General features: G+C 35.8%; 1 protein-coding gene across 1 annotated transcript; it reads right to left on the bottom strand.

Moving 5' to 3' along the window:
• Window positions 1-43537: 43537 nt before the first annotated feature.
• LOC121677317 lies at window positions 43538-45681 on the bottom strand. The gene is given in 3 exon segments (XM_042055802.1): window positions 43538-44182; window positions 44350-44435; window positions 44438-45681. Coding segments are annotated over 3 exon segments (1929 nt in total). The 5' UTR covers window positions 45636-45681.
• Between the last annotated feature and the right edge of the window lie 26408 nt (window positions 45682-72089).

Genomic DNA, 72089 nt, shown 5'->3' with positions numbered 1-72089 from the left:
AAGGAACTAACTGGGGGCGTCTCCCTGGAAACCTGGGAACCCCTCTAGGGTCAAGTCTATTGACAACCCTCAGGTGGCTCCCTAAATTAAGATATATGCTTCCCTGCTCCCATATCCACCCTTCCTGTATCCCAAGCATCCCATTCCTCCGAGCTCCCCCCATTCTCCCCTTCACACTTTTCTCTCCCCATCTTCCCTTGGCCGCGTCTCGCCCAACCCTCAAGTTCCCAATTTTTGCCTGGCGATCGTGTCTACTTCCAATATCCAGGAGGATTACTATATCTTTTTTTGGGAGTTCCCCTTCTTATTATCTTCTCAAGGATCCCAAATTATAGGCTCAATGTCCTTTAATTATGGCTAGAAACCGATTATGAGTGAGTATATCCCATGTTCATCTTTTTGGGTCTGGGTTACCTCACTCAGAATAGTGTTTTCTATTTCCATCCATTTGCATGCAAAATTCAAGATGTCATTGTTTTTTACCGCTGAGTAGTATTCTAGCATGTATATATTCCACAGTTTCTTCATCCATTCTTCCACTGAAGGGCATCTAGGTTGTTTCCAGGATCTGGCTATTACAAATAATGCTGCTATGAACATAGTTGAGCAGATGCTTTTGTAGTATGATTAAGCATCTCTTGGGTTTCCAGGTTTTGACTATGACAAACGATGTTGTTTTGAATATAGTTGAGCACATGTCCTTGTGGTACAATTGAGCATCCTTTGGATATATATTCAAAAGTAGTATTGCTGGGTCTTGAGGAAGACTGTTTCCTAATTTTTTTGAGAAATCACCATACAGATATCCAAAGGGGCTGTACCACCTTGCATTCCCACTAGCAATGTAGGATTCTTCCCTTTTTTTTTTTAATGTTTTACACATTTTATTCTGACATCGTTTAAAAACAAAGGACGCACACATCTGCATGTATCAATGCCCTTCTCTTTAAATACGGTTCCACTTCCATCCTCCAGACTCTGTTCTCCGTGCTGTCCGTTTGCCGGGAGAGCGAGAGGGGCCGTCTTCTCCTGGTACTCTGGCTGGGCTGCCTCTCCAGTTAGCCGTGTGACTTCTTCTAGGACATTTGTAACAGGCACACATGTATAGGACAACTTCGCTTTGTTTTTATCCTTGGCTGTTTTTTTTATCCTTTTTATCCTTTTTTTTTAAATAAGTATGTTTCCAGGTTCTCATATTTTCTTTTCTTTGAATATATTGCACGTGCATTCTGTCCCCTTTGAGGATTGTTCCCTTTAACCCACAACCTCTCCAGCATAAGTTGTCATGAGTGTTTTTGATCTTGGCATTTCTTACAGTTTAAGATGGAATCTCAGAGTTGCTTTGATCTGCATTTCTCTGATGACTAAAGATGTTGATCATTTCCGTAAGTGTTTTTCAGTCAGTTTATATTCCTCTGTTCAGAGTTCTCTTTTTATGACTGTACTCCATCTTTTTATGATATGGGAGTCTCCTCTGTGTGCTGTAATTACCATTAAGGAATAAAGAAACTACCTTGGCCTTTTGATAGGGCAGAGCTTAGGTAGGTGGGGAAGACAGAAGTTAATGCTGGGAGAAGAAAGGTAGAGTCAAGGGAAGCTCCTGTCACTACATGAAGCTTCCAGTGCAGGGATTTGTTTAAATTTAATTGAGTTTTTGACTCTAGGACCCTCATGTAAATTCCATAACAACAAACAACCACGGCTGTTGCCAAGAATATAGGTGCTTTCCACAAACTGACAGCAAGCTCCCATTGCTGTAAATAAAATTTACACAATTCACTGAAAAGATTCAAATTCTTGCATGCATAGTATCTTCATTTTTATGTACTAGTGTTCTTGATATAGGAAGTTAATCTGCATGCTACCAAAGGAGAAATGTAAAAAGTAACCTTGGCACAAAAAATTAGATATACAGTGTTGTCTTCTTTGCAAGATATACTAGTACAATGGTGGCACAAAAATGTGGGAGTAACAAACCAATATTTAATTTAATTTAAGGTCCACTCTGTGAAAAGAAACCCATGCCCAACACTGCTTAAGTGATCAAGAATATGAGACTTATTAGCTTAGGGATCTAAACACTACTCTTTTATTTAAAAAATGTAGCAAAAATGGTTGCTAATGAGATTCCAGTGTTTATATTTTATACTTTGATTAGCCATCAACAGAGAATCATTCTCCTGTAGCAAATAGGAACAAATTCAGGAACCTGCATTTAAACAGTATGCATCCCCTTGGCACACTCAACTTTAAACGGGATTTTGCATTGAAATCCCTTCCCTTATATGTCAGGGAACTCTTCAAAAAAGGAGGCAAAAAAAGTTTAAAAGCCAGAAGGTATGTAGAACACCTAAGGGAATGGGCCCTTTGAGTTATATGACTGACAACAAAAGAACAAGAGCGTGAGGCAGAATGCACAGTAGATGCACAAGTCTTCACCTGATAGGGTCCTAGAGCTGAAAGTAGAAAGGGGCACATGCTCCGTCCCTAACCCAGAAGCAATCTCCAATTGATAACACTTGCAAAGAAAATTTTAGTTTTCTCCAAAGCAATCTCACTTGGGGAACAAGCTATTCTTCATCTTCAACTCCTTTTAAGGACAGGTTGCATGCCTAGCAGTAGACAGCTAAGAGCAAACTCACAACAGCTTTGCAGGTTCCTTTTCTCATAAGGCCACACTGACAATCATCTTCTAATTTTATCTTTTATTATTTTTTCCTTCTCTCTGTTTATACTACTGGTAGGTTACTTTTATATTAGCTATGACTTTGTGGTTAGTGTTTTTAAGGAAATCCTCAGAGTGTGAAAAAGTGGGTGTCTGTTTCTTGTGCCTTCTCCCAGACACTTTTCCTGATGTTCATTTCGATTGATGTGTTAGTTTTTGTTTTGTTTTATTATGTTTTATTTATTTCTATTCCTTAAAAGCCTAATTTTTTTTCTAGTGAGAGGCAGAAAAGAGGTAGGTCCATATAGCAGAGGAGGAGCTGAATAGGAAAAAAAATGTGCCTCTGATATGTTTACCTGAAATATAGTTAGAATTCATATCATACTGACTTACTCAGTCAATATACATATCTTTTTTTTTTTTACTGCTTCAATTTTCTTCTGAGATATGTCCATTGCCAAGCTCTCCAGATTCTGAATTATTATATAGGTCTTTCTTTTTATTTCAATGTAAGATTGATTTAACTATTTTCTACTGTATATGTATTCTTTTGGGGGGCTGGACACCTGTGAACTACTCTATCTGCATTAAGTCTAGTTGTTTTCTGTGATTTTTCAGCTTCTTTCATAAGGGGTGGTAGTTACACTCATGTGTGTATGAGGATAGATTTTATGATATAATAAGGATTATGCTGTTATAGCAATATGACAGTAGTAGATTCTTTTCTAAGGTCCATGTCTTCATTCTCCCCATGGGTATGTCTATATTTCTAGTAACAAGTATGATTTCCACCTATAAGAAAAGGGGTCAGCAATATTCTAAGACATATTTAACAAGAAGTGTGTGGTGATGTAGTATCTCCTCAAACTGGCTTAATAAACAATACTCAGGTAATAGCTTACCAATTGGCCTCCTTGCAACATTGATGTGCTTACATGCAAGGGAGAAATTGTTGCAAAGCTTCTCTCTGACATGAAGAATTAAAGGTAATTATTGAATTCTGAGAGATGAAAAATTAGTAACTTTTATAGCACTACATCAGCCAGCAAGTCTATTTGGCCCTGGAGCATAAGGATGATTGGTACCTGTTGGTGTTTCAGTCACACCAACCATGCACTGGAGATTCTATATGAACTTAGATAAATACTCTTGTTAAATAGCTAGAAGAGCAGTCAGTTCTTCTGCTCCTGTGGTGATGTTAACAGTTATACTCAAGAGTGCTAGAGAGGGTATGACTTTAACCGCTGGTTTGTTATGCCATGACACTATAAAAATAGTGATGGGAATTGGCAAGTGTTCTCACCAGATACCACCACTAGTTTTGGAAAAAGTAATACTAGAGTACAAGTTCCAGACCACCCAGCAGGTAGACAACAATAACATTGAGTGGCACCAAGCAATTAGATTGTGCATATGGTTGCAGAGCTATTGCGGTCTACAGAATCCCATGTGCCCAAAAAGTATGTTTCTGAGGAGATAAAGCAGTTTGTGAAATCAAAGAGGAAGATGCAGGAGACCTAAGGGATGGTTGTGATATTTGACTTAGAACAATTAATGAAAGAGGTTAATAAGGTAATGGGTGAGACCACAATGTTAGTTGTGAGCTTAACCCTAGAAGCACAAACAACCAGCATTCTCCAAAGGTATCAGGCAAAGTGTTATTCAATAGCTGATATGCAGATATTAAGGTCTGAAATAAGAGATGGTATCTGGGAGTTGAAATCAATATTGTCTAAAAGGGGTAATGCTAGGGATGTAAGGACCTTTGAAGAGCTATGGGATACTTCTATTGTGCCTGTACATGGAGGATGAGAGAGTAGGATGTGTATTCTCTGTAATTTGTTTGATCCCGGTAGGTAGCTGTATGAATGCTAGAGTAAAGTTTATAAATGAAACGGTCTTCTTTCCAAGTTGCTATGGGTCATTTGGAGCCTGTCCTTGAACTCATCTGTAGACCAGCATGGCCTCGAACACACAGAGATCCACCTGTCTCTGCTTCCAGAGTGATGGGAGACAGATGTTGTTCAAGCTCAAAGATCACAGAAGCAAAGCAGCCAAGTCACTAGAGAGCTCTTACTTCTATGAAATATTCAGAATGAAAAGAGAATAAATTCCTGCCTAATTCCACCTTATATTCCTCTCTATTGCTGCGATTAAGGGCTTGTGCCACCACTGCCAAGCAGGTGCCATTTATATTACAGAGTTCAGCTAACAGTATGAGATATATTCCTGTATAAGTACAAAGAGGTGCAGCTTTAATACCTTACTAAACAAGCATTGTTTTGCTTTGTTTTTAATCTTATAATTTTTTTTAAAGTTTTGTTTTCAGAACAGGAACTGTCACAGAACTAAATAATCACAGAGAAACCATATTCATTAAAACACTGCTTGTCCCGTTAGCTTTAGTTTCTTATTGGGTAATTCTTACATCTTAATTTAACCCATTTCTATTAATCTGTATATCGCCATATGGCAGTGGTCTACCAGTGGAAATTCCCAGAGTCTATCTCTGGTGGATCCATGGCATCTCTCCGATTCTGGCTTGTTTCTCCCAGAATTCCATTTAGTTTTACCCACCTACCTAAGTTCTGCCCTATCAACAGGCCAAGGCAATTTTTTTATTCATTAACAAATGAAAGCAACACGCAGACAGAAGAACTTCCTACACCAAGTCTAGACATGCCCAACATGTCAGAGATGCTGCACCCAATCAGATTTGGCTACTGTTTTCTCAACCAAGGAGATTTGTTCGAGTTGATGTAACTGTTTCTTGCATTCCCCTGGTTATGTATATGCCTCTGGGGTCTCTGCCATTTTTTTTTTTTTATGTGGCTTACCCAACATATTGGAACTTGTTCTCAAGGAATGAATGCTCTTACTTTTGCAGATTTAGTGCTGGTCTTTTGTAGGAGTAATTGGTGTACCCTGACAGTCTGTAGTCATGGACATTCCTAGAATTCATAGAGGACTGATAGAGGACCAATCATTAAGTGGGTTGTTTCCACACTCAACAGAGTTCAGGAGCTTAGCCTTGCTAATCTCTAGGAAGAACTCAGACTCAGTGCCTGGTACCAGGGCTTTCATAGAGGTCAGAAGGCAAGGACAAAAGCCAAGCTCTAAGAAATGAGTATCACTCACAGTCAATAGTTGGGAAATGGAGCCACAGAAGCTGAGAGCCCAGAGGAACTGTAGGATTACAGGCCACTCAGAAGGGAAGACTGGGAGAAGAGAGAAGAAAACTCAGTTGGTTGTAAAGAAATTGCAGGATTGCAGTTCCAAGCTTGGGATGGGGGGCAGTGTCAGGTGAAGAGAATTAGCCTAAAGATTTATGGGTGTGGGTGCCTGTGCCTCTAAGAATATCAGAGGGAGGCCATTTGCTCAATGGTGACTTCCTTAGACCCAAGAAAGTTTTTTATAACAACCAAATGTGATACTTAACTATTTACTGTTGGTGGGTGGATGGGATGATGAGCTATCGGTGAGCTGGAAGGCCAGTCTGTTGTAGGAGGACTAGAGATAAGAGATAGGGTTCTAATGCAGCTTAGGCTCTCAAGAGAAAACACAGGAACTAGGATAACCTCTCTCATGTTTTGGCACCAAATATCATTATTACAGCTTGGATGAAAAAGTATACTCTAATGACAGTCAGGAGGCAAGGAATAACACAAAGTCACACAGCACAACAAACCTCACATGAGGTTTATTGGTAGGGAAAGAAAAACAAAAAGGTGACTGCCTCTGTTCAGTAGAAAAACAGCAGGGAACAGAAGACAGGGTTTATAAGCCTTTCCTGGGGAGGAGGGTGGAACTTTTCAGAATGAAGCTTCCCTGTATGCAGACAGATGGGGTTTCAAGTACAAAGCTTGGGCTTTTCACTCTGTAGGGCAGGGGCTAGGTTCAGCCCTTAGGACTGCTAGAGAGTTCTGTGAGTGTAAACTGGTAACTGGAGGTTCTCAGGGGAGAATTTGACTTGTTTTACTCGGGGGACTAACAGATGAAATCTCTTATTAGTTACCTAATGCAGAGTGGATACACATAAACGACTTTGAAGCCAAATACACATAAACAACAAATACAGACAGGAGGTTCTTTTCATATATATTTCTGCATATGCCCATACTTATATAAACATAAAAGAGGTTTTTTTTTTTATCATGTGGGGAATTAGTGAGAGGGGTTTGAATCATGATAACTAGGAAAAACTAGAGGAAGGAATAAGAAAATGGAGATGGGCAATAAACTAATTTTAATTAACTTTTACATAGAAGACTTCTAAAGCCTCCATGATAGGTTTTAACAATCGTTCCTCAGTTTCTGCGCTCAGAAGTAAGTCCTTTTCAAGTAGAGATCATTCTAATCAGAGGTTTCCACTTTTTATTCTTGTCTAAATTCCCTGGATTACTGAAAGAAAATGAAGAAAGTGGAGAAGAAAAAAATCTTCAGAGTTTCTGGCTTAGTGGACTTGATATGCTTCAGTGTGATTTATCCTGAAAAATACTTTTCCTAATTTGAAGTTAAAGGAAATGCTTTAGGAAACAATATTTTAGTTTGTCGGCTATATATTCTCAGAGCATTTGAGTTTTTGCTACGAGGTGTGATGTTATTGAGACATTCAGTTTCACAGTAAATTGACTATTCTGTTCTTTATTTTACCAAATAGTTTCTATACTTTCAGCCCAACTAAACTTTTTTGATGTATATATACATATTCATGATATTAAGTGATTTGCTTTAAATGAAAGTGTATGTTTGATTAACTGAATTTGCATATTTTGATGATGTGCCACAATTTTTTTAAAGTTTTATATTTTTCTGCTTAATTTCATGTGCTGGGTCTTCTATGTTTCCAATTTACATATTCATTCCTTACTCCACTACATTCATCAGTTCATCTGTATCATTTCTTGCTTGTATCCCATAGTTTACAAGAAAAATATTACTCATGCTTGTTTACTCCTTTCTTCTTAGTGTTATGTGAATTCACAATCCTTTAAATTTGTCTTTAAAATGTTAATTTGAATTTAGAATAAAATTTGATGTGATATAAAGTTGAAATTTCTTTGATTTTTACCATATTTATGAAAATAACAGTACTACTTTACTGTGAATGGTAATCATACTTTTTGTTTACAAAAAGAATAAAATGGAAAAATAGATTCTGCTTTTTGAGATTGAAAATAATCATACACCTACAAATGATGACACTAACCTGTCCATAAGAAAATATCCATTTATGTGGGTTTTCAGATAACACACAGAAGGAGAGAAGACAAATATTTGGGTAGTGAAGCAGAAGATGACGTAGAGAAAGAGTTCAAGCTGAAAGAAAAATGAATTGATAAATATGAAAACATACAAACATATACAAATACTTGACTATGCAAAGATGAAATCACCTTCTCCACACATCAAATAAAAAGGAAAAACTTGGAAGACGAAAAGGAAAAGTTTGGAATATCACTGAAGATGAACTAGAAGTGAAGGAGGAAACTCATTTAGTAAAGTAAATATTGCTAACTTCTGCTGTATGAACATTTGTAGTGTTTGCTTATTCAAGAAGACAAAACACTCTTCAAGAGCCTAAAATTCCAAAACGTCATGTTTATTAGAAGGAATTACTGATAAAGGGGACATAATGTACCTAGTTAAGTTTCCCTAGCCCCGATCACTTATAAAAGCAGACATCAAAAGTTATGATATGAGATTTGGCTCATATATAGGTGTAGAGGTTATGTGTGTGTGAATAAATATAGCTATTTGAGTGAGACACACAATTTTGCATGAGTGTGTGAGAGGGGGAGAGTTTTGAGAATGTGACTGTGTGTTTGTCTGTATGTGTGTAAGTGTGCATGCATATTTATGATATTAATAATTTTTAAAGAAGAGAGAATCAATTTGTAGCAGTTGCAGACACATGAGAAGGTAGAGAGGAAAAAGTAGAAAGAATGTAAGTATACTGTTGATATATTACATTTTCAAATAATTAAAATATTTAATTTCATTATTGAGGATTTTTCTACCCCCAGTATCTTTCATAGAACTCATCTTTCAAAAGCATAGCCTATAATAATCATCCCCCCTAGCAAAATATACCTACTGATCTAATAGTGGTGTGGCACTTATGAGATTAACTCACTGCAGACTGATTAGATTTGTTTTTTAGTTCTCTGGGGGAAAGATGTGCCCATTACTGTAAAGCGCCTCAAGAGACCATGGCTAAGGGGGTCGTAGGCCTTGGGGGAGAAAGAAAACCATTTTTCTTTTTACAGAAAATAGCTTTAAATTTCCTACTAAATAATTATGGCCATACCCATAGAGTAGTATTCTCCTGACCATGATCAGAGAAACTTTATTTGGCAATGGAATTTGGCTAACGACGAAGCTTGCAACCAGTCAACCTGTTGACAATATACGACTGAAGAGCGCTTGGCTCTCAGCGCTATGTTATCACTCCTCCTCCACAATCAGGGAATATTAGAGAAAGAAGGCAAAAAGAATGTAAGAGCTATGGGTAGGAGAAGAGTGGTGTGAAACAGAAATTTTGGGGACTTGACATTGACACAACACCCAAGAACTCACGGCATCAATTCCTCATCTTAGATACTGTTATTTTAAGGGGAAAATTGGCAGGGTTTCTCAAGTCGAAAGAAGAGACGTAAGTCAATTTAGTCATGAACAATTCTAAGTAGGCCTAAAAACAAAGTAGTTATCAGGTAACAAAATTATAACTGCTTTTTTTTTGTCTAAACATACTATTACTTAAATTCCTCTGGGAAAATATTTTGATGGCCTAATGCACTTAAATGTTTAAGAAATATATTCTCTTCTACATAATTATAGTAGTTTCTAAAGCACTATCCTGGATAAATAAATTATAATAAACAAGCATTAATCCAAGCTGGGCATGATGCCCAGACCCATAAAAGTGAAAATGGGCAATGAGTTCCAAAAATAAAAAAAAGTGGGATAAAGCAAGGTAATCTAATATGAAATAGCTACTGGTATACAAACAAAAACTTTCCATTTTAGTAATAATTGGGAAACATTTCTGAGTATGGTGAACCTGAGAAGCTACTTGTTTAAAACTGACTTTTCTCTTTTATTCAGTTTATAGACAATTTAAAAGATTGAAAGCTGAAGTTTTAAAATAATATATAACTGTGAAATATAAGTATCATTTATAAATATGCTTTATACTGATGTTTTAAAATACAGAAACCTAAGCCTTTTTCAGCAAGCTACAATCAGTAACAAAGAATATATGGAAGAAATTTAATTTCCCTCCAGAATCTGAAGGTATCAAGACAATCTTTAGGTTGCTTTTATTTCCTCATGCAGTTTGCGTGATAGTAGCTTTCATATCAGCGAAAGATCTTCTAGAAACCACTTGAGAACAAAGGTTAATCTGAAATGTAATATAAAGGGGGAAATTACAAGAAAGAAGCACAGAGCTACTATTATTCATTCTACAGAGTGCAATAGGTTCATATCAAAAATAACAATGATTTTAACCTTAGTTACATTCCTAAAACAGTGAAAAATCTGATATAACCTACCAATGACGTATTTTTATGAAACAGTATGATTCAACATGCTGTTTGTTTCACAGAACACAAAAGAGACAGAAAAAGAAAATGTGACAGGAAGGCGGTACAAGGAGTGAGAATTTTTGATTCCAAAGCAAAAGTAAACAAAAAAAAAATGGAAGGGAGTTGCTTAAAAGGGAAAAGAAGCAAAGCAATGTAAAAGTATCAGAGTAGAAGAGGAAAACTCAGAGGGAAAGAAGGCAGAAAGAACAGAGAGAGCTCAGTTACCATTAGTAACACCACTGACAGAAAGTAAAAAAAAAAAATGTGATTTTTGATTCTATCATTTTTAGGGAAAAATTGTTTTAAAAGGTGTGATATAAAAATTTATTCAAAGATATTTGACAAAGTGGCAAGATTTTCCCAGATGAGGGACATTACCACATTTCATTGCAATGCAGTGTGACATTAGGTCTGGGAATAATGGAAATGAGTTAATGTGAGAAGGCTTGCAGCCTATGTCTATGCTATGAATGACTTTCTAATTACAATATTGCATTATTCTCATTAATATGCAATATCTTGTATTCTATTACCTTCTCTTTTATTATGTTCCCTCTTACACAAATCAGGCAGCATAATTCTTTAAGCTTCAGCAATAAGCAAATATAAAATCCTAAGATCAAGAATAAGAGCTAGTAAATCAAATTGTGAATTGCTCAGACATAACGCAGCTTTAACACAAAATCAACATCTCTTATTGGTGGAAGAGAAATATACCAGATTTCAATGAATTTTCCAGGCTTCATTAACTTCACAACTGCATGGGTTTTCTCCTCTTTTTGCCCATAACAACAATTTCGTAGCATGCAAAATTGAAAATAACCTTTCCAAAATGCCTGCAATCATTAGGAAAATGTATATTATGATCACAAACTAAGATAAAATGAGCACTCTATGAGATGGTGAGTGAGAGAAATAGACTGATGAGTTCATTCACATGATGAAGATATTAAACAAAGTTTATTTTGCTATAATTTAATAAAACTAATGATAGTTCATAAAGCAAGTGTGTGAACTGTTTAAAAATTTTAAGTAGATAACTTTGAATTTATATTTTTCAAAAGATACCAGATTAAACATGTGGTGTTTGAATGAGAAATGCCCTGCATGGGCCCTCTTATTTGAATATTTTCTGAGTGGTTGCACTGATTTTGAAAGCTAGAACCTGCAATCTGGCTTTAGAAAATTTATCATTTTGAGTGTGGTTTAAGATTAAAATACTCATGCTATTTCCAGTGACTTCTCTCCTCTCAATGTTTGTGACTTGAAGGTTTGAATTGTACCTTCTATTCCTGCCATTTTATGTTCTTCTGGGTAACATGCTTAATGAACTCATGCCCCTGAAACCATGAGTTCACAAAAAACCTTTCTTCTGTAAGAATCCTTGGGCATGGTGTTTTATCACAACAGGAGAAGAGTAAGCATGTTAAACCATTCATATTTACAATATTGCAAAGTAATGAATACATATTTAATGAAATAGTGGTTAATTGACCATAAATATAGTTTGGGTATTATGTTTTTATTTGAGTAGAAAAATATTGTTTAACTCTAAAACATTTTTCTTACAGTATTTGTTCTTCTTTGCAAAATGTTAAAATAAAGGCATGGTTATTTTATTATTTGATATGATCACTATTTGAATACAAAATATAATCAAAATGTTTTCCAGAAAACAAATGAATCAAGCATTTTTCCCAAAAGGAGAGAAAATATAATAGACTAGCTATAAACATTATTACTAAATCTTACATCTTGGATTCAAATAACAGCATAGCAATTTATTAGCAATGAAAATGTAAATAAGCTATATAATCACATTATCAGGACTAAATTGATTGTTAATTTGCTAGAACTTAGATAACCTAAGAAGTAAGGATCTGAGCAGGACTAGGGGGTATTATTGGGTTAATTGAGGTGGGAACATTCTCCTCAACTTTTGTTGGAACCGTTCTATAAGTTAAGGCCTTGAACTGAACAAATACAAAAGGTCAGCAGGGACTTATCAGTCAATGTGCTTTATTCCTGACTACACCTTCCAAAAAACAATTTACAACAGCATCCTTGCCATGCTCCTGTATTCCTTTGAGGTGAAAGCTGAATTAAAACAATAATACTTTAAGTCACTTGTTAAGAATTTTCTTATAAACATGGTAAAATAGTAGTACATGTGCAAACGCTCTTTTTATTTTCATTAAAAGCCCTTTATTTTTTTATCTTTTTTTCAATCTGAAAAACAGTAATAGTATTATCATGTGCCTTACAAATTGTGCTCTATAGTTGTTAGTATAGTGATAACTACGCACATGTTCTCAACTGATATTAACCACTTTCTTAAATTCTATTAACTAATAGTTTAGATTCTCTTCTATGAGGAATGATTTTTGAAACAATTATGAAAATGTAAACTTTTAAGTCTGGAAAACAGTTTTGGCAAATCATTTGTCTTAGATATCTCTGACTTAGGTATATTTGAGTTAATTATTTGCCAGTAATTCCAACTGTGGCCATATCATCAAGAGTCAAGTATTCATGATTTTTTTTATTTTCCAATGTTATATTGAACTGATTCCATGACTTTCTTTGTACTTCTGTCTTGTGAATTTAGAGATATTTTTCAATGATCTACACTGTTTAAAAAATACGAATAAATAAGAATAGTTTACCCATTCGCAGAAACAATATTCCCAAATTACAAATAGAACAATGTTCTCTTAAGAAAAAAATCACTAATTACAACAACAAAAAATATCCATGTTGTGATGTTTGACTCAAATTAGAGTTATTTTGGTAGAGAATATTCCAACTGAAAAAAAAAATGTCACCATTAGATTGAATTATAGGCAAGTATGTGGGGGCATTTCTTAATATTTATTGAAATTTGAGTTCCTAGACCACTGTGTGGAGTTCCACCCTGGGTAGATAATACTGAATTCTACAAAAAAGTAAACAGCATGCCCAAAGGATAAGTCAGTGAGCAACATTCCTCCACGGCTTCTGTTTCAGTTACTGTTTCTTATTTTCCAATATTGACCTCCTGATATGACTTCCCTCAGTGATGGTGTCTCACTAGAGAGCTGTTAGCTGAAATGAACCTTTTTCTCTCCACATTACTTTTGAGCATGGTATATTATTAGAATAATAGAAACCCTAAGTAATAAACATGTGTAGTTTCACCAGTGTTCTAAAGTCAGCTTTTATACAGAAGAAAGGAAATTCTAAGTATAAATAGTTTATGTCCCTGTCAGGTCAATTATATTAAAACCAGCTGCAAATATGAGGGAAAACCAAGCACCTACATTAAACTTGAACGAATATAAAAATATGTGATTCTGCTACCTTTTATGGGCTTACACAGTGAAGATTTCTATCACTGATGTGGCAAATTGCCACAGATTTAGTGCCTTCATTATATCTGTTTATTATAATACAGAGATTAAAATCAGACATATAGGTGGATGAGCCAAACCAAGACATAATCATAATTCCATTCATTCCACAGACTCTAGGGAAAGTCTCTTTCACTCTTCTTAGGGAAGGTTCCTCTATATTAGGGATTGTGTATTGGCACAATACCTTCTTCCATACTGCAGTGACCTGTTTCCCTGATAAAACTCCTTTTCTAAGCAACTCTCTGTAGTAACTCTTTCATTTTTAGAATATTTGTGTGGCCTTCAAATCAATAAACCATTATCAAATAGAAAAATCTCCTCTTATATTAATAATATCAATAGTCATCCATCCTATTAAAGTTATACATTTTTTAGTTTCTGTATTAGGAAAATTTTTTGGCCAATTAAGTAATTTAATTTGGTCATATTTAAATTATACTTTTGCAATAAACAATAATTTCTAATTATTTATTTTTAGTGTAAGGGTAATTGCTAAAATGAATTTATATTATTCATTCCAAAATAAGCATTCTCCTTTAGTATTTCAATTACTATATTTTCCTCATGTATATACTTACTTTCTCCCCTTAAAACAAATAGTGTCTTACATTTTTAAAAATATTTGTATTTTTTTATAAATTTATTTTTAATTTATTTTCTCGGTTTTCTCCTTTTAAATATTTTTATCCACAGACAGAAAGTCATCTGAAAGACCCCTTTAAGTTAGACTAACCAAACACCATCTTCTCGATTGTTCAGACATAGAACTAATTTGAAATTATAATATTATCTCAAGTAATAAGACCAAACTTATTTGAAAGAGATTCTCACAATTTTAGTTCTCAAAACAATTGGGTGTCATTCTCAAAGTTTCTGGTACTCGGTTGGTGCATCTCAAAATACTATTCCATAATTGACAGTTGGATTGAGAGCCTCATATTTTTATCTTATGTTTTTTTTTTCTTTATCATGAGTGTGTATTTCGAAGCAGCACAGCTGAGCTGGAATGAATGTGTCAGCTGCTGGGTGTCAATCTGTGTCCTGACAGGTACTGGCTCATCACAGAGGTGTGAGCTTATGTCTGCTCCCTGGGTAGCCACTGAGAGGTCAGGCCAATGGAGCAGCAGTAAGGCTTGGAAAGCTCTTCTCACAAAGGTGGCATAGGCATAGGAGCAGAAGCATGCAAGGTCTTTCAAGGCTAATACTCCCATGGCGTATAGTTTGACAAGACTATGTCAAAGAGCTATACTCTCACGGCAGAAGTTGGATAAATACATCTGTTCTTCACTATGGAGACCTGTAACATAACAGATTCACATATATGAAACTTTTCATATTACTAAACTGTATACTGCATAGTTTAGTAGTATTTCTTAATTAAAAATCTGAATTTCCAGGTAACAAAATACTTATTTTGTTTTACATTATGTGTACTTACTAACTTGGCATTAGTGTTGTAATACTGATATACTATGATGTCTAAATGTCTAATTTATTTTATGCCTCAGTATATTTTACATGAATAATGCATGTATGAATGCATTTATCAAGCTTTTTTCTTTCCTCATATATTATATTTGAACCACAGATTGCCTTCCCTACACTCCTGCCAGTCCCACATTCAAACCAGCTCCACTCCACCCCTATTTTCCTTCAGAAAAATGCATGCCTGCCAGGGGCTATAAACTGACCATGGCATTACAAGCTGCAATAAGACTAGACACAAACCAACATATCAAGGCCTACTGGATGAGGCAACCCAGTAGAAGGAAAATAGTCCCAAGAGGAGACAAACAGTCAGAGACAATCCCACTGCGACTGTTAGGAGTCCCAAAAACCAAAAAAGACATATATACATACATACACACAGACACATATATATGTATGTACATATATACATAAAACCTTGCTCCTCAGATTCTTATAGGCACCCTGTTTATCAATTTGTTCTCTATGACCCTCTATAAAACCTTCGTCGATGATCTACTCATTTGTTCATATGTGTTTTTATGTTCAAACTTTTTGTTTGTTTTATAACAATTTCAATTTTTCAGTATTATATAAAGGACTTGAAAAGAAGGTGTTGGAGGGCGCAGGCTGCTTGTTTGTCCTGGCCACCCGGCTAGCTTACACCCAACATAATCACACAGAATCTGTATTCATTAAATCACTGCTTGGCCTGTTAGCTCTAACTTCTTATTGGCTAACACATATTAATTTCACCTATTTCTATTAATCTGTGTATCGCTACATAGCAGTGGCTTATTGGGTAAAATTCCTAGCGTCTGTCTTAGGCAGATCCATCGCGTCTTTCTGCCTCTGCCTACTTTGTCCCAGCATGCCATTTAGTTTTCATCGCCTGCCTAAGTTCTGCCTTATCAAAAGGCCCAAAGCTGTTTCTTTATCAACCGATGAAAGCAACACAAAGACAGAAGGACCTCCTACACCAAGAAGGAAACATTTTAAATATATTCACATGAAACTAAGTCCACGGGCGTCTGGGACAACATCAACTCTACATTTATCTTAGCTCTTGACATTTGCTCAGTCAACTTTTCTCAGTTTCTATAGATAGAAAAGGAATAGTAGTCTTGTGAGAGTATTTTTGAATATAAGCTATTTGGGGTAATAATATTGGGGTAATAAATGTGGTCTTCTGAGGGTAGAAGTCTGTATATGAATTTGAAAAACATGTCAAAATGTATATTACAAAGATTAAGTGTCGTTATTTGAAAAAATTCAAATAAATAAGTTTACCAAGTTTTTAGATTACCTATGATTTGTGAAACTAAGTATATTAAAATCACATGGTAACAAGATCAGAGAAACTGTGTAAATAACTGCAAAACTGTATTTTGAACAGATTGAGGAAAATTGAGAACAAAGAGAATAATTAAAATATTTATTACTATAAACAGAGAACTTTAACTCCTTTTAATTTATAATCTTAGAGCCTGAATTTAATGTATGTTCTAGTGTTGAATAAGCAAGTGAGTTTTTATTAGGTATTAGTGGTGGTCAAGTTTTTCACTGTCAGGAAAGAAATTTATAAGTAAAGAAAAGAAGAGAATGAGAGAAGCCAGGTGGAAATTGCAAATACAACCAAACACATAAATAAATTAGATGTGAAAATAGGTATATTAGTCTGTACATGTAAAAGAGTTAGAATTTATTCATTTTCAACACTTCATGTAAGGACAATTCTAGAGACAGTGAAAAATTTATCATGGGATACAGCTAACACCCAAATGTTAACGGTTAACACCATTCATGAATACGAAGAAGCCTGGTTCCTCTGTGTAAGAGCTATGACTATGTGGCTGAATTTAGATTTTTAAAATACTTATAATCAATCTTGCAATATTAACAATTAAGGATGAGTAAAGAAAGAGTGCAAGGTTGAAGAAACACAAGGAAAAGCCAATATATTAAAAGAAAATATCTTATTCTGACTCAACTACAGTCATATTTAGGGTAATTTAGAGAAAATATTAATAGTTTATAAATACAGTCCACTGAACAAAACTAATATCCATGAGCTTTTTTTGAGAGTGTGCATTATCATTCTTTAAACTGTATAAAGAGGTCTGACTGCTTTAAACATGTTTTCTTTACAGCTGTACTTTGGAATAAATATACAGCACTAAAGATACCAATGCTATTCAAAACAGCGCAGTTCATCTTACCCTAAATTAATAAATTTGTAAAACCAAGCATAAGATTTATACATAATCATTGGATTTGGATAATCTCCATAACTTTCAGAAGTTTTATTGACTTGAATACACCTCTATAATAATATGTTTGAGACTCCAAACCAGCTTATGAAGTAAGACTTTATGAAACCTCCTCTAACTTTCCCTTTTCTTCCTTCACTATTATTAAGCATATATCCCACTTCTGCAACCATGATAGTTATGAATTTCATAGGGATTTGGAAAAGAGTGTAATGGTAGAAAAAGACACAAGACTCTAGATCCACATAAAAAAATAACTTTTTTAAAAATAGTCCTACTTATTTTTATAAATTGTATCACTAGATACTAAAGATAACATTGCCATTTGAGCTTCAGCACTCTCTCAGACCACTTTGAGTGAGATTTTTGTCTGCACTTACCTGCCCCTATGGCCTCCTATTGTCCGGAAGGCATTCCTAGTAGGCTTTATCTCACGCCTGAAGTTTTACCTGGACATAGGACCACATCCCAGGGTTTTCCCTTGAGAAATGACCTCAGACAATCTGTTTTACTACAATTGCACAATGATTGCTACATACATCTGCTTGTATTACCATCATAAGAATCATGAATTTTCTCTCTATGTTGATTTAAAATCAAAGGAAAACCTATTGTAAATGGATTACTTCAAATTTCAGAAGAGTTGAATTTCAATGAGATTCATAACAAGATATTTAAAAAAATTTGTCTGATATCCAGCTTTCAGGATATAAGAATCAATGCAACTAACATACTTTCTGAGTCATGTCTTAAATGTGCAAAAGAAAAATTACAATATTTTCAATTTTATTATGTTTTTCAGAGGAGAGATATATTCTAACAGAAAAATCAGAAATGTGGGTTGTGTTTTACTTTATTAAAGAAAACAGAAGACTAAATAGAAGAGGTCATATGACAAAACTCCTTGAGTGTGAATGTATTTGCTAGAAAGCAAATACAAATTGACTCAGATGAAAACATCTTACTTGTAAGAATACATTCTACAAAATATATTCGGTCTTTTCTTGACATAGGTGCAGTAACTGCCTTTCAAAATTATCTTCAACCCAATGAATTCCTATGTATGTGCATGGTGATAGGAACATTGCAGTTATGCTTATGAGATGAAAAGGGGTAAACAGATTGGGTTCTGTTTAATAACATGACATCATTAAAGGGAAGAACCTTTCCTGACGAAAAATGGTTAAAAGTGTCAACGAACTAATGTTGAGTCTGGAGGGACGGCACATGGAAACAGAAAGCCTGCTCATCAGTTGCGAGAACTGTCCAGAGGACCAGATGATTCAGATTTAGCTCCCTCAACCCACATAAAAGATAACATCTGCCTCTAACTCTATGTACAAGGTATCTGAAACTCTATCTTGACCTTCATGGCACTTGAAGGCCATAGAATACACACAAATGCCCCAATACATACATATGATTATAAAATATAAAATAGTATAATATAAATTAACAACATAAGTAGGAACTTAAAAAGGATGGAATATAGGGGGTGGGTAGAAAGTAATATCATAGGGCCATACTGTGAAAGAGGAAACAGGGAAAATTGAGTGGAACTATTTTAACTGGGAAGACAGAGGTAAAGAAAAGATTAAGAGGAAGAGAGGGAAGTTTAGATAAATAGCAATAATGATGTTTGAAAAGGTCATAGAGAAGTATATCATTATTTCTTAGGTCCTGTAGGCTTTCAGCAAGACTGGTTATCCAATGATTTCAGGGTCTTAGAGAAAGCACTCACCTTATTAATTAGGAATGCTAGGACAAAATAATGCTGTGTCCCAAGATTGAAACAATAAGTATAATGATTATTTATGAATGATCTTAAGTAAGGATCAGAGGATTTGAAAGTACTAGGTTTATAATTGGAAGATGATCTTCCTATAAAAAGCAGAGAGGCACACAATATTATCAGAGAAATATTTTCTTAAATGAAGATGAGTTCTTATTCACATGTAATTTTCTGAAGTATGACTCCCACTACACATAAATTGATACTTTAGAAAAATAAAATAAACATTAATTCATAAAATGGATAATGCCTCAGATTTTTCATGATTTGGTGAGGCAAGTGCATTTAGTCAAATTTCCTCTTTTAACCTCATAATAATTTCTTAAAAATAATGTAGTAGCGCATACTCCTACTGAGGAAATTATCAAATTCAGAGCACAAATCACAAACAGTAATCATTTTTCTTAATAACATTTTCTTAAATTCATTTGAGAGTCTGTGTAATAAATAACTAGCAATTATGTTAAGAATACTTCACAAAAATTTATAAAATTGATTTTAGAACATAGCATTTTCAGTAAAACAGTATGATATAGAGCACACACTTATATACTGAGTATTGGTGGTATCTTTTTTAATTTATTTTCAAATGGCTAAATATGTTTCATAAAATCTTTAAATGATGTTTAAAATATTATATATTCTTTTAAATTTATTCTTTTATGTGAACATAACACTTTTCAACAATAGAATATTCTCTTCTTTTCTTTTTCTTTCTCACCTTTTCAGTTATTGAGGCAGCCTTTGAATTGGACACGCTACCATCATAAAATAAAAGATACTGGGTGACTTGCCCAGCAGAGGCCCATTATCAGATCCACATGTTATCAGATCGAATTCTGTCCTTTACCTGATACTTTCTTTCTCTGTCATCCCATGTCCTATTCTTTTTAAATTCATATAAAGAGGTTTAATGTTCTCTTTCCTTGTGATGACTCCAGTACTATTATATGACAGCCCCTTCAAAATGTTATTATTTAATCGTAAATACATTCTTAAAGCCACTGCATTATTTTAAAGTATATTTCATGTAGAAATATACCTAAGGTTGTTACTTTTTTAAAAACAAGCTTTTACACAAATCAAATTTCACGGTTTCAAGAACATGCTGCCAACAACTCTGCTTTGATGAAAACTTTAATATGGACATCAGCAGAATGGCTGGAGCATATGCCAAATAGGCCATATGGTGATATGCATACCAAGAGAACATAGAGAGTCCAGACATTTTATTTATTTAGCATTTCATTCTTAAAGGAACTATATCACTTCTGGAAGACTCAACTAACTGTCCAAGATTATTATCAATAGTATATGAGATCACAAGTACTTATGCTAAAAGTTTCCACAGCTTTATGATTACCAGAGTGAATGCCAAACTTCTACATCATGAAATTTTGATACACTACAATAATATCTAGAAAATAGAATCAGTATTCCCTCTAATCAAATGTATTCACATTTGGTTAATCAAACTGCTTCAACACATGAACCTTGAGAAAATACACAATTCAGTTTCTAGCAAAGAAAATTTTATTTTATTCTATTTTAAATTATTAATTCTAAGTCAGTCAGTGGTAATGAAAGCTTTTATCTCAGCACTCTGGAGCCAAAGGCAGACAAATCTCTGTGAGTTCAAACCCAGCCTGGTCTAGAGTCAGGTCCAGATAGGCTCCAAACCTACACAGAGAATCCTGTCACAAAGAACAAAACAAAACAAAAATTATAAGTTTTAATGTATGAAATAAATTTGGCTTATAACACAAGCATTCATGGTATGGAACCTAACTTCAAATTGCTTCTTTTTAATTACATGATATTTGTATTGATTATTTTGGAGGTTTACATTGTGCAGCCTGATCACACTCATTGCCCAGTCCTCCTATGTCTGCCCACAACCCTTGTGACATCTGTCCATATTTTTCTCTTAATTTTTAGATCAAAGTTAAAATTATGATGCTTTTGACTATTAAGTGGTAATAAATGTCAAAAACTTTCCATTTTAATTAGTAGTATTTCTTGAATTCAGTCTTGATATTATATGCAAATTAATGTTACCAATATTTATTTCAAAATGAATTAATTGTCTCATAATTTATCAGGATACTATATGAGTACTGTTTCTGGATGGAGTCTTGGCTTATATTTTAAAGGAGATCTCTTGAAAATTTTGTGACAGGTTATATAATTCTCTGTTTTCTATTTTTTATTGTTTTTATTGAGTTATACATTTTTCTCCACTCCCCTCAATCCCTCCCCTTCTCTCTTCTACCCATTCTTGTGACCCCCATACTCTCAATTTACTCAGGAGTGCTATCCTATTTATTGTTTATTCTGTGAAATTATCAATTATATGCAATTTATATAAATATACAGAGAACAATTTTTTTCATGAAATTTGTATGATTTATTATTAGTTTATACTTAACTTGCATTTCACTCAACCATTTTCAGTTGCTATAATTAATATACATTGAAATACAGAAGACTTGGATTAAATGATTACTCTGGTATATGCCATTTATGTGAGTCTGGGCAATTTTCTTATCATTTTAAGATTGCTTTCGATGCTTAAAAAACTGTAACTGTGAAGAAATGCCATGTTATGGGGCAAAAGGGTGGAACAATTGATGTGTAGTTATTTCCTACAGAAATACATAGTAACATTTAAAATTAAAGACTGTATGACATTCTACCTTAATGCTCAGTTTAAACAATTTGTTCTTTATTATTAAAGGTGATATTATATCTTTACACATTCCATGACATGTATGGATATCCAAAGTTCTCTTTCTCTGTCTTCCATTACCACAATGCATGTGGTGGAAAACAAAGCAAAACAACAACAACAAAAAAAAATCATTGAGGTTCCCCAATCTACAAGTATTCTCTATTCTCAAGGAACTGAGAAGGAACTCAAGCTGAACTAAGGAAGTTCAGCTGTAGCAAGGGATTGTCTAGCCTTTGGCATCTAGCCAGTATTCAACACTTGCTTTTATGTATTTATACACGAACTTTCTCTTTTCAAAGCCAAAATAAAAGGAAATACATGTATGAAACTGTACCTCTAGATATTTCAAACTTTTTCCCACTCTAATCCCACCTTTACACAGACAATTTTTTACATTTGCAAACAATAATTCTAACTAAAATGTAGTGTGAATATATTTCTAACTTCCAGATGCTTATTTTATATTTTTTGAGACTACAAAAGAATGTAGGATAGAAGCAAATATTAATGGCAAAAAAAGTCAATGAAATTATTCTTAATGATATTCTGCTACAACGCTAGATTCTTTCCTAGCTCAATTGTCTCAGACAGGCTTTCTCCAGCAACTGATTTAAACAGATGCCGATCCACAGCAAACACTAGGCTGAGACTGGAGAATCCGGCAGATGAGAGGGAGGTAGGACTGTAGGAGCCAGTGAGGTTAAGGGCACCACAGAAACCAATAAAACTGGGCCAAAAAAGACTTGCAGAGACTCATACAGTGACTAGGGAAACTTTTTGTGACTGATCTAGCTCTCTGTATATTTCTTAGAGCAGTATAATTACCAATTTAAAGAAACAACATGAATATAACAGCATTTTAAATTATATATTTATTCATTTACAAACAAATTTAGTTAGGGTTTATCTATTAATAGAGTCATTTTATTTATGTCACTTTAGTTACCTAATTACATCTTATTAATTAAAATTGTATTTGTAATTCATAGAAATATTTATTTTTCAATGTTACTAAATAGTTATTGTGTTATATAAAGATACTAAAGTAATCAAATAATTCTACTATTCAACAAAAAAGTTTTACCAGTACCCAAGCTATCCAATTTAAGAATGCAGATTAAGTTATACTTCAAACAGAAATTCTGAATACTATAGGCCATCTCTCTTATGAAGACATTTGTATAGCTATGTAGTCAAAATTCAAGTAATGAGAGCCTTGACCTGCATTTGGCAATTATTCAAAGCTGTGAGTCAGACTATGAATATATTATGTGTCTTTATTATTATTAAATTAATCTGCAATAGTTGCACATGTACAAAAGCTCTGACTGGCTACACTATATGGGTAGAACATCTGGTTGCCTGGGGCATCTATGCATTAGAGGAGTGAAGTGTTCTGAGACTGTTTATTATGTGAATGATTACCTGCTATAAGGAGGAGATATTTTCATATAGCCCTAGGCAATGAATACCCTTAAGATGGCATTCATCCTGTTGTTTAAGCAAGACACACAAGGAACAGAATGTATAAATTAACATCTCAACTTGACAGTGGTGAGTAGCCTGTATATTAACCATTGATATTCCTAAGAATAATAAATAGCCCTGAGTACTATATTTTATATATAGTCAAGCATTGCAAGATTAATCAATGGTACTATGGGAGTTGCATTTCAAAATAAAGGATTTCTAATATACCTTTATACAGAGTGATAATCCTTAATAAATTGAATCATAGTGAAATTTCATTAAACTTTTATTCCAGTAGGCTACAAAAATACTCACATCATTATGAACTTAAAATATATTTATAATGGCTACTACATAGGTAATATATTTCAAATTCATCTTTAATATAGAGTCAAGAACTAGAACACCCAGCATTCACAATAGAAATGTGTGGAATTACTTTTTGCATTAATAATTTGCTGCAATGGTGAGTAAGAAATGATTAATGTCAAACAATGCTTCAAATGGAACAAAACATCTGCAGGCAAATGTACTGATTACTTCTTGGAAACTTTAAGTCCTCTCTTGCACAAGAACAAAGTGATGGACAGGAATTAATCCTGGAGAATAGCTTTCCATGAGAAGGGCCCCAGGTCCACATGTGAAGTGCTATAAACATGACATGTTCAAGGCATTATTGGCTCTATACGTACTTTGAGTTGAAAAAATAAAATGTAATTTAAACAAAATTCTCTTAAGTTATGTAATCACAAAAAGGTTGACAAGTTCAATTAGAAGAATGCAATATCGTCCTTAAAATTTGAATTTACTTTTCAATTTTATATCAGTGTAAATTACGTTAAATGTACATTGAGTGTACATTAAATGCCAATATGATTAAAACCACACACAAATAAAAGAGGTTATTATTGAAAATAAGATTTTTGCCACCTCTGAGACGAAAGAAGATAGATGTATCTAGAAGATACAAAAACTATTGATAGCCATAAACCCAGTTATTTTACTTTGTATGAATACACATTTTATTGAAATAAGGTAAAATTCATCTATCATTTATAAGTAATGAACATCAGGTGACAATAACCCAGAAAATATTTCATAAAAATAGAATTAAGTAGAAAAATACCCAAGAAAGTATCTTTTAAATTCTTACAATGACACATGCTGCCCTGAGTCTACTTCCTTTCTGATGAGTACCATGATGGTGTTGACAGACGATCAATTCTGTCAGTCATTATAGTGGTGATCACTGGTGGATTTTATTGTCTTAGACTCAGTAACATCATGTTAAAAAATACTTTGGTCCAGATTGAATTCTTGACATGCAATCAAAGTTACAAGAACACAGAAGAGTAAAGAATGAATTGTCACTAAGAACAATTGCTACAGAGAGTGATCCATAGGATCAGGTCAAGGATTTGTGAAATGTTTACACAGGATGAAATGTCAGAGCTCTAAAAGAAGTTAGGTGGAATGGAGAAACTTTTCTCCTAGTCAAAGTGTCATTTAAGTGTGTGTGAAGAAAAAAAATCCAAATTCTGAAATTGTGTTTGCAGTGTCAGGTAAACAGCACTCTTGCAATCTAGGCAAAAGTGTGAAATAATATGGCATAATAATTATAAATAATTTGGAACACATTCTTTGTATGTGAGACCAAACAGGTAAGAGCTAGTTAATTAAATGCCTAAAATCAACCTATAAAGAAGTGGCATGTAATAAAACTGTACATCATAAAAATAAATACTCAAAACTTTGACACAATGTTAGGTAGTTTTACTGAAATCTGAAAGTTCATAAATATAATCATAGTCCTGAAGTTTTGGCCTGAGATTTCTGTTATAGATATTCAATAGTTTTTACTAGAATACTCTAAGTATTTGATAAGTAGAACTCTTATTTTCAAACCCCAGAGGTAAGTCCCAGATAACATGAAGATTTATGGTTAATATTTGAAATATTTTGTTATATTATTTTATATTTATTTATTATTATATTGATTCATTATTATGGGGCTTAGAGTCAACCTTTAAAAGTGTGATCCAATTGGTTCTATAGTGATTTTATCAAATTCAAGATTAAGGACATAGTATTATGAGATTCCTGTCAGTTCAGACACTTCACACAAATGATTTGACCACTGGCTACAAATATGAGTTTCCCTGTGTGGTTACTTAGATTCAGTAATTCATAAGAAGTAAAGAATAACATATTATGGATGATGGAAGATTTTCAATGTGAAGCATTCATTGTCCTAATAAAGATATCAGCTTTTCACAACACTATTGTGTGGCAAATATTGTTAAACAAGGAAGTCCATATTAACTTGACTATCCATATTTTTACAGTGCTAAAACTGTATAAAATAATCGATCAAATTAATTATTCACATCATAGAAGCCACAGATAATCAGGGTTGTAACCAGTACAACTTTGAAATCCTCTTTTATTATGAATGTTTTTAGGTTTTTTTGCTACTGTCCTAAATCATATGTTAGGAGAGAGCCCTAAATTTCATGTATTTAGCATTAACTATTATGTCCCAAATTTAGGGTCCCATAAGGAACAATAAAGATATTCTTATCTCTTTTATAATTCCACATGTTTCAAAAGACCTTCCATATCCTACCCTCAAATGTCACCTGGGTTATTCATTATGTGGTTTGCATGCCAGTTTTATTAAATAGAACAACACTGTGAGGATGGTATTATAAAGTTAGATATGGGAGACACCCCCAGCTAGTTCCTTGGGCAGCTGAGGAGAGGGAGCCTGAAAAAGCCAGTTCCTATAGCCATACTGATGAATTTCTTGCATATCACCATAGAACCTCCACCTGGCGATAGATGAAGAAAATGACTGAGCCCCACACTGGAGCACCGGACTGAGCTCCCAAGGTCCTGATGAGGAGCAGAAGGAGGGAGAACATGAGAAAGAAAGTTAGGACCGTGAGGGGTGCGTTCACCCAAGGAGATGGTGGGACAGAACTAAAGGGAGATCACCAACTCCAGTTGGAATGGAACTGATGGAACATGAGACCAAACCAGACTCTCTGAATGTGGCAGACGGTGGAGGCTGACTGAGAAGCCAAGGACAATGGCGCTGGGCTTTGATTCTTCTGCATGGACGGGCTCTGTGGGAGCCTTTTCAGCTTGGTTGATCACCTTCCTGGACCTGTGGGGAGTTGGGAGGACCTTGGTCTTAACAAAGAGTAGGGAACCCGGATGGCTCCTTGGCCTGGAAAGGGAGGGAGGGGGGTATGGATGGAGGGGAGGGAGGGAAGGGGGAGGAGGAGGGGAGGAGATGGAAATTTTTAAATATAAAAAAATAAACCATAAAAAAATAAAGTTAGATAGGGACCCTCCGAGAACCAATTTCACATTAGTAGTATTGGTAGATTTTAATTTACAAGGTGATTTACTGACTTTGGAGAAAATTCAGTGAATTAAAAGCAGCTTGGGTTTGCACAAATGTTACTGAGAATAGAGAACAGAAAAAATTAAAGAATAATGAAAATTGAAAGACTAGAACAACTATGAATAAGAATATACAGGAAGTTTCCCCATTGTATACCTCCTTCAAAGGCCCAATAAGGTCATCTAATACAAATATATTTGCATAAAGCTGCCTATGTTGATTCCTTGAAAGTGTTTTTGGCATAGAGCATTAATAAAGTAAACACATTTAAATACTTCATAAATTGAAGGTCTTTGAATTGTTCCAAATTTAGTATTTCCTTCATAACTCACCTCAGATAAACCACTAGAGTAGAAATAGATTAAAAGTCTTTTATAAGATGGTGCAACATGAGCAGATATGATAGAAAAGGACAAACTTGGGGATGAATGAGTTCTCAGTCACTATATCTACATTGAATGTGTAATGACTCTTTGTTGTCTCATATGCTTTCACATAGTTGCAGAAGTAGTTTTTTTTCAATCTCAAATATAAGAAAAATTTCCATCAGGGAGCATCAGTGAATTTAAAAATACAATAAGTGAAGGAAGAGCTGGTATAAAACAAGACATCCTGAGAATGTCAAGTATTTCTTCATAGGTTATTACTAATTATTACTAAATATTTTGCTAATTATTAATTATTACTATTCTCAAAGACAAAAATGCTACTAAGTCATTGAGATTAACAGCTTCCTTTTAATCAAATGATCATTCTTTTAAAAAAACACAATTAGTTATGAGCATTTTTTCTCATTTTTTATTAAAAATTTCCATCTCCTCCTCTCCTCCTCCCCCTTCCCTCCCCTCCCTTCCACCCATACCCCCACTCCCAAAATAAAAGTTGAAGCAAAACTCTAAACTATATGTCCAAAAACTGAATTAAAGAGTGATATAAACTCAAGAAAACTTATAAATTATAATGTTCTTTGCAGAAATTACTCAAGATTGTTAAAGGTCAGAGTTTGAAAATATAAAACAGGAAAATATTTGAGATATAAAATTTTGAAGACAATAAAATTTATAAATATACAAAATTTATTATAAAATTATAACTCTTGTCTAGATTATTATTAAGTGGAAAAGTGAAACTGGAGTGAATGGTTGTGGAATAATAACTTTATTATTAATATTAATTTATTATTAATGTTGCATAAGTATTGGAATTGCTTTCAGGTATAAAAACACAGTGTTTATATCGAGAATAATGATAGTTTTCATACAGGGTAGATGTGAATAAATGAGTGAAACAATAGTATATTTTGACACAGTTCAGAAAACCCAAGAGAGAAATAATTTAGTAAAACCTTAGGTTTGTAAATGTATATATTAATATTTATTTTGATAGTTCATTACACATGCTTTGATCTTTGTACAAAAATTACAGTCCTCATGCAAATATTCTGAGCCACTTAGCCTTCTCCTGGATCTTTAACAACCATTATATTATTTTATTTATATTGATTTTAAATTCATCACATTGTTCTAATGTGACTGAGGTAGATGCAAAGATACTGTCTCTGTTTATTCAAGTGTTCCAACATATGAATTGTGGGAGCCATTCATATTCCAATCATAGCAGACTCTTTAAGTTATAGCATGTATCAGGTTTGTGCTAAGATTGCTGAGCAGATTAAATAGGGATTAACCTCTGAAGAGATGACCTCTCTCAATAGTTATGCAATCAGTCACTATGTACCTATTAATTTTCAATTGTGATACCCTCCTCACTCATGCAGTCCTTAAATATATCCAACCGTCCCAGTACAGACAGAGCTGAGCTCTTTTAAATTTTCAACAGTGGTTATTTAAGTTTCCCACCATGACCACCACACTCCTTTTGTCTTTTTATGCAATGTGCATAGACAGACAGAGCTGGACTTGTGCACTGACTCATTTCTCCTTGATCTCCTGACTACTGAAATTACAAATATATCTTTAGTCAACCAAGATTTTGTAATTGCTGTTTGCAGTTATTGATATATAGAAAAGAAGGTATCTTTTTACATACTTGACTCCAACACAATAAATTCATATAAAATATTTAGTAAACATTTTAATTTTTATGAAAATTTCAGGTCACTGAGTACTATATAGATCACCTCTTAAGAATAAATATCTGTAAAATTGCTCTAAAATCAATTCATTTTCTTTTTTTCTTTTTTTTTTTTTTTTTTTTTTTTTTTTTTTTTTTCGAGACAGGGTTTCTCTGCAGCTTTTTTAGAGCCTGCCCTGAAACTAGCTCTTTTAGACCAGGCTGGCCTCGAACTCACAGAGATCCGCCTGCCTCTGCCTCCCGAGTGCTGGGATTAAAGGCGTGCGCCACCACCACCTGGCTCATTTTCTTTTTTTAATTCTGTATTTTAGTTTATCTTTTCATTCAGATATTTACATTTTCTTTCAGTTTAGCTTCTTTGTACTTATAATTTTTCATCTGAAAACACCGGTCTTTCTGCTTCTCTTTGTTAGACAAAACTTCAAACCATGAAAGAAACTGCTGAAATGCCAATGGATAAAATGCTCCATGCAGGTGTTTTTATTTATCCCTCTAAATGAATTGAGTACCTAAGGAAGGGTGACATGTCGCATTGTCTCCTGGATATGGGTATGTTATATAATGTGTGACACTACTTGTAATTTGAAAGAAACTGCCCAGATATTATGAAGCAAATCCTTTTGAAATTATGATAATTATTAAGTCTAGGAGCTTTCACTCACAACCATTTCATTGTTTGGGACATATTTACTACAGTCTACTTAAATAATACTTGTCACATATTTATCTTTTTGGCCATTCTTGTCATCATAAGATAATAGTTACTCTTGACAATGTTTGCATCAGAGTTGCTGTCTAATTTCTCTATAATTTAATGTATTTCTTTGGTGCATTGTGCTTAAAAAAGTTACATACAATGAATATGAAAGGATATATTTAACATATTAGGTTTTTTCCATTGAAGTTATGAGCTAAAATTTTCCAAACAATAATAAGAAGACACACAAATCAAGATCAATCTATACTGCTATCTTGTCAAAATTAAAGGTAAGGCTTCCATATCATAAATTTTATCGTATATAATTCTCTCTTTTCTCTCATATCCATCTGAATGCATTTAAGAGATGTTTTGCTTTTGTCATTGCAAAGAGTTGACTTTCTGACATCATAAACTCTCAAGACTTTGATGTGGCTCAGGTTTAAATTGGGTATCCTACTCATTGTCTGCATCCTGTTTCAAAAGTTTCACAATCACTGCTTCATAAAGCGCTGAAACTGACATGTGGAATCTATCATATAATTAATTTTCCTTCTCCATCTATTTTCACATTTCAGATAGGAGTCTTGAGATATTATTATAAACAAAATAGATAGCAATAATTAATTCTTGATTAAGTGATTTAATGAATAGAGCCATATTTTTTTAGGTAACGATTTACTGATGAAGTCATTTTGTTATATGATGAATTTTGTTTGTCTGTGTGCCACAGTGTGCATATGTGCATAGGTACATGTGTATGAAATGCAGAAGACTTCATTTGATACCAGTCTGTATCATCCTTTAGTTTTTTTTCTGTGAAACAGAGTCATGAGCCCAAGCCTAAGTGTGTTCTACAATCCAGAGACCTTCCTATCTTCACTCTCCTCAAGATTGTGGTTATAAGCATTTGAAGGAATACCTGGATAGTAATGTTGGGACTGGTATCTGAATTCCTTAATCCTTATAGAGAAAATGCCTCTTGCAACTTAATTATCCTTTTACCCCAAATTAATAACATTTCTCAAGAACAATATTTTACTACGTCTGTTAAAAAAGAAGTAAGTATGCTAATATTTAAACAGTAGGTCTATGGCACTTGAAAAAGGAGTGTTGGTTTTATTTTTTTTCACCACAAGAAGAATACTCTTATGCAAATTGCCTTTTGAGAAAATAATACAAATATACCTACACACACATGTGCACACACACATACACACACATATATAAACATACATAAATATTCTTCCTATTTGTTGTTTGAGTATTTGAATGTGATGTTTACACCATAAAAATCTACAGAATGGGGTGCATTAGAAAACACAAATAAGAATATCTTTCCTATTAAAACACAGTGAGAAGCACGCAGAATTTAATATCAGAATAATCAATCTTTGAATGTGTCTTCATATTATTATTTCTGTCTTTATGATTAAATTATTATGTAGTTGACTGTTTTCTGATTTGAAAACTGGAGGAATAACTTATCAGAGTTTAGTTGAAATGTTCTTTATAATTGTGAAAATCTTCATACTCATAAATATTAAAACATATATAAAAAATCAGAGGTCATATTATATGTATATCCAAAACATACTAACAAGAAACAAATGAAGCACAGAAAGTCTGACAGCTAGCCTTTAGAGTAAAAGAAATGCATTTTAAGCTTTTTTAGCTTTACAAATTTAAGAACTTTAAGAAATTATAAATATATGTGATATAATGAAGAAAGCAGTTTATCTAAAATATGAGGTGAAATCAATGTATTACAAATTGTTTTAAAACTCTTCTCCACATAGGGAAGTGGAATTTTTCTCAATCCTGAGACTATAGATATATGAGTGAGGGGCAAACTGTATATTACTCAGTTTGCTTCTTATCTAAAAAAAAAATTCAATCAGGTTGACTGAAAAAATGCAATTTTCAATTCATGCAAATTTCTCAGATAATCAGTATGTACTATACAGTGTTAATGCACATTGGTTATTCACTATTAAGCTTTGTAATATTCAAAGAGAGTTCAGTGAAAACAAAGAAATATGAAAAATGCCTTGATGCTGTGAATGGACTGATTTTATTTAATATTATTTTATGTGTCTTTTCCTCTCTGTTTCTTTCTTATCCTCGTGACCATTTTCCATACAAAGTGTTTTAGAATTCGTACTGCATTTGAGAAACAGTAAGTGTGTGCCAGGAAGGTTATTCACTAGAATAGAATATGAGATTTTTTTTCTTTTAAGCAAAACAATTCACAGTGGGCAGTACTAGGCATGTAACCAATTACTTACCCACTTGTCTATATACCTTTTGTTACATGAATATTTTCACAGTATGATTATCTTCAAGGCTCACAAAGATGCTTCCAGCATATAATCAAACAGTTGTTGTATTTTTTTATGAGTACTTTTAATACGGGTATAGCAATCTTGATCACAGGGCAGGAATCACTGTGCACTATAAAACAATAAGCACATATCTGCACCAAATATTTCTGTTTTATGTATAATACACTTTAGGATAATTGAGAGTGTACATATTTAGAGTATTCTGTGTTTTGTTTTTAGTCAGTATGCTTTAAACTGAGAAAGAAGAAAAGGTTCTACAGTACAAGGCAGTCATCAACATATTTATTTAGACTACTCAATTAATAATCATGCATGAAAATGGATGCCAAAATAACAGTGACTCAATATCTGCTTCTTAAATTGGGTGAAAGTTGCATCTTCATTTAGCTTCTACTTGCATCTCTTTCTGGTTTCTTTAAAACCAACGCAGATAATCAATTTTAAGATTTGAGTAACTACTTTAAAGTACCTTTTTGTTATCTTCTTCACAATTTTCTGTCCCTCCCTTGTTTCTTTCCATCCTATCTTCTTTCTCTCCTTTCTTCTAAACACACCCAACACACACACACACACACACACACACACACACACACACACACACACAGAGAGAGAGAGAGAGAGAGAGAGAGAGAGAGACTAAAATCCTGAAATCTTGCTTAGTTATAATGACTAAGCAATAAAGGTAGGGCTTTATACTATTTAATCCCAACAACTCATCAAATGCCTTTGATTAGATTGGATTATTTGTTTCTTATTTATTATATCCTTTTTCTGTCTGATAATTTGTCACATTAGACTGAACCCTTCCTTAACAAATAATAGTGATGGGGCAAAAGAGACGGCACAATAGTTAAGAATATTTGATGCTTTTGTAGAAGACCTAAGTTTCCAGCATCCATGTCCCTTAGTTCCTTACAATCTACATGTCCAATTCTAGGTGATGTAACAACTCTGACCATAGTACAACAAATATAGTAAAATGTTTCAGGTAACTGGAATATTATTCCAATGTCTTACATAATCTCTTTCAATCCATTCCATTTAACAAATAATTTAGATATAATTCACTTTTCCTGCGTTTTATCTCCCTAAAATATACAAGTAATCATTGCTCTAAAAAAGACTGAGTAAATTGTCCTAAAGATCTTTGTGTTTTCTTTAAAGCTAATAGAGTTATTTGAATCTAATTCAATAATTTTGTTACAATGAAATTCTTCACTTTTTCAATTTATCAATAAAACTGACTCATCTTTTTACACGGTTCAGTATTTTTGTCAAATAGACTGATATTAATAACTTCTGTTAGGAAATTAGTCTTAGCCCTGGTTCCTTATATATTCTCAAAGATTGAATAAATTATCAATTTGAAGATGTTCAAAATCTTCATTGTTTCTGATTCTTTTTTAAATCATCATTAAATATTCATGATGTCTATTTTACTAAGGAGTTATCTCTCTATCTATATATCTGTATATAGCTATAGTTATGTGCAAAAAAAGATGTTTCCATGGTATTTTTCACTTCAATCCATCTACAAAACATCTCCATATTATTAAGCAGAGAATCAGTTTACCATAAAAAGAAAACCTGCTTTGCCCAACCCTCTAACAATCACCATTTGACCTTATTCTCTCACAATCTGTTACACTTTGTACCTGGTATATTTAAAGTAAGACAATTTTCATGCCATTCCCCACTATATTATATTATTTTGTATAATATTTTCAGTACTGATGTGTTATACTGTGTGTTAAAATTCTTTCTTTATAAGACTGAATTAGTGTAAAAAATAATTTTATTTTTCCATGATAGTCTTTGAATCTTATAACTTAAAAACATGAATGCAAAACCTTGCAAATTATGTTACACATCTTTCCTGCCCCCTTATTTATTCAGAAATTTATAATTCTGAAACATTTATACTTGTAAACTCTTTGTAAGAGTAGTATAGGTATATATTTAGAGATTGGTTCCCATGCTTTGTGATAGATAATTAATAATCTAATATATAATCAGCAAAACTACTATGGATACAAATGTTTATAAAATAAATGCTTGCTTCTAATTTTATTATACTCATGAATTTAGCATCTCAAACCTCTTCAGGATGATTTAGTATGCACCTTCATTTGTTAGCACATTCAGAAATGGATACATTGGAATGGGTCATGTCATTTGTATAAATCTTGAACCAAACTATGACACAGAGGAGAAAAACTGGGTTTAAACTGATTTGTAAAGTTAGACTTAATAACTTGCTCATGAAGTTCAATTAAGGAAAATTTTAGGTTTTCAGCTCAGTTTTTGACTTTTATATTTTATTCGCCCTTCATCATGCTTCTCAGATGTTGGCAGAGTGTAGACATACAAAGCAGTTCTGCTGCTGTCTGGTTGGAAAGAATTAACATGTATCTCTTACATTTTCCTTCTGATATCGTCAGTACAAGATTTGCCTAGTTGCCTAGGATGGTTTTGAAATCCAACGTCAATCACTGTTCACAATGTTACTAGTTTATCATAACTTAGTCAACAATGGAAGCGACAACTTGCATAATGGTACCACATGGGTACTATTACAGGAACTGCTTAATTAGTCACCTTGATATCATGCAGACTGTTCCACAGCTTCCTTCAGGAATGAGTAGCAGTCCTTTGACCAACTTATATTCCTTTATTCTAATCATACAAGGCTACTGACCCTTTTCTGGTATAAATTTATTGAGAGATCAAACAGAAGAATATGTATTCACCATTTCCAATGTATATTTTCTTTCATCCCACGGAAAAGATATAGGCTAGTATTTTCTATTTATCCAGTTTCCTACTTATTGTTTCTTCTCACAATCTCCTGGTTTGAAGGTGGGATAACCATTTCAGAAATTTATGCACTATTATTAAAGTTATCCTTAGTGAAATTTTACATAGGCACAATCATTATTAACATAATATTCAAATAAACAGAAAACTAAGCATGCAACACCTAAATAAATTTTTTTCTCAGTGAAAACAAAGATTTTTATTATTGCAAACTGTTCTTTGAAGCCTGTTCTGAAAGTTGCAGTCTAGACCAGGCTGTCCTTGAACTCTCAGAGATCTGCCTATCTCTGCTTCCCCAGTGCTGACATTAAAGACTGCAACCACCGCCCGGATTATTACAAACTTTTAAAAAGTTTATCCATTTAACATTTATTTTAGATACACACTGATGTGATGGAAATAATCATGCTTTTCCTTTTTTTGAAATATTATTTATTTATTTGTTTGATTGTTTATTTATTTATTATATTGTTGAGACAGGTTTTTCTCTGTTTAACAGTTCTAGCTGTTCTGAAACTAGCAATGGCAGATGAGGCTGGCCTCAAACTCATAGAGCTCCATTTGCTTTTGCCTCTTGAGTTCTGGGATTATAGGTATGCACCACGACCATCTGGCTATTATTTTGAAATATATAAAATAAGCAAAAGGTGCAATTTTCAATTTCTGTTGTGGAACACTTTAACTGGGCGTCAGTATAGTGACTAAATGTATTTTATTTGTCATTAAAATACTTAATAATATTGGTATCTATAAATTAATTAATTATTGACAAGCATGATGCAGAGCTCACAAATCAAACTTCCCATCAAATAGAGCATTCAATCCCGTAATCATTCTCTAATGGTAAAGATTTATACATACTGAGAGGAAAAGTCAAGCTTTGTAAATCTGAACTTCATAAATTTAAAGAAAATAAACATCTTGAAACTGGTAATTTCTTTATTTTAAAAATGATCAATGAAGTATATTTTATATTGCCAAACAATGTCTGCATTCAATTTATGAAAGATCTCTCACTAAAGTTTGTAAATAAGAGTTGTATTTTTAAAAACATTGATTTTTAAATAGTATGACTCTCAGGTGACATATTCATAAAACAAGGAAGTATATTGCAAGTATAGATTCTTCAGAAATTGAGCTCTTCCTGTTTGTTCTCAGGTCATCTCTATTAAGCTGCACAGTCCGTGATTTTTCTAGCCAGAAGCCAACATTAGCAAAGTGAATCAACTTAAAAATGCAGCAGTCATGCAAACAATTCTAAATGACAGGTCCATTGTGATGAGAAGATCAAGACAGAGTCTTGTTTCAGCCTCTGGGAAGAAGAGAAAAGCAAATTCTGGAGCCCAGAAGAGAGATAAAGTAAGACATTTGTCCTGGATTCTTTCAGTTTCCTTAGGAAAGAATGACTACTCCAAGCCACCCCTTTTCTGATATGATTTTATGGGCAGAAGTATAAATAGAGTCTATCTAGAAAAGGCCTGTGTAAAGTGACAGAAACTGGACTTCTGCTACACTTAGGGCACTCTCATTGCTCACTTAGGTCACTCCAAGTGAAAAACTGACAGTTGAGGACACGTCTTTGTTAGGATAGAAAAGCCAATGAAAGGAAAAAAAAAAAAAAGTAAGTATTTGCCTTACTTCAAGCTAAGAAATTTTGAACATGAAACCAAAGTTCTCACAAAGAGGATTTTTAACTTTTCTCAGGAACTGTAATATAAGAAATAAAGAAATAGCATGAACTAACTACCTGAATGAGAAAAAAAAAATCTAAGAAAAGTTTAGGGAGAGTAAAGTCTATGCATATTTAACCATCTCCCAGATGTCAGTATAGAGAGTGGTCTAAAATTTTAATGATATCAGGGAATTTAACACACTGATTTTTAGGCATTGATAGTCACTAAAAACATTAAGTAGGCTAACTCTCCCCTTAGGTTAGGATTACAAAGAAAAAAAAAGACAACCAGAGAGGATATATATTTTTTAACAAAGAAGTTCAAGATGTTTTATATATAAGCAATGTTTTGAGAATGTGAAAACAGATATAGTTATGTCTATGGGGAGAGGATAAATGATAAAACATATATATATGTATATATATGCAACATATTTTATAATATGCAACATATTTTATATAGCTATATTTGCTTCAGATATTTCCCCTATCTTCTGCATTAAATGAAAAGTATGCATTGTTAACATAATAAACTATAAATTATTTTTCTACTAGAAATTCAAGCAGCAAAATTTTTTGAATTTTATATTGTATTAAAGTTCTCAATTTCTACAGATAATGAACAACTTTGTTTTGTTTGGATTTAAGTTGCTGATACTGGTATTTTGTATTTATACTTATTTTTACTTTGAAGCCAGAGCTAGCCTAAAAATCATTGTGTAGCATGTGCAGGTGAAAGACCTGGATAAATCCAGACCCCCCCCCCCCTTTGCAGGTAAAAATAGAGCCAAAAATCTAAGCAGGGAGAAAAGAATCAGAAATCTAGGATTAGCCGGTTCAGTGACTGTGTTTCAGGAACTAGCTGAAGATAAAGTTAGATTGTAATCTTGAGAATAATCTTGAGAAACAGGGAGTTTTCCCCTTGTGATTATCATTGGTATTTTTGGAATACAGTTTCAGGAACTAGCTGAGATCTTGAGAAGCAGGGAGTTGCCCCCTTGTGATCATCACTGGTATTTTCTGAATTTTCTGTGACACCCTCCCTTCCCCTTTCGGATTACTGGGCTGTGGTTTCTTCCTATAAAAACCCCTTCTCCCAGTCACTCGGGGTCAAACTCCTCCCCTGCGTGGATTATGAGTCTCGGCCTCAGTGCACTGGTACCTGTCAATAAACCTCATGTGATTGCAGCAAGGACGGTCTCTAGTGAGTCACTATTCCGTCGTGTTATTCCGAGAGTTGAGTGAGAGTCTCCCCAAACTAGGGGTCTTTCACACGCCCAAATTCGTGAAGTGCCCACAAAAGCCAACAAGGAGACCAAATCCTGTACGTAAAAGCAAAAAGCTTTTATTTTGCAAACTCGGTCTCTCTGCATGTCCAGTGTATTAGAATAAAGGGAGAGCCCCAAGCTCAATCACAATAGGGTTTTATAATAGCAAATTTGGGGGTGAGGGGCCTCTGAGCTTTTAGGACCCCCGATTGACTGACATTTGTCTAGGGGTGTCCTGGTAGGTGTCTTTTGGCAGATGGTTTTATCTACAAGGGTTGGAATGTTAGCCATTTCCTTTGAATGGTCTGTTCTTGGGTGGAGGTCAAGTAATCTCAGTTTGTGCTTCTTTCTGCAACAAGATATTGCTTCAAGGTAAACTACTGAGACCCAGGCCACTTGTTAAATTTATCAATGGCCAAGTCCTACTCTGGCAGGTGATGATGGTTGACAGTAAAGAGCTTCCTTTGGGTGACCTACCCATACAGGCTTAGATCAAAGAACAATCTTCCCATTTCTGCCTCCCTGCTGCCCAGAAGCAGGGGTGAACATTCATTCATTCATTCACTCATTCATTCATGTATTTTATAATATTATTATAAGAAATTGTAGTTTCCTATGGAGAATAAAGGATCTTGAAAACAACCAGACAATCACTATATGGAAAACAAAATTTGTCTGATTATTAAGATGGTTCATTTTATCAGCTTGAAAGTTCCTGAATGTGTCTCTGTAGACATCATTGGAGAAGACCTCCCCACAGAGCAAACAGTATGTTTCACAGAGGGAAAACAGTACTCTACTTTGTCTTCCTTTCCTTCTTCCTGATGGGTCTATTTATCCTATTGCAGATCCCCAGGCTGCTGCTTTATTAGCATTCTAATAAGCATTGAAAAAAAGAAAGCTCTTGAGGAATTCTCCATGAATTCTTTGCTAGACTGTAACTGCTCAGGAATCCAGGCCTATTGAGTTCCCAAAGGTAATTGCTAGATGATTGAGTAACATCTGGGTAAGAACTTCAAGTGAATCACAACTATTTTTTGCCTTCTTTTTTTTCCTGAATTTTTTTAATTGATTTTTATTCAGCTCTACATTTTTCTCTGCTCCCCTCCCTGCTTCTCCCCTTCCCCCTTCAATCCTCCCCCAAGGTCCACATGCTCCCAATTTACTCAAGAGATCTTGTCTTTTTCTACTTCCCATGTAGATTAGATCTATGTATGTCTCTCTCAGGATCCTCATTGTTGTCTAAATTCTCTGAGATTATGGTTTGTAGGCTGGTTTTCTTTGCTTTATGTTTAAAAACCACCTATGAGTTAGTTAGTGATAATTGTCTTTCTGTGTCTGGTTTACCTCACTCAAAATAATGTTTTCTAGCTCCATCCATTTTTCTGTAAAATTCAAGATTTTTTTCTGCTGTGTAGTACTCCATTTTGTAAATATACCACATTTTTGTTAGCCATTCATTGGTCAAGGGACATTTAGGTTGTTTCCAGGTTCTGGCTATGACAAACAATAATGCTATGAACCCGATTGAGCATCCTTTGGATATATGCCCCAAACTGGTATTACTGGGTCTTGAGGAAGGTTGTTTCCTAATTTTCTGAGAAATCACCACACTGACATCCAAAGGGGCTGTACCAGCTTTCATTCCCACCAGCAATGCAGAAGTGTTCCCTTTTCCCCACAACCTCTCCAGCATAAGTTGTTATCAGCGTTTTTGATCTTGGCCATTCTTACAGGTGTAAGATAGAATCTGAGAGTTGTTTTGATTTGCATTTCTTTGATGACTAAGGATGTTGAACATTTCCTTAAGTGTCTTTCAGCTATTTTAGATTCCTCTCTTGAGATTTCTCTGTTTAAGTCTGTACCCCATTTTTAATTGGATTATTTATTCTTTTGATGACCAATTTCTTGAGTTCTTTGTATATTTTAGAAATTAGATCTCTGTCTGATGTGGGGTTAATGAAGATCTTTTCCCTTTTTGTAGGCTGTTGTTTTTCTTGTTGACCATATTCTTTGCTTTAGAGAAGCTTTTCAGTTTCAGGAGGTACCATTTATTAATTGTTTCTTTCAGTGTCTGTGCTGCTGGGTTATATTTAGGAAGTGGTCTCCTGTGCCAATGTGTTCAAGTGTATTTCCCACTTTCTCTTCTGTAAAGTTCAGTGTAGCTGGCTTTATTTTGAGGTCTTTGATCAATTTGAACTTGAGTTTTGTGCATAGTTTTCATTTTTCTATTTTCATTCTTCTACATGTTGATACTCAGTTATTCCAGCACCATTTGTCAAATATGCTTTCTTTTTTTCCATTTGATATTTTTTGCCTCTTTGTCAAAATCAGGTGTTAGAAGGTATGTGGATTAATATCTAGGTCTTCTATTTGGTTCCATTTGTCCTCCTGTCTGTTCTTATTCCCATACCAGGCTGTTTTCAGTACTGTAGCTCTGTAGTAGAGTTTGAAGTCAGGGATTGTGATGCCTCCAGAGTTCTTTTATTGTACAAAATTGTTTCAGCTACCCTGGGTGTTATTCTTTTGGCTGTCATTTTAAGAGGCAAGCCACTCCCCCTCCTGCTACCTCTGACCTTCCTTTGCCATCTTGGAATTCCTTCTTACTGTCCCCTCTCGTATGTACATATGTCTCTGTCTATCCCTCTCTCTCTCTCTCTCTCTCTCTCTCTCTCTCTCTCTCTCTGTCTCTCTCTCTCTGTCTCTCTCTCTCTCTCTCTCTTCTCCCTCTCCCCTTTATTAAATGTTTAGCTTTATGTCTATTTTCTGTGTCTATGTGCCTTTTACCAGCCGCTGTTTACACACGCCGCGCCTGCTTGCTGTTGGGAACCCGCTGCCGCTTGGCTCTACCAGCGGCACCATCACTGCTTGGGCCACCTCTCTGGGACCTGCAGCCATCTCTGCCTTGGGGCTGGCTGCTTGCAGAGTCCACCGCCTGCCTACAGCTACCGCCTGGGACTTTATAGCATTTTTCTGCCTGCCTACAGCTGTTGCCTGGGACTTATAGCATGTAGAAAAAGAACAACACTGGGTTTTATCTTTTTCATATGAAGTTGAGTACCATTCTTTTGAGGTCTGTGAAGAATTTTGCTGGACATTGCATTGAATCTGTAGGTTGATTTTGGTAAGATTGCCATTTTTACTATGTTAATTCTGCCTACCCAAGAGCATGGGAGATCTTTCCACTTTCTGGTGTCTTCTTCACATTCTTTATTCACAGATAGAAAGTTCTTGTCATACAAGTCTATAATAGAAAGGTTATTTTGGCTAAGTGCACATGAGTGAAAGCATATTGTTGATGAGTGACCTATCTGGTGCTAAACTACGCTAGTCCCTAAATTCTGTTCAGAAAACCCCATTCCTCTGTCTTCTTCCTTAGACCTTATGTCCATCTTTGAGCGCAGCCCTGCACCCAATTACAGAAGACTGAAAGACCCCCGAAGTGGGTTGTCTTTCAGTCTGGGAAGACCCTCCCAAGGAACAGCGAGACCATTCTTCGGATGCAAAAAGCAAGAGGCTTTATTCAGATACACAGGTACCTGGGGCGACTTAGTCTCTCGGAGGACTAGCGCGCCTTTAGGCTGGAGCAGTGGGTTTTTATAGGGTCGGGGAGCAAAAGCGCGGGTACAGAAGCGAGAAGCGTAGTTACAGGGTTCTGATTGGACAATTTAAACAAGGCTCGGGTTTAAACTAGGGACAGCTGGGCACTTCCAGGGGGTTTCCAAGAAATCAGATATGCAAGTTAACTTCGTTTATCTAGGGCACAAGCTGTTTCCGTTCCCTTGCTCATGGCCGGGTGTCTGACCACAGATATCCTGCTTGGCCCCCACCGCCCTTGTTTTTCTGAGCTGAACTTTAACTGAGCTTCCCTGTCCTCTGCGCTGGTAAAATTTTATGCCTTGCGAAATGGCGTTACTGCTGCTAGCTGCTATTATTGAGTGGGGGTCTTTCATTCCCCCCTTTTTCTTTAAACTGAATAAAATCCTTTATTCAGCTGACTTGGTTTCCTACATCTTCAGGGTCAAACTGTTTAAGTTGGTGGTATTGTTGGGTCAAGACCAAGGCCTGTATAACTGACAGCCTGTCTTTCATGAACTGAACCAGACGGTTGAGGATACAAGGCCCGAACAGCAAGATTAACAGTATGATTATGAGGGGGCCCATAAAATGATTAGGGGGGCTCCCGAGTAAGTCTTATCTTTAGAGGGTTTTGAGAACGTTGAACCTTTCATGATGATTCTGATGTTTTCTCGTCCGGTCGGGCCGCTTTTACGTGGGAGGCGTGGACCCAGGCCGCAATGCCGTCGACCTTGAGAGCAGTCGGAGTAGTCAGCAGCACAGTGTAGGGTCCCTTCCAAATTCTTAGTCCGATGTCTGCGGACCCAAACCGCGTCACCAATTTGGTAGTTGTGGGGTATCACTGGTCTGTCCAGCTGGTCTTTGTAAGCGGCAGCAAGTGGCTTCCAGACTTCCCTCTGCACGGCCTGGAGTGCCTGTAAGTGAGCTTGCAAAGAGGGACTGTTAGCAAAGTCTGAAATATCGGGGTCAAAAAAATTAATGAGGGGCGGGGGCGCCCCATATAATATCTCAAAGGGAGTAAGTCCATGAGGTCCTGGAGTGTTGCGGGCACGATAAAGGGCTAGGGGTAGTAGGAGTACCCAATCTCTAGTGCCAGTTGCAAGCGTTAATTTAGTTAGAGTCTCCTTGATTGTTCTATTCATCCTCTCTACCTGTCCTGAACTTTGGGGTCGGTAAGCATAATGTAATTTCCAATCAATCCCCAAGAGCTTGGCCACCAACTGACTTACCTGGGAGACAAAGGCGGGCCCATTGTTGGTTCCCAGTACCTGGGGCATGCCGTACCTGGGGAAAATCTCTTCCAACAGCTTCTTGGTCACTATCTTGGCTGTTTCATGTTTGGTCGGGTAGGCTTCTACCCATCCGGAGAAGGTGTCAACAAATACCAACAGATATTTGTATCCATATTGTCCAGGCTTAATTTCAGTGAAATCAATTTCCCAATGGGTACCTGGTCGGTGTCCTCGTACCCGGATTCCTGTCCCGAATTTGGATTTTCCAGCATTGACCTGAGCGCATGCCCTGCAGGCATCAGCTACTTGTTGTAGGATTTTGTCTCTGCCTAGCAAATAATGGAAGCTTTCTTCTCTGTCTAGGATAGTTTTCATTTTCCGAGGACTAAGGTGAGTCAGCTTGTGTAAATAATCTATCAGTTCGAAAGTCTGTTTTGTGGGCACCACAGATCTGCCTTGGAAGACCCAATGCCCTCTGGCCAAATCATGAGAAGCCCCCATTCTTTTTAGTATCTCCGTGTCCTCTCTGGTATAGTGGAAGGGACAATGTAAAGGAGGGGCGTTGGTATCTTCTGGGGCAATCGTGAGGACTTGTGAGGCGCCTGGCGTCATGCCTATAGCGGCCTCTCGTGCGGCCCCGTCAGCCATTCGGTTGCCTCGGGCCTCGGGGCTGTCCCCTTTTTGGTGTCCTGGGCAATGGATTATACTTAGTTTTCGGGGTAAAAACAGGGCTTTTAGTAAGGCCAAGATCTCGTTTTTATTTTTAATTTCCTTGCCCTCGGATGTTAGCAGTCCCCGCCTCCGATAAATCTCCCCGTGGATGTGGGCAGTGGCAAAGGCGTACCGGCTATCAGTATAGACATTAAGCTTCTTACCTTCTGCCAGCTTGAGAGCCTGGGTGAGCGCAACGAGTTCAGCCCGCTGGGCAGAGGTTCCGGCTGGAAGGGCTTCTGCCCAGATTACCTCGGTTTCGGTGGTCACCGCAGCCCCGGCTCTTCGTTGACCATCTTTTAGAAAGCTGCTCCCGTCTGTATACCAGGTAAAATCAGCGTTCTGGAGGGGTTGATCCGTCAGGTCCGGTCTGGTCCCGTGCATTTCCGCAAGGATCTCGAGGCAATTGTGTTTCGCCCCTCCCTCCGGCAAAGGGAGCAGGGTTGAGGCAATTGTGTTTCGCCCCTCCCTCCGGCAAAGGGAGCAGGGTTGCAGGGTTTAGGGTTACCACAGGTCCGAAGTGCACCCGGTCCGTATCCAGGAGCATGGCTTGGTAGTGGGTCATGCGGGCATTAGAGAGCCAACGGTCTGGAGGCTGCTTAACCAAGGCTTTCACCGCATGAGGTGCCAGGATGGTCAATGGCTGGCCCAGAGTTAGTTTACCCGCGTCCTTGGTAAGGACTGCAATTGCCGCTACCATTCGCAGGCAGGGCGGCCATCCTGAAGCCACTGGGTCGAGCTTCTTCGAGAGATAAGCTACAGGACGTCTCCAAGGACCCAGTTTTTGAGTTAGGACCCCTTTTGCGTAACCCTGTTTTTCGTCCACAAACAGTTCAAATGGCTTAGTTAGGTCTGGGAGTCCCAATGCGGGAGCGGTGAGTAAGGCCCGCTTTATTTCCTGATATGCCTTTTGTTGGTCCTTGCCCCACCTGGGGCCCCCTCCGGTCTCCCTCCTGTCTACCCTGTCTTTGACTGGAAACTACGGTGGCCAAGAGTTTGCTCATCTCCTTATGTCTCTTACGGTCCCTTTTTTTTTTTCTTTTTCTCAGCGTTTTTTCTGCGACGGTCCTCTCTTTCCTCTGCCTCCTTTCTAAGACGGTCCTCCCTTTCTTCTGGAGTCTCTCTCTTATTGTAAATTCTTTCTGCCTCCTTTAGTAGGTCCCTGAGCGAACTCTCCCTTAAGTTTTCTAGGCACTCGAGTCTGCGTTTGATATCCGGAGCAGATTGCCAAAAGACATAGCTACGCTAGTTTCTTGCCCTGGATCTTCTGGGTCATAAGGGGTGTATCTACGATAGGCTTCTTTGAGTCGCTCTAAGAACGCTGAGGGAGTTTCTCCTGGTCCCTGCAATACCTGTTTAACTTTAGCCAGGTTGGTGGGGCGTCGGCCTGCCCCATGGAGACCCGCTATGAGCAACTGGCGATAGAGAATTAGGTGATTCCTACCTTCCTGGGTGGTGAAGTCCCAGTTGGAACGTTCGAAGGGAAAAGCGGCATCTATTTCATTAGGCAGCTGGGTGGGACGTCCGTCTGTTCCCCGAACCGCCTTTCGAGCCTCCAGGAGGACTCTCTGCTTCTCCTCCGAAGTCAGCAAAGTCTGCAGTAATTGTTGGCAATCATCCCAGGTGGGCTGATGAGTAATCAGGACCGACTCAATTAGAGCAGTCAGCCTAACTGGGTCTTCAGAAAAAGAGGGATTGTTATTTTTCCAGTTATATAGGTCGGAGGAGGAGAACGGCCAGTATTGTAGTTGGCCATTTCCTCCGGTCCGGAGAGGGAATGCCTGAGAGGAAGTAGAATCCGCGGCCAGCTGCTGGTCTCGCCGTCCCCTTAAGCGGGCTGCCATGGGGGACGGGGCAGCGGGAGATGGCGCGGCAGGCCCCTCGTTTTCATCGGTCGAGTCGGCCTCCTGAGGCGGGAGGGCCTGTTCTCGGTAGGGAGGGGGGTCCTCCGTGAGGAGGTCTACCAATAGGTCATCCCCCGCGGGCAGAACCTGCGGAGGAGGAGGTTTGATTTTTGAGGGGTCAGTAAGAGTCGGATATAGAGATGAGCGGGATGGGGGTCCTGTTGGAGTGGGGAGGAGTGGAGGGGGTAAGGAGGGAGCAGACGGAGGAAGTGGGGGTTTGGGAGGGACAAAAGGCTTAACCCATGGTGGTGGATCATATGCCATTGCCTCCCAAGTCACGATGTAGGCAACTTGGTCTGGGTGCCCATGAGGGCCGGGGTCCATCACTTTGGCTTTGACCTGTGAAATAATAGTAAGGTCGGATGTACCATCCCTCGGCCAGCCCACGTTAAACGTGGGCCATTCAGACGAACAGAAAGTGACCTAACGCCTTTTTCGGACTTCCACGGACTGGTTGTTCGCAATGTCCTGGACGTCCCTCCAGTGCTGTAAAGTTAGACTCAAAGGGGTAATTAAGGACTGTCCCATATTTTCAAACACGGACACAGACAAAACCAAACAAAAGAACAGAAAACCAATAACAAAACAACAAAATCGCACAGCGCGGCTTCGGCGTAGAACCGAGAGCAAAGTCTGAGTTGGAGATAGCTAGAGTCCGGATCTCTCTACTCCCAGAAGAACCACGTACCCTTCTGACTGCGGAGGAGCTCCAAACAGCCCAATCCGGGTGGGGTTCACTGAATACGGACGGGTCTCGAATCGGACCCCAGATGCCCTCGGGACGTCTCCCAGGGCTGCGGTCGGGAGTACGAACTCGTCAGTTCCTCCACGGGTCCGCCAAATACAGATCTAGTCAGCTAACTAGTGCAGACACTGGCGCAGGCGCAAACATAAAAACACAATACAGACAGTCACATAAAGCGATCGCTGGCCAGCTTACCTCCCGGTGGTGAGTCGGTGGTCCCTGGGCAGGGGTCTTCAAATCCCGGACGGGCCCCCAAATGAAAGACCCCCGAAGTGGGTTGTCTTTCAGTCTGGGAAGACCCTCCCAAGGAACAGCGAGACCATTCTTCGGATGCAAAAAGCAAGAGGCTTTATTCAGATACACAGGTACCTAGGGCGACTTAGTCTCTCGGAGGACTAGTGCGCCTTTAGGCTGGAGCAGTGGGTTTTTATAGGGTCGGGGAGCAAAAGCGCGGGTACAGAAGTGAGAAGCGTAGTTACAGGGTTCTGATTGGACAATTTAAACAAGGCTCGGGTTTAAACTAGGGACAGCTGGGCACTTCCAGGGGGTTTCCAAGAAATCAGATATGCAAGTTAACTTCGTTTATCTAGGGCACAAGCTGTTTCCGTTCCCTTGCTCATGGCCGGGTGTCTGACCACAGATATCCTGCTTGGCCCCCACCGCCCTTGTTTTTCTGAGCTGAACTTTAACTGAGCTTCCCTGTCCTCTGCGCTGGTAAAATTTTATGCCTTGCGAAATGGCGTTACTGCTGCTAGCTGCTATTATTGAGTGGGGGTCTTTCAAGACACCAACTGCTCAGCTTGTAGGCTATGCCAGTCAAAAGAAAAAAAAACGCCTTCATGTACCAAACAAGCCAGTTGTCAGAAGGTTAACCCTGAACTTGGACAGACACCTTAGAAGACATTCTGACTGACAGAAATCCAGGACAAAAATACAAGAACACCTAAAAGGAAACGAACAAACAAACAAAAAAAAAATCAGAATACCCTGAAAGATCTCCCCAAAGAAAGCCCTGGATAAATCCAGGTTCCTCCCCTCCCCCCCCCCCAACCCTCAGCAGGAAGAAAATAGCCAAAAATCCAAGCAGGAAGAGAAGAATCAGAAATCTAGGATTAGCCGGTTCAGTGACTATGTTTCAGGAACTTGTTGAAGATAAAGTTAAATCGTAATCTTGAGAATAATCTTGAGAAACAGGGAGTTTCCCCCTTGTGATTATCATTGTTATTTTGGAATACTGTGTTTCAGGAACTAGCTGATTATGACCCTGAGAGTGATCTTGAGAGGCAGGGAGTTGCCCCCTTGTGATCATCACTGGTATTCTCGGAATTTTCTACACCTTCCCTGCCCCTTTCAGATCACTGAGCTGTGGTTTCTTCCCTTAAAAACTCCTTCTCCTGGTCACTCGGGGTCGAACTTTTCCCCTGCGTGGGTTATGAGTCTTGGCCCCAGTGCACTGGTTCCAGTCTCATCTCATCATTAAAACCTCGTGTGATTGCAGCAAGGATGGTCTCTCATGAGTTTCTGGGGGGGGGGTCATGTTATCCCGAGACTTGAGTGAGAGTCTCCCCACACTGGGGGTCTTTCATTTGGGGGTCTTTCAACCCATCCTACAAAGACAATGCTAGAAATCAGGACCTTAAAATTATAATAATCCCAAACCCAGAATACTTAGTCACAAAGAAAATTACATCAGATATGAGAAAACAGAAATAACCTGTACCCTATCTGACCTACATGGAATAAAAGCTAAATTTCATTCAACAAGAACTAAAAAAAGTCTGAAACACTAAAAATTGGAAACTGAAAAAATATCTTTAAATGACTTCTGGGTCAAAGCAGAAATATAAATAAATAAATAAATAAATAAATAAATAAATGAAACATCCTAGAATTCAATGACAAAGGAAGCATAACATACCCAAACTTATGGATACAATGAAAGAAGAGATAAGAGGGAAGTTCACACAACTAAGGGCCTTTCGAGCAATTGCAGAATCTCATGCTAGTAACTTAACAGCACACCTTAAAATCCTATAAAAAGAAGCAAACACACCCAGGAGAAGATGGCAGGAAATAATCAAACTGAGAAGTGAAATCAATGGGAGAAACAAAGAGAGCAAAACAAAGAATCAATGAAACAAAGAGTTGGATCTTTGAGAAAATCAACCAAATGGAAAAACCCTAATCCCAACTAACTAAAAGACAAAGAGAATAGCCAAATTAATAAACCATGAATATCTATTTAGGGGCATAACAGCAGACACCTGGGAGATCCAAAGTATCATTAGGTTATATTCCAAAAATTGGCTTTCCACAAAACTGGAAAAGCTAAAAGAAATGAACAGATTTCTCAATAGATTCCATATACCAAAATTAAATCAAGATTAGATAAGCAATTTAAAAAGTTCTTTAATCCAAATGAAGTGGAAGCAGTAATGAAAACTCTCCCAATCAATAACACCCATGGTCTTCATGGTTTTAAGACAGAGTTTTGCCATACTTTCAAAGATGAGATAATATTGATACTTTTCTAATTATTCTAAAAAATAGAAACAGAAGGAGCATTGAAAATTCATTTTATAAGGCCACAGTAAATCAGATGCCCAAAGTACACAAAGATTTAACAAAGAAGGAAAATTACATACCAATTACCCTCATGAACATTGATGCAAAAATACTCAATAAATTACACAAAAACTAAATCCAATATATAAAGAAAGATTGTCCACCATAAGCAAGTAGGCTACATCCCAGAGATGCAGGGATGACACCTGTCAGATTAGCTAAAATCAAAAACACCAATGATAGCCTTTGCTGGAGAGGTTGTGGAGTAAGGGGTACACTCATCCATTGCTGGTGGGAATGCAAACTTGTGCAACCACTTTGGAAAGCAGTGTGGCATTTTCTCAGGAAATTCGGGATCAACCTACACCAGGACCCAGCAATCCCACTCTTGGGAATTTACCCAAGAGATGCCCAATCATATTACAAAAGCATTTGTTCAACTATGTTTATAGCAGCATTATTTGTAATAGCCAGAACCTGGAAACAACCTAGATGCCCTTCAGTGGAAGAATGGATGAAGAAAGTGTGGAATATATACATATTAGAGTACTACTCGGCGGTAAAAAACAATAACATCTTGAGTTTTGCATGCAAATGGATGGAAATAGAAAACACCATCCTGAGTGAGGTAACCCAGGCCCAAAAAGATGAACATGGGATGTACTCACTCATAATTGGTTTCTAGCCATAAATAAAGGACATCGAGCCTATAATCCGTAAAAAAATCCTAGAGAAGCTATATAAGAAGGTGAACCCAAAGAAAAACATATAGTTATCCTCCTGGATACTGGAAATAGACAAGATTGCCGAACAAAAAATGGGAACATGGGGATGGGGTGGGATGGGGGGAGGGGGGGATGGGGAGAGAAAAGTGTGAAGTGGATGATGGGGAGAGCTTGGGTGAATGGGATGATTGGGATATAGGAAGGGTAGCTATGGGAGCAGGGAAGCATATATCTTAATTAAGGGAGCCATTTTACGGTTGTCAAGAGACTTGACTCTAGAGGGGTTCCCAGGTATCCAGGAAGATGCCCCCAGCTAGTTCCTTGGGCAGCTGAGGAGAGGGAGCCGGAAAAGGTCAGATCCTATAGCCATACTGATGAATATCTTGCATATCACCATAAAACCTTCATCTGGCCATGGATGGTGATATAGACAGAGACCCACATTGGAGCACCGGACTGAACTCCCAAGGTCCAAATGAGGAGCAGAAGGAGGCAGAACATGAGCAACGAAGTCAGGACCGCGAGGGGTGCATCTACCCACCGAGATGGTGGGGCTGATCTAATTGGAGCTCACCAAGGCCAGCTGGACTGGGACTGAAAAAGCACAGGATAAAACCGGACTCCCTGAACATGGTAGACAATGAGGGCTGCTGAGAAGCCAAGGACAATGGCACTGGATTTTGATCCTACTACATATATTGGCTTTTTTTGGGGGGGGGGGTGGGGCTAGCCTGTTTGGATGTTCACCTTCCTAGACCTGGATGGAGTGGGGAGGAAATTGGACTTCCCACAGGGCTGGGAATCCTTCAGGCTCTTTGGACACGAGAGAGAGGGGGAGTGGACGGGGAAGGGGGAGGTAAATGGGAGGTGGGGAGGAGGCAGAAATTTTTAATAACAATATAAAAATAAATAAATAAATAGGACCAGAAATGTAGTAGAGTCATAGCATTGAAAGGACTGTCCCAATAACCTATCTTAGCTGTCCAGTCTCCACTGTGTCCCAAGTTACTACCACGTACAGAGCAGGTATTCCAGCAGAAGTGTTGTAGCATTCATTTCTAGCTTCAGATCATAACAGTTATACCATTATATTATCAAAGATATGGGATATAGCTTCCATTAGTCCAACTTCTTAAAAAGAGATTATACCACTTTCCAATAGAAATAAAATCAGTTGGGGACATTTCAGCTTCAAACCATAAATCAACTATATCCTGTTATTTCCTCTCAACATCTTTTGCATGAACAACTTTAATCTGTATAGCACATTTTTCCCATGTTGAATAAGGCTTTTTGATATACAACTTTATTGAAATGTAATTCTACAGATAGATCATAGCATTTAAAACTAACTTTTGTGTGCTTGTGATTGTTAGCTTCACTTTAAATATGTAATTTTAGGTACTCCAACTTCATTTATTAATTTATTCTCATACTTCAACAATATTTCAAATAATTTTATGTAGTAGCAAGTGTTTTTCATATCATTTAATTTTATAATATTTTGTCTTTTATACATATAATATATATTAATATTATTGAGTTCACAGAAGCATGAATATGTATATATTAAAATAGAGAAATATGTAGGCAGATTTGCTTCCTATTACTTCTGACATTACCAAAAATGAGGAGATATAAAACAGCACATTTAATATGTAAAAATGCTATAGCAGAACTGTGGTTATGTATATCTTTGTGTGAGCTATTATAGCTATATTTATATAAAATTATTGTATTAATTTTCCTAAACTGGTATGACTTTATTGTGACTGTAATTTGTATTGTTACTGTCTAAAAAATGTTATAGATTGTTACCCAAATATATAAAATTGGTTCAGTAAACAGCAATATTTGATAAAAGAAATCTTTTTATCAAACTTAATATAATATGTAAAATCAAACTTAATATAATATGTAAAGTTCCTCAAACACTATAGCAGTCACTGGCAGGAAACAAACTAATATTTGTACCTACGTATCTATTAAATTTTCACTCACTGTGTTTACTATTTTTCCTATTGTTATGACAAATACCAGACTAAAAGAGTTCATTTTGACTCACCATTTGAAAATATTTCCATTATGATATGGATGTCTTGGGCTATGGGGCTGCTATATCATATTATACAAATAGTCAGGGAACAAAGAACAAGAAATAATAGTGTTCAGAAAGTTTCTTGTTTTGACGCAGTCTGGGACCCTAGCCATGAATGATGCTACCCATGTTAGAATGAGTCTCCTTAATATAATTAACTCATTCAAAATAATTCCTCATAGATATGCTCAGATAATTCTCTTGTATTCTAGTTAGCATAAAATTCACATGCAGTTTTAGCCATCACTTCTAAACATATATTTTAAATATTTATTTGCTAATCAATTTCCCATTTCTCATTTTATAAAAAATTAGAGGTCAGTCATTCAAGTATGTATTTTCAAATGTTTCAATATTTTAGAGGATTTATTTATTCTGTGCTTAAAGTAAATAAGAATAATTTATACAAAATAAAAATCCAATGCACACTATCATGATAATATTAAACACTAAAAACAAGTGTTAAAATAGGAGTTACAGGGCTCTCATTTGCTTTATTTGGTTACTAATAATTAATCTGAGGAGCAATGAGATCACCAGATAATTTTAAAGGTAACTCCATATTGATATTAGTAAATATGTATCTCTCTTGTGGTTATTAAACTATCATTATTGATTGATTAAAAATGGAGACTTGGGACTGGAGAGATGGCTCAGTGGCTGAAAATATTAAGCGCACTTTCAGAAGATTCAGGTTCAGCTTCAGGCACCCACATTTTTGTTTTGGTGTTAATGTGGATCAGGCACAAATTGTATTTTTTTTTTTTTTTTTTTTTTTTTTTTGGTTTTTTGAGACAGGGTTTCCCTGTAGTTTCTAGAGCCTGTCCTGGAACTAGCTCTTGTAGACCAGGCTGGCCTCGAACTCAGAGATCTGCCTGCCTCTGCCTCTCGAGTGCTGGGATTAAGAGCATGCGCCACCACCGCCCGGCTACAAATTGTATTCTTACATACATGTGGGCAAACACTCATAAGCACAAAATAAAACTAGAAACAATTTGAAATGAAAAACTACAATAAAGCTATTATATTTAGTTGTATATTATTTATTTATTTTTCATAAATAAAGCTTGTCTGAAGATCAGAGTGCAAAGATAGCCACAGTACTCAGCCTTACTGGCCAGGCAGTGGTGGCAGACAGCTTTAATCTGAGCATCCACGTTAGCTAGCCATAGAGACTAGGCAGTATTGGTGCATGCCTTTAATCCCAGCACTAGAGAGGAACGTAAAACGGTAGGACAAAGGAGTTCAAGGTCTCAGTCTGCATTCTGAGGTTTGGCAGAAAGCTTTGCAGTCTACACTCACTTTGAGGACAGGATCACCTGTTTGTCTGAGCCTTGGTAGAGGTAAGAATTCTTTAGTGTCTTGGTTGCTTTGCTTTTTTGATCTTCAGCTTGAATCCTAATATCCATTTCTGGGTTTTAATTAATCATGGTACATTATTATTAAGTATATGCTTTTGCATTTCTAAAATTACAGTAGTATTATATAATTAGACTGACACATATAAAATAATTTGTTATTGTTGATATTACATAGTTACTTTAAGAAAATGATATTGAGGAATAGGGCAATGAGCTGGTATGATATTTTGAGCAGAATCTTGAGCAGAAAATCCATTCATTTCTTCAGTAAAGGCCAGACAGTGTATTAGCACTGGAGAAAAGCTATGAATCAAACTAGACAATCACTTTGCTTTTATAAAGCTTAAGCCCAGGTTGGGGCAGGTAAATGGAGAATATGTCTTTTGTCAAATGGGATAACTGCCTTGAGGAAGCGCAAAGGGAGTAAAGGAGCAGAAAAGCTGATGGTTGAAAAGTGCCCTATCACATGAAAACCACACGAAATAGAGGAAAGCCATCTCTTAGGTTTAGACATAAGCTCAAGACAAAAAGAAGAGGAACACATAGTGGTAAAGACAAAGATCTTCTCAAGAAATAATGGGAAAATGTAGCGGGCAGATACTGAGATAAATTTCTAGCTTTATGTTTTACTACTTGAAAAACTGTGCTTTTTAAAGTGAAGCCATGACATTTATTTATTTTAAGACATCATAAAAATGTCAAGATGATGCTTTTACAGTCAACCTATCTGATACAAGGTTTCAATAAGAGGGATGGTTTGGGGCAAAAATGAGGCTCAATTAAGCAACCATAAGTGGAATCTGTGGAAATCACTTGAATAAGTTCTCACACATTTTTCACGGTTTATAGATCATAACACAAGGGAGTTTTAGACTCCAAGTAGATTTCAGAACACTTCCCTTGTCTGGGAAGTGTTCATTATCTCTTTGAAGCATTAAGAGAGTCTAGGTGATATTTTTCACTCCTTTATTTGCTTTTTATACCTAACGAGAAAGCCAAACGATTGAGGCTCAAACTTTTTAATTTACCCAGCAAGAAAAATGTGCAAATTCCTACTTAGTATCACTACCCTGTTATTGGTAAGTATTTTATACTATAAAACACAGGATATCTACTATGTAATTTAATATTTAAGTACATACTTTTAAATGTATATTTAAGTTGAGGGTACATACTTTCTTTGAATTTGCATCTATAATTTTGTTTTTATGAAAAAATATGAAAATGTGCTACATTAATTTCCAGGCCACTACTGACTTCTCATATTTTTCTGCTTCTTGTTTATCAGATAAAATTCTTGAAATGATAGTGATTCAGAGAGAAATAATTTTCTTCAATTTTATTATTGTGCTTATTTGTGATGTATGTAAATGCATTATTTCACAAAATTATATCATTTAAGGCAAATTAAGTTAAGTGAGAATACTAATAGTGAGTGATCACACACTTACAAAAACTACTTAAGACAGAGAAATGTTCAACTCTTAAGCTCTTTAGGTACCTTGCCTAAAATAACAATCTTTTTTTTTTCATGGTTTATTTTTTTTATATATAAAAATTTCCATCTCCTCCCTTCCTCCTCCCCCTTCCCTCCCCTCCTCCTCCCCCTTCCCTCCCCTCCTTCTCCACCTTCCCTCCCTCCCCTCCACCTATACCTCCCCTCCCTCCCTCTCCAGGCCAAGGAGCCATCCGGGTTCCCTACTCTATGTTAAGACCAAGGTCCTCCCAACTCCCCCCAGGTCCAGGAAGGTGATCAACCAAGCTGAGAAGGCTCCAACAGATCCCGTCCATGCAGAAGAATCAGAGACCAGCGCCACTGTCCTTTGCTTCACAAGCCGGTGTGGCCATACTAATTTCCAATAAAGTTGACTTCAAACTAAAATCAATCAGAAGAGATGGAAAGGGACAATTTATACTCATAACAGGAAAAATCCTTCAGAATGAAGTCTCAATCCTGAATATCTATGCCCCTAATATAAAAGCTCCCACTTATGTAAAAGAAACACTTCTAGAACTCAAGGCAGCCATCAAACCACACACATTAATAGTTGGAGACTTCAACACTCCTCTCTCACCAATGGACAGGTCAATCAGACAGAAACCTAACAGAGAATTGAAAGACTTAATGGAGGTAATGAACCAAATGGACTTAGCAGACATCTATAGAACACTCCACCCAAATAAAATAATAATCTTATCTTTGGAAGTTTATACTACTTATTTAATTTTGTCGATGAGGAACAAGCCAGAGTCTTGAACATGAGAGTAGACTCCCTTCCCTTCAGTTATGCTACCATGAACATTATTTAATGATTAAAAAAGCTATAAGATAAATCTGAAAAATGAAAGAAAACAACAATCTTTAGCTTGTGTTCTTGAGTTACTCAGTAAAGGCTATATCTCTGTAAGTTATATTCTATATACATTAAAGTTAAGGAAGTAAGATTTACTTTCTCACTATTTGTTGTTGTTGTTGTTGTTCACGGTGGGGGTGGTCTTGCTGACTTTGGCCCCTGTCCTATCTCTTGGGACTGGCACAGCTGAAACTTTCAGATAATACTGTTGAAACCAAAGACAACTCACATGGATGAGGAACAGGGAGAGCAAGGAGATAGCCAGAGGACAATATCAGAAAAACACTTTATAAAATTTCAGGGGAAATTCTTCAGGAAAAACAACATTTAGGACTAAAACACAAGGGAAACCAGGAAATTAGGAGAAAGAAATTTTTATGTTCTTAGTACTATACATTTAATCCTGCCTTGGACATGTTAGACTGGTCCATTACCCCTCAATGCATTGTAGCAATCACTGCCTCCATCCAGTTTAGATAGTTTATATCATCTTTGTAAAGAGTTCTTTTAATAAATATTTTCCATTCCTACCTAGCAAAAGTTAAGTCATTAATTAAACTTAACAAGCATATTAGTCTCTAACATATCCATTTCCTCTCACTTCTTTCTTCTTGATCAAAGGTGTGAGTTTTCAGTTTTTTGTTGCTGTCACCACACTTGCTTCTTCTGTGATTTCCCACCACAGTGGACTCTTATGTCTCAGAAACTCTAAGCGCCTACAAATTCTGAATTCTATAAGTTGCCTTAGTGATGATGTTTCATAAAAGCAACAGAAAAAGAATTTACACAACATATTTTATTCAACGGAATAACCTCTCCTGAGTACATATGCTTGCAAGAACATTTTTTTCCTGTTTTTTCATAAAAAGGATTTTCTGTGGTGTAAGTTTAAGCAAAACTTTCCTGACTGATATGCACTTTTCCATTCACTATATCTCCTGCCCTAAATCTAGTATATGATGCTAAGATTATTCATGCACCATTTGAGAATGTTCTGTATACAAACATAATGAGAATATTGGGGTAGTCTAGAACTATAATTACACAGTAAGTATAAATTTCTTTTGATTTAGTTATATTAATTCCTGAACCAGAATTACCTACTGAAATGTGATAATAAAAGAAAATAATCTTGAAAATATAAACACTGCATTAGCCGGATATTGATTGCTGTTTGTGTCTTCTGTAGATATTTTCTCCTAAATATTTAATATATATGATCTCCTATAATAATTATTATTCTTTTGGATAATTGTAAGATTTCTACTACATCGTCAAATGAGTCAATGTTCTCTAGAGAAACAGAACTGGTGGAATGAATCTCTTGGTCTTTGTCTTTCTCTCCTTACATATATGTATGCACACACATACACACACACACACACACACACACACACACACACACACATATATATACAGTATGTATAGTGTGTTTATTACAATGATTTACAAGCTGTAATGCAGCTCATGCCATAATGAGTGTCTATGAATGGAAAGTCAAAGTATCTGGTAGTTGTTCAGGCCATGAGACTTGCTGTCTTGATGGTGTTCAGTATATTCTGGAAAAACAGAGAAGCAGGATTGAATGCAGTGAAAGAATGGACTGCCTAACAAGGATGTGCCAGGTAGGCAAAAAACAAGTTTCCTTATTCCATGCCTGTTTTTATCTAGAATAAAAGACTTGGCCCAGAATACAGGCAGACTTTTTAGCTCAAAATATCTGCATTAAAGGTATGATTTTCCACATCATGATATGGATTGAAGGTGTGTTTTCCTATCTTAAAGATCCAGAGAAGAAGTGAACCTTCCCACTTCAAATTAACAAAAATCACTCACATGTGTGCCTTCCCATCCTTGGGTTATAGGAAATTTCGGATGTAGTCAGGTAGACAACCTAAAAATGACATCAGAATCATTTTGTTAAAAAGCTACTTTATTATAAATAAATATTAAGTTATTCCACTTATTTGGCCATGAAACTTGGTTTTATAATAGTAAAAAGTGAACATATATAAACATATCTGTCTAATTTCAGGACATTTTGCAATTTGTTTGCATAGAATCAGAACTATACATTCTGAAAATGCAAGAGTAATTCCCTAGACCTAATAATGTCACAATCATCTGTTCAAATTTGAATAAAGTAAATAGTTTATTGTGAAAAAAGAAATTTAAGTTTAATATTAGAAATTTTTGTTTTCAAATATTTCAAATTATAGAATTCAGAATAAATGAAAGGTTCAGAGTTCAGAATGTCTTTCATGAATATTATAACCCACAAATATTGCTTTATTAAAATTTGAGAGGATAAAATAGGTGCTAAATTATTTGTACAAACTGACAGTGAAATAGACATATTACTTACTAAACATAGATGCTTAATATAATTTTAAAAATTTTGAGAATATTGGGAGCTCAGTCCGGTGCTCCAATGGGGGGCTCTGTTTCTATCTCCATCCATCGCCAGGTGAAGGTTAAGGCTCACAGTGAGCCCGTCCATGCTGTAGAGTTCACATTCATTGCCGTTGTCCTTGGTTTCTCAGTCCTCCTCCACCGTCAGCCACATTCAGAGAGCCCGGTTTGGTCCCCTGTTCCATCAGTTCCATTCCAACTGGACTTGGTGGTCTCCCGTTAGATCTGTCCCACCGTCTCAATGGGTAAATGCACTCCTCACGGTCCTGACTTCCTTGCTCATGATCTCCCTCCTTTTGCTCCAGGAGAGAGATCATGAGAAAGAAAGTCAGAACCGTGAGGAATGCGTTCACCCACTGAGACGGCAGGACAGAACTAACGGGAGACCACCAAGTCCACTTGGAATGGGACTGATGGAACATGCGACCAAATCGGACTCTCTGAAAGTGGCTGATGATGGAGGCTGACCGAGGAGCCAAGGACAATGGCGATGGGCTTGGTCTCTAAGACATGGACGGGCTCTGTGTGAGCCTTGTCAGTTTGGTTGCTCACCTTCCTGGACCTGGAGGGAGTTGGGAGGACCTTGGACTCAACATAGTGTAGAGAACCCTGATGGCTCTTTGGCCTGGAGAGGGAGGGAGTGGGGGTATGGGTGGAGGGGAGGGGAGGGAAGGGGGAGGAGGAGGGGAGGAGATGGCAATTTTTAATAAAAAATAAATAAACTGCCATTAGTTCTGTCCCACCGTCTCCATGAGTGAACGCACCCCTCTCGTTCCTGACTTTCTCCCTCATGTTCTCGCTCCTTCTGCTCCTCATCGGGACCTTGGGAGCTCAGTCCAGTGCTCCAATGTGGGGCTCAGTCACCTTCCCCATCTGTCGCCAGCTGGAGGTTCCCTCACGGTCCTGACTTTCTTTCTCATGTTCTCTCTCCTTCTGCTCCTCATCAGGACCTTGGGAGCTCAGTCCGGTGCTTGGAATGGGACTGATGGATCATGCGACCAAACCCGTCTCTCTGAGTGTGGCCAACAGCGGGGGCTGACTGAGAAGCAAAGGACAATGGCTCTGGGCTCTGATTGTTCTTCATGGACGGGCTCTGTGGGAGCCTTCTCAGCTTGGTCGATCACCTTCCTGGACCTGGGGGGAGTTGGGAGGACCTTGGTCTTAGCATAGAGTGGGGAACCCTGATGGCTCCTTGGCCTTGAGAGGGAGGGAGGGGAGGTATGGGTGGAGGGGAGGGGAGGGAAGGGGGAGAAGGAGGGGAGAGAAAGGGGAGAAGGAGGGGAGGGAGGGGGGAGGAGGAGGGAAGGAGATGGAAATTTTTAAATATAAAAAAAAAATAAACCATGAGAAAAAAATAAATAAATAAATAAATAAATAAACTGGAAAAAATAAAAAAATTTGAGAATAAATATGTTATCACTTGCACAGCCATATGACTATAATGTACAAATGAATATATATATATATATATAATGCTCCATCTACTATAAACAAATCTAATATTGCTAAATATAATAGTGATCAGTGAAAAAAATACATCAATGATTTACATTGTACATAAGAAACTTTAGGATGGGTAAAGTGACCTGTCAAAATGAAGATGCATCTTTTCTACATTACAGGGTTATTGTATTTGAAAAAGTAAATTTATGTATGGGTTTATATTTATTCATAATTGACTTCAAATTTTTGTTTATTTCATTGTTTAATAATCAATTTTACAATGACATAAATACATAATTATAAACTACCATCACAATAAAGTGGAATTTAAATAACACTAAAATTATAGTTAGACATCCTAAACATTATACTATTTCTTATCTGAATTGAGAATTGAATCACACTATATCAAATTAAGACATCTATAAGGTGATCATTAAATATTGCACATTATATTTAAAGAACATAATGGGTATTTTATAAACATTCATTAAACAAATTTTATTTTTTTGAAATATTACTAGCCAATGTTTATCTGTAAATATGAGAAAAAAGTCTCTTTCCTTTATCTAAAAACATTCTATTTCTATAGTCTTAAAGTGATATGAATCAAAACCAAGGTTCAGAACAGAGAAGGTCTCCACTAATTCTATTGATTCACAATAATGAACTATTTACCTAAATTAAAAGGGAAATAATATCATATAATAATTTTGTATAAAAGGCATGATATGTCTTAGAAATCTGTGATAGTACTATGGAGAAACTGGCAATGAGAAGCAGAATGGATAACTTTATATGTTCTAGATGAATAAAGTTTTACTAAAAATTCTTAGTGTTGCTGATACATCAACAACATATACACAAGTTGTTAAAAAATGAACAATTGTTTGACATAAGACAAAAATAAAAGTGAGCTGACAAGATCTTAATTGTTAGACACTTGTGTTTTAATTGGTACACAAATAGTACACATGATGCCCTACACAAAGGATTGAAACATGCATATACACATCAACATCTTTTCATACTTTAAATATAAATCTATGAATCAAAGGAGCAAAAATTTGAACTGCATTAGGCCCATCTGTTCTGTTGAAAAAGCACCATGCTTAATGGCAGTGTGTGGCAGACATCAGTTCTTACCCTGAGCCAAGTGTTTCCTTGTTGGTTTAGGCCCAGTGATAAGTTATGTGAGAATCTGTATTCTGAAAAGTTTTACAACAGGCTCAAACTTTTATTTCTGCTCAAGTTACCAAATGTTGTACCTATACTAACTGTCTAATCAGCAATGTTAAATCTTGGTGACTTAATAATTTCATAAGGGCCTTTAATAAATATTCAAAATGTGGCTATTACTTGCAGTGTAGGTAGGCAGGATTTATAAAATTGCTGATCTGAAGGAGAGGTCACTCTTCAACGTAGAGCTAGCTCTTGATGTTCACAGCTATTGGATAACCAGATACTTTTCATTATAAAATTGTTCATTCATATATTCTTCTTTAGTAATTTGATGAAGAATTCATTGAGGCACCAGAACTCAAGTTTCTCTGATTTGTAGTTGCTTCATTTTCTTCTTAGATCACAACTTTCTTATATGACAAATCTCACGCAATTATGCAAGGTCATCCCTTTTGGGAATTGCCATTCAAGTAATAAAATCATTTTTAGCCTCTTGGCTTCTGTTAGAGGAACAGATGGTTAGAATAAGAAAAAATAATAAATTATAAAGAAGAGGCAAAGTTAGACAACAATGTTGAAGATATGATGAAGCACTTGCAGTTCAAAATGAAAAAAATACTAATGACAAGTTCAAGAATGGATAAAACTTTTAATTTACACTAAAAGAGAAAATTTGGATTTAAGTGAACTTAGCTGACTCTGAAAGTACTAAGGCATACTGTTCTCTACTGTTAGTGTTTCACATCACTCTCTCAAAATGCAGTACCTACTACAATGTCTGATCTGAAGGAGAGGTCACTCTTCAACGTAGAGCTAGCTCTTGATGTTCACAGCTATTGGATAACCAGATACTTTTCATTATAAAATTGTTCATTCATATATTCTTCTTTAGTAATTTGATGAAGAATTCATTGAGGCACCGGAACTCAAGGTTCTCTGATTTGAAATGAGGTGTCTTTTTTTTTGTTTTTTTGTTATTTCTTTATATATTTTTTCCTCATTTTTTTATTAAAGATTTCCATCTCCTTCCCTCCTCCTCCCCGTTCCCTCCCCTCCCTTCCACCCATACCCCCACTCCACCCCTCTCAGAGACAAAGAGCCATCAGGGTTCCCTTCACTATGTTAAGTCCAAGGTCCTCCCAGCTCCAAGAGCAAAGTTTGACAAATTGAAATGAATAGATAAATAGTAATGGATAAATATACAGGTTTGAAAAAATATTGTTTATTTTCTTTATTTTCTACAAAGATACTATGATAAAAGTAGTTTCAGAGATATTTGCATTCCTAAGTTATTGCTAAATTGGTTAAAAATAATGTATAATTGACAAATTTTTGTTATAAGAAGTCTACTTATCTGTTTCCGGGAAACCCAGACTCCAGAAATATTCAGAAACTATATTATTTGCAATACTGTTAGCATATTTCTGGCTAACTCTTACAACTTAATTTAACCAATCTCCACTAATCTCTGTATCACCATGAGGCTTGTGGCCTACCAACAAGATTTCAGCATGTCTAACTCTGGCGGCAACTCCATGGCTTCTCTCTCTGTCTGTATCCTTTCGCCCAGCATTCAGCTTAGTGTTCCCTACCTGAGTTCTGCCTTGCTATAGGGTTCAAAGAAATTTCGTTAATCATTAATGGTAATCATAGAATTCAAAAGGAATCCCACACCAAACTATGATATTGAAAACACAGTATCTAATTGGACATGGTGCCTACATTTACGGGTTGTCAGCATTTAAAATAGGATTTGTTGTATTTGGAAATAATAGGCTTTTTGTTTAAATGATAGAGGATTGCAATTTCTTTAATAATACAAAAATAGCAAAACAATTATAGTGTTTATTCCAAGTATACGCTACAATAATGTAATAAAGAAGAATAAGGCATAAAAGTGAAAGGTGATGGGAAGGTTAGAAAGAGCTGCAAAGTCAAGGAAAGACACCCAACTTATTTCCATGGCAACCAGTAGTGCATTCCAAGTTGGGCATGTCCAACCACAACCTGATTAATTGAGTTTGCTTCTAAGACCTTGAGTTCTGCAGATGTGTATTGGAAAATCTGCTCCTATTTAAAACACACTAAGATAAACTGTATAGCATTAACTCTGTATGTAACTACACATTTGATATTTGAACATTGACGTTTTCTCTTGCATAGTTTCCAGAACAAGAAATATTGTGAATCCAATATTTTATATAGAAGATAAAATGTATCTAAAGGTAGTGTGTTGTATTATACTCTTCCGAAAAAGACATGAAACATTTCTGCTTACCTTACATGGAGGCTCAGGAACAGGTCAAAGTAAGGGTACCACTAAAATATTAGTTGGGTTAATAAATGTATTTTATTGCAGCTACTTAGGAATATGGATGAGGGACAATTTACATCAGAAGAAATGAATAAAAATAAGATGGCATCACCAAAAATTCACCCTAGCAATATTTAGAAAATTTTGCTTCAGTGACTTGTTCATTTGCTTATTTCCCAACATAATGGGTCTTGATTTCTAACCTTCAAGACCTGTGAACTCTAAAATTAGGTGCCTTTTTTTATTAGTTGCCTTGATCATTGTCTTGCTTCACAATAATATAAGAGTAATATTATGAGATACCTATGTTATTAAATTTGAAGTTTATCCAGTTTTTAGTATGGAAAACTCATGACATTCTTGTGAACATGTATCAAGGTTTGTACTTTCTTCTGAAATAAATTTTCAATTAAGTTTCAAAGGTAATGTTGCTTTTGTTTTCATTTTAAATCTGCTATTTTAATGTTTAATAGAAAAGTTTTATAGATATCTTTACAAAAAACTATCCAGTTCTGCCTTCATTCATTTTGGTGAAGAAATCTTATCTCTTTCCCTGCATTCCACAGAATGACCCTTTGATCTTCATGTAGAGGTAATAAGCTAGATATGTAAATATTCCTTAACAATCTTTCTTTATCTTGCCTAGACAACAATATTAAGACAAATCCAAAGGGTTGAAAATGTAAAACATCTGGATACATTTTGCAATTTAAAGGTGATATGACCTATTATGAGCGTCCCATCTGGTATGCTGAGAAGTGTTCGCTATAAGAGTTTCCAGTATTAGCATCATATGGAAATACTAAAGGACTCACAATTAAGCAGTGTTCAAGTGACACAGCAGCAATGGATATTTTTGACAGAAGAATTAACATATAAGAAATTTAAAAGTAGAACATTGAGCTCCATCATTTATTTATAGTTAACTAAAATTCTATATACTCAGTAATTATTTGAAATTACTAAGAAAATAATAGATTAGTTAAAATGACATTTATTTCCTTTTAAGATTTCTGAATATACTTAGCAATTACTATTTATAAAAAATTAAAAACAGAAATATTTTACATTTGACTCTATTTATTTATGGAAGTGTGTGGTAGGTTCTTTTAGTTGTAACACTAATTGCTCTACATGCATTCAAAGTGTTATTTCCTAATGTAAGAACATTTCCTCAAGATGTATAAACAAATGACTATTCATCCCAGATAAGACACATGTGAGAAACCAATAGCACAGTTCCTTCCAAATCTAATTTGATCAACTAGTGGCTTTATTGGAGGAATTAATGAGTTGTTACTCTTAGGAAAATTGGAATACTCTAGTAGAATTATATCTTTTCATACCAGCATAGATGGCAATTTCTCTGTAGTTGCAAATTTTGATCACATTTCCAAACATTAATAAACATTCCATTTTCTGCATTCCTTAATAGTCCCTTAATCCGTAAGCAACCTAAGAATTACATAGTTTTATAAACTAAATCAAAAGACAAACTGCATGCAAAAATGAATTATTCTGAAGAAATAGAATCTTGAAAATCAATGACTGTGAATAAATAAAGAATAACGATATAATTTAAGGAAAATGATTTCATTTTAAAGTTTTCTTTTAGTGTTCTTACTAAGTAGATGTTGATCATTTTGTTTAATTTTAGTTCAGTGGTCAGTATAAATCTTATATGTGTTTTAAGACAGATATTATTTAATTTTATAATAACATATTACAGAATGTTGATGAATTTGGGAACATTGGTATTCCTAGGTTAGTTGCAGAGCATTTTATATAAAAAACTATGATTGATATAATCAGGACCATATGACGGCAGAATAAATATAAGTTCATGTCAGAAAACTGACTATTTGACCTTACTTTGCATATGGCAAAATAAGAGAATAGACTCCTACAACTAATCTGTTGACCTGGACATGTATCTCATAGCACATGCATTCATGCAAGTTCTGGCACCCACATAGGTGATTCTACACACACTCACAGAAGCATTGTTAGGTGATGGAAGAAAGACAAAGAGGAAGGAAGAAGGAAAGGTAATACATATTTTAAAGAGACAATGAATTAAATATTTAGATTTTTCTATTGGAATCAAGTAAATATCATACAAGACTGTTAAAGAACAATTATAAAATTCAGTGCATATATTAAAAAATTTACTGACCATGTGATTAAGAAATGAGTGGAAAAAATCATGAACTTAACCCATGGAAAAGAGAGTAGCAGATTTCACTAAATCAATTTATAGCTGCATGAAATTATGTGAGTATGAATTTGGAAATAATAAAGAGAAATACAAGTTTTATATCATGATAACACGATAACATGGATAAATAGAATGGGCAGACATAATATTTAAAAGTTTAAGGTGAAGCAATTGCTTTCTTAGAAACAAAATAACTGAATCAATCAATTTTAAAGTATATCCAGAAGAGAAATTGAAAGAGGTTAAGTCATTTATTTGTCAAATTAACTGTTATTTTCTCAGTTGGAGAAAATTAATTTTTCATTTGAAAGTACTATTCCTTTATAGAAACTGTTTCTATAAAGGATGCCTACTGATTTAAAAATGAGATTAATGAATATACAGTGGAAATAGCTATTTCTCTCTTTAAACAATTAGAAAGATTTTTGGTAATAATTAGTACAAAATAGACATCTAAAATTTAATTTATATTAAAGATCATTGAACAAAAATATTGATAAAAATTAAAATTAATGTACATGATTTGAGAGGTCAATACTTATTTAGTCTAACAAAGTAGAACAACTGCATTAAAATATAAAAATTTCATGACTATTACTTTGCTTTTTGTAAAGTAGGAACAAAATTTAAAACAAAACAAAGTCAGGGATTGTGATGTCTCCAGAATTATCTTTTTTGAAAAGGATTGTTTTGTCTATTCTGGGTTTCTGCTTTTCCAAATAAAGTTGAATATTGTTATTTCAAGGTCTGTTAAAACTTTTGCTGGGATTTTGATGAGCATTGCATTGAATCTGTAGATTGCTTTTGTTAAGACTATTATTTTTACTATGTTAATTCTACCTACTCAAGAGCATGGGAGATCTTTCAATTTTCTGGTGTCTTCTTCAATTTCTTACTTCAAAAACTTAAAGCTCTTGTCATAAAGGTCTTCCACTTGCTTGGTCAGAGACACTCCAAGATATTTTATGTTATTTGTGATCTTTGAGAAGGGTGATGATTCCTAAATTTCTTGCTCAGCCATTTATCATCAGTATAAAGGAGGGCTACTAATTTTTTTTACTTCATCTTATATCCTGCTATATTACTGATGGTTTTTATGAGTTGTAGAAGCCTCTAGGTAAAATTTTTCAGGTTACTTTTGTAAACTATCATATCATCTGCAAATAGAGTTTGACTTCTTCTTTTCCTATTTGTATGTCCTTGATCTCCCTTTGTCTTATTGCTCTAGTTAGTACCTCAAGAATTATATTGAATAAACATGGAGAGAGTAGATGACCTTGTCTTGTTCTTTATTTCAGTGTGATTGCTTTGAGTTTCTCTACATTTAGTTTAATGTTGGCTGTTGGCTTTTTTGTATATTGCCTTTATTATATTTAGCTATGTTCCCCATATCCATGCTCTGTCCAAGATCTTTATCATGAAGAGATGTTGTATTTTTTGAATGCTTTTTCATCATCTAATAACATGATCATGTGCTTTTTTTCTGTTTGTTTATATGGTGAATTACATTGACAGATCTTTGTATGTTGAACCATCCCTGAATCTCTGGGATGAAGCCTACTTGGTTAACATAGATGATTATTTTGATGTGTTCTGGGATTCAGTTTGCTAGTGTTTTATTATTTTTGTACCAATGTATTAATGTTCATAAATGTGATTGGCTCATAATTCCCCTTAGCAATGTAATGTGCGATTTGGGCATCAGGGTAATTGTAGCTTTGGAAAAAGAACTTGACAATGTTCCTTCTGTTTCTATTGTGTGTAAAAATTTGCAGAGTATTTGATATTAATTCTTCTTTGAAAATCATGTAGAATTCTGCACTGAAATCATCAGGTCTTTGGCTTTTATTGGTCAGGATATTTTTTTTCCTCATTTTTTTTATTAAAGATTTCCATCTCCTTCCCTCCTCCTCCCCCTTCCCTCCCCTCCTTTCCACCCATACCCCCACTCCACCCCTCTCCAAGACAAAGAGACATCAGGGTTCCCTTCACTATGTTAAGTCCAAGGTCCTCCCAGCTCCCCCTAAGTCCAGGAAGGTGAGCAACCAAACTGACAAGGCTCACAGTGAGCCCGTCCATGCTGTAGGGTTCATGTTCATTGCCGTTGTCCTTGGTTTCTCAGTCCTCCTCCACCGTCAGCCACATTCAGAGAGTCCGGTTTGGTCCCCTGTTCCATCAGTCCCATTCCAACTGGACTTGGTGGTCTCCCGTTAGATCTGTCCCACCGTCTCAATGGGTAAACGCACTCCTCAGGGGTGGGATGGGGGGAGGGAGGATGGGGCAAGAAAAGTGTGAAGTGGAGAATGGGAAGAGCTTGGGGGAGTAGGATGGTTGGGATATAGGAAGGGTGGATATGGGAACAAGGAATTATATATCTTACTTAAGGGAGCCATTCTAGGGTTGGCAGAGACTTGACTCTAGAGGGGTTCCCAGGTATCCAGGAAGACGCCCCCAGCTAGGTCCTTGGGCAGCTGAGGAGAGGGTGCCAGAAATGTCCAGATCCTATTGCCATACTCATGAATATCTTGCATATCACCATAGAACCTTCACCTGGCACTGGATGGAGAAAATGACAGAGCCCCACATAGGAGCACCGGACTGAGCTACCAAGGTCCCGTTGAGGAGCAAAAGGAGGGAGATCATGAGGAAGGAGGTCAGGATAATTTTGAGGACTGTTTCTATTTCTTTAACAGTTATAGGTTTATTTAAATTGCTTATCTGATCCTGATTTAATTTTGGTAAATAACAATTAAGAAATGGGAACTTCTGAAACTGAGAAGCTTCTGTAAAACAAAATATATGTTCAACAAAACAAAAGAACAGCCTAAACAATGGGAAAACATCTTTTCCAACACCACATTGGACAGAGGGTTAATATCCAAAATATACAAAGAACTCAAGATATTGGTCATCAAAAGAACAAATAATCTAATAAAAATGGGGTATAAACCTAAACAGAGAACTCTCAACAGAAGAGTCAAAAATGGCTGAAAGACACTTCAGGAAATGTTCAGCATCTTCAGCCATCAGAGAAGTGCAAATCAAAATAACTCTGAGATTCCATCTTACACCTGTAGAATGGCCAAGATCAAAAACACCCATGACAACTTATTTTGGAGAACATATGGTGTAAAAGGAACACTCCTCCATTGCTGATGTGAGTGCATACTGGTACAACCACTTTGGCTATCAGTATGGTGATTTCTTGGAAAATTGGGAAACAGCATACCTCAAGAACCAGCAATACCACTTTTGGATATCTATTCAAAGTATGCTCAATCGTACCACAAGGACATGCTCAATTCTGTTCATAGCAGCATTTCTGTCAGACTCAGAACCTGGAAACAACCTAAATGACCCTCACCTGCAGAAAAGATAGGTAAATATGGTACATTTACACAATGGAGAACTACACAGCAGAAAAAAATGACATCTTGAAATTTTCAGACAAATGAATGATTCTTGAAAACATCATATTGAGTGAGTTAACACAGACCTAAAAAGACAAATATATTACTTACTCACTCTTAAGTGGCTTTTAGACATAAAGTAAAAAACGAGCCTAAAATTCACAATCCCAGAGAACCTAAACAACCAAGAGACTCTAAGAGAAACATAAATGGATCTAATCTACGCAGAAAGCAGAAAAAGAAAAGATATCCTGAGTAATTTGGGAGCATGGAAACATGGGATAGGGTAGAAAGGAAAGGGGAGGGAGGGGAGCAGAGAAAGACATATAGTTCACTTAAAAACAATAAAGAATAGAAAAAGGATAATTCAATAGTTCATGACCCTAGTTCATGACCATACAATGAACTGGTGGGAAATCAAATCAAATATCATGATTCCTATCCTGTGCCAAAAACTGTGCCAAAAGTATGGCCAAGATTCATTATTAAAATCGAATTATGTAATATGAGTGAGTTTGGGTTTTTTAAGAGCATGGAGTTGCTGACTGTGGCTCTTAATTACTGTTCCATTGAAATATGGTTCATAGCTACCTTTCAAATGTCCTTTATTTTCCTTACAGAAGTGTGAAACAGAAGTCATGAAGTCAAGACTATTGTCATCAAAATGAATTCAAAAAATGTCACATCTTTAGAAAATGTTAAGTAAAACATTTTAATTCATTTATATTTCTTTTTCTACTCTCATTTAAATTTTCATTTAAATGGAAATGAAATGGTTTGAGGGCCATGTGATAGTTAACTTAATTCATATTACAATCCTAGCATTGCCCCCCCCCCCGCCCATTTTAAGAGCAGAAAAGGGAGACTTACATTGAATCCTTTCCCACAGAGATTTTTTTTTATGTTTCTTGGAATGGATTTATTTTTTAGTTCTTATGTATAATCTAAGTGCTTATTAAGAATCTAAGGTTATATGTTTTATTATATTTATTTATGTCCTCAAGAAGTCTAATTATTACATTTTTAAAATTATATTGCTTTGATTTAAAAAAATCTTGCTTCTGAGTGTTGCTAAAGATAATCTGCCATCTTGTGGAATGAAATTAGGAATCTTTAAGCAAGTTCAGCAGTCCCCTCTCTGCAGGTTATTCATGTCCAGTTTATGCAACAGTCCAGACAAGAGCAGTTTCTTGCCCAAATGGCTTCTTTTGTTTTCACAGAGGATGAGACGCTGTGGATTGCTTCTATCCCAATAAGGTATGATAGACCACGCCCTCCTGAAAGGTTGCTGTGAACACCCTCAAAAAATTACTTCATTCAACTGATGACTGAGATGTACCTATTAGACAGGAAGACCTAAATAACAGTGCCCCCAATACAGCAGGAAGCAGTTTGGAGAGAAAATAATTGCACCCATATTCCCAAATATTGTTTATAAATGTTCTTTTACATTTAAAGGGGGTATGATATAGATATCAATAATTTGCATTGGTATGGATTGTAAGGTCAATTTTGTTATATGTATATGTATTTCTAATATTGATTAAGGTATTGTGATTGTGTTGTTTATTTAAAAATGTAATGTTTAATTAGGAAATATAGGTTGTTAATGGATAATCATCAATAATAATCAAGCTTGTAGTCATGTTAGGTAGATTTTCTAGATATATAGAGATATATTTCAGTTAGATAAGCATTCTTCATATCTTCCAAAGACTACAGAATATGGCATTTTAAATGTTTTAATAACTTAGGGCTGTTCATGACAATGAGACATGTCTGCTCTTGACAGCACCAACCTACTTCAAGAGGAAGATGGGCACTGAAGAGGCTCATTATGCAGTTTGATTCCTGCATAGATTTTGAGAAGAGTATGTATCTTCCAGATTCATAGTCGTCCATTAGTTTATGCTACCTACTATGTGTGCCCCTCATGTCAAGAAAAATATTTATCTTCATTGTAACATAATGTACTTACTTATAACAAAATATGCCACCTTTGTTACTTTTACAGTTTTCTTGAGAAAACTCTTCTGATTTTAGAATCTTTCCAAAGTCTAAAACAGTCCATGATTTTATTTGCTATAAAATTTTATATATTTAAAGTATGAAGAATAAATTATATTTAATTCAGGAAGAACAAATATATACAAATATACATCTTGGGGTACACATGAGAAAACATTACTTCTTATTTGAAACTAAATATTATAATTCATTCCTCCATTCCACACAAGTACAATCCCCATAGTAAAGCATTGCCATATCATCATTGGACTTAAGAAATATTATTAATCATCACAGTTAACAATAACTTTACACATTTGATCCAGGTACTAAATTAAAACATTGTATTATGATAAGATGAATCTCCTCACCAGATGGCTGCTCTCTCAGGGAGCAAAGGCCTGTCTACAAAATTAGCAGAGCTGACAATTTCTCTTTTCTTTGACCTCAGTTAATACACTCTTGGTTAAACCTAGTTTAAAACTTTGAAGGAAAAAAAAACCTTCCAAATATTTCTCTTCTATTACTTCTCAGTCTGCAGAGTCTATTCATGCTAAATTAGGTTCTTTCATTTAATGGTTAGAATAAGTCAGCTTATTTGCTCACACCAATTTTATAGCTTCAAGTTCAATAGCTTTATCTCTTAAAATATACAATAAGCAATAAGAGTTTCTCCTCCTCTTGATTGCCATCTCCCACTTCATTAAAGACACAGTGACACTGGGGGCATTCTGGGTCAGGATTCTTGGAAATGGATTCTTCGAATATGTTAAGCCCTACATTAGAGATAATGGCATATTTTCCCCTTGTCATTGTAGAAAGAATGTGACCAAAGTTTCCTTCTGATTTTTGTAGAATACATTTAAAATAAGCATTTTCACATTTCTTGTAACAAATATTTTAAAGGAACTATTTTCAGCATCATCTAGAATTCTAATTGAAATTGTTTCAAAAGTAGACATAACTATAGAAAGAGGAAATGATGGTGAAATTTCTTTCTCATGCTTTTCATAGTCTACTGTAAAAACTGAACATGCAATATATGTTTTAGTTACATATCTATATCAGTCTTGACTCACTTTAAGGCTCATGTTGAGTCCATCTCCAAACTTGATATACATAGATGCCATTTATTGTGTTTGTATATTTATATACATATATTTCTTTTTGTCTACATATTTTACATAAAATATGCACTTTTCATATATACTTATTTTCCAAAAATTAATATTAACTATTGTATTTCACCTGAATCATGCAGCAACTGCTTCTCAGTGACCATTGCATTATATCAAGATTTATATAATTACATATGTATGTGATCTTTAATTTATCAGTGATACTGCAATATGAACAAATTTAATAGGAATTGATCACAAAACTAATTTTAAGTTATCTATAGTTATCTATCAACTAGAAATACCTTTTGTCCAAAATATAGTTAATTATATTATTATGCATATTGTTTAATGTTTAACCACCACTGTAATTATGATTTCACAAGAATTACACTTTTCCTGTATAAGGTTAAACCTCTTAATAATCAATAACAGATCAAGTAAGGTCTCTCAGGGCCTTCTCCAACATTTCTGAACTAGTGACTTAATAGATTCTAGAGTAAGGTAAGATGTTACCTTCTGTTTCATACTCACTGATAAGACCACCATGATATAGTGTGAAGCATAATTAATTCAGTATATCAGAAAACTGAAAAAAAAATGAAAACAGAAACAGGACTTGCAGTGAAGAGCAGTATATTTAAAGTGATAGAAAGAAATAAAGAGGAGAAAAGGTTAAAAGTTATCAGATTGTATTATATAAGAATACTTGTATAAAATTGTTACGAAACCAATGGAATTATTAATACAGAACAAATGAAAATTTTATTCTACAGAGTCATAACAATGATGGAGCATAACAAAGGGAGATAGCCACTGGCTATTGGCATCTTCTGGCCTCCACACACTTACAAATGGATGAATCAAACTGCACACATGTTGTGCAAACATTTCTGCAAAACATAAACATTATTTTATATCCATTATGTCTCTGGGATAAATAACATGACCAAAGCAACTTCAAGAAGCTTTGTTTCTTGATTTGAAGAGAAATCCTCATCAAAGGAACTAACTGAAGAAATGTTTTAAA

This window comes from Arvicola amphibius, chromosome 10 (assembly GCF_903992535.2).
Source record: "Arvicola amphibius chromosome 10, mArvAmp1.2, whole genome shotgun sequence".
Classification (NCBI taxonomy): Eukaryota; Metazoa; Chordata; class Mammalia; order Rodentia; family Cricetidae; genus Arvicola; species Arvicola amphibius.
This window is presented reverse-complemented; position numbering and strand designations above follow the sequence as displayed.